This window comes from Macaca nemestrina, chromosome 20 (genome assembly GCF_043159975.1).
Source record: "Macaca nemestrina isolate mMacNem1 chromosome 20, mMacNem.hap1, whole genome shotgun sequence".
NCBI lineage: Eukaryota > Metazoa > Chordata > Mammalia > Primates > Cercopithecidae > Macaca > Macaca nemestrina.
This window is the reverse complement of record NC_092144.1, coordinates 43413092-43485180: the sequence shown is the minus strand read 5'-3', so window position 1 is coordinate 43485180 and position 72089 is coordinate 43413092. Positions and strand designations below refer to the sequence as shown.

Sequence of the window (72089 nt, the reverse complement as noted above, 5' to 3'; positions counted from 1 at the left end):
ATAAACAGAACCAAAGACAAAAACCACATGAATATCTCAATAGATGCAGAAAAGGCCTTTGACAAAATTCAACAGCCCTTCATACTAAAAGCTCTCAATAAATTCGGTATTGATGGAACATATCTCAAAATAATAAGAGCTAATTATGACAAACCCACAGCCAATAATCATACTGACTGGGCAAAAACCAGAAGCATTCCCTTTGAAAACTAGCACAAGACAGGGATGCCCTCTCTCACCACTCCTATTCAACATAGTGTTGGAAGTGCTGGCCAGGGCAATCAGGCACGAGAAAGAAATAAAGGGTATTCAGTTAGGAAAAGAGGAAGTCAAATTGTTCCTGTTTGCAGATGACATGATTGTATATTTAGAAAATCCCATCATCTCAGCCCAAAATCTCCTTAAGCTGATAAGCAACTTCAGCAAAGTCTCAGGATACAAAATCAATGTGCAAAAATCACAAGCATTATTATACACCAATAACAGAAAAACAGAGAGCCAAATCATGAGTGAACCCCCATTCACAATTGCTTCAAATAGAATAAAATACCTAGGAATCCAACTTATAAGGGATGTGAAGGACCTCTTCAAGAAGAACTACAAACCACTGCTCAATGAAATAAAAGAGGACACAAACAAATGGAAGAACATTCCATGCTCATGGATAGGAAGAATCAATATCGTGAAAATGGCCATACTGCCCAAGGTAATTTACAGATTCAATGCCATCCCCATTAAGCTACCAATGACTTTCTTCACAGAATTGGAAAAAACTACTTTAAAGTTCATATGGAACCAAAAAAGAGCCCGCATTGCCAAGACAATCCTAAGCCAAAAGAACAAAGCTGGAGGCATCACGCTACCTGACTTCAAACTATACTACAAAGCTACAGTAACCAAAACAGCATGGTACTGGTACCAAAACAGAGATATAGACCAATGGAACAGAACAGAGCCCTCAGAAATAATACCACACATCTGCAACCATCTGATCTTTGACAAACTGGACAGAAACAATAAATGGGGAAAGGATTCCCTATTTAATAAATGGTGCTGGAAAAACTGGCTAGCCATAAGTAGAAAGCTGAAACTGGATCCCTTCCTTACTCCTTTTACAAAAATTAATTCACGATGGATTAGAGACTTAAATGTTAGACCTAAAACCATAAAAATCCTAGAAGAAAACTGAGGGAATACCATTCAGGACATAGGCATGTGCAAGGACTTTGTGTCTAAAACACCAAAAGCAATAGCAACAAAAGCCAAAATTGACAAATGGGATCTAATTAAATGAAAGAGCTTCTGCACAGCAAAAGAAACTACCATCAGAGTGAACAGGCAACCTACAGAATGGGAGAAAATTTTTGCAATCTACTCATCTGACAAAGGGCTAATATCCAGAACCTACAAAGAACTCAAACAAATTAACAAGAAAAAAACAAACAACCCCATCAAAAAGTGGGCAAAGGATATGAACAGACACTTCTCAAAAGAAGACATTCATGCAGCCAACAGACATATGAGAAAGTGCTCATACTCGCCATCAGATAAATGCAAATCAAATCCACAATGAGATACCATCTCACACCAATTAGAATGACAATCATTAAAAAGTCAGGAAAAAACAGGTGCTGGAGAGGATGTGGAGAAATAGGAACACTTTTACACTGTTGGTGGGACTGTAAACTAGTTCAACCATTGTGGAAGACAGTGTGGCAATTCCTCAAGGATCTAGAACTAGAAATACTATCTGACCCAGCCATCCCATATATATATATACACACATAAAATATATATTATATACATATAATATATAGATTATATATAATCCTATATACCCAAAGGATTATAAATCATGCTGCTATAAAGACACATGCACACGTATGTTTATTGCAGCACTATTCACAATAGCAAAGACTTGGAACCAACCCAAATGTCCATCAGTGACAGACTGGATTAAGAAAATGTGGCACATATACACCATGGAATACTATGCAGCCATAAAAAAGGATGAGTTCATGTTCTTTGTAGGGACATGGATGCAGCTGGAAACCATCATTCTCAGCAAACTATCGCAAGAACAGAAAACCAAACACCACATGTTCTCACTCACAGGTGGGAATTGAACAATGAGAACACCTGGACATAGGAAGGGGAACATTACAAACCAGGGCCTGTTGTGGGTTCGGGGGAGGGGGGAGGGATAGCATTAGGAGATATGCCTAATGTATATGACAAGTTAATGGGTGCAACACACCAACATGGCACATGTATACATATGTAACAAACCTGCGTGTTGTGCACATATACCCTAGAAGTTAAAGTATAATAAAAAATAAATTAAAAAAAATTATTTTTCAGGCCAAGAGTGGTGGCTTATGCCTGTAATCCCAGCAATTTGGGAGACTAGGGTGGACAGATTACTTGAGCCCAGGAATTCGAGATCAGACTGGGTAACATGGTGAAATCCCATCTGTATGAAAAACACAAAAAGTTAGCTGGGCATGCATGTGCCTATGGTCCCAGCTACCTGGGAGGCTGAGATGAGATGATCGATTGAGCTCAGGAGTTTGAGGCTATAGTGAGCTGTGATTGCGCTGCACTCCAGTTTGGGCAACAGAGCAAAATTCTGTCTCAAAAAAAAACAAAAAGAATTTTTCTGTCCCTTTCCGTTTCTGTTCAAAATTCTATGTCCTTTGAGTTCTTGAAAAAGATCATCTTTTAATGACTCAGTTTTAAATTTACTCTGATAAGTGAATATCATAAATATATGCACTTCCTACTTGCAAAGAACTGAGATGCAGCCCTTTTAATGCCACCATCCTGGCCTCTCTGTTCAATCATGTCTCACTCATTCCAGCTCCTAAAATGTAGTCCAAGGGTAACCATGAAAACAATCATCGTGCCTAGTTAAAATTCACTTCGATGACTTTTTTTTTTTGAGGCAGAGTCTCACTCTGTTACCTAGGCTGGAGTGCAATGGCGCAATCTTGGCTCACTGCAACCTCTGCCTCCTGGGTCCAGGCAATTCTGCTTCAGCCTCCTGAGTAGCTGGAACTACAGGCATGCGCCACTACGCCCTGCTAAATTTTGTATTTTTAGTAGAGTTGGGGTTTCACATGTTGGCCAGGCTGGTCTCAAACTCCTGACCTCAGGTGATCCACCTGCCTCGGCCTCCCAAAGTGCTGGGATACAGGTGTGAGCCACCGCGCCCGGCCTCGATGACATTCTTAAGGGCAGTTTCCAAAAATGAGCTATCTCGGTCTAGTTTTTCTGATCTGCAAGGAGTGTTCCCTGCAACATACGCAAGTGAGGAGTCTCTGTAGATTATGAAGACTATGTCTTGTTTTTCTTTTGAGACGGAGTCTGACTCTGTCACCCAGGCTGGCGTGCAGTGGCACGATCTCGACTCATTGCAAGCTCCGCCCCCTGGATTCAGGCGATTCTTGCGCCTCAGCCTCCTGAGTAGCTGGGATTACAGGCGTGAGCCACCGCCCCTGGTCCATGTCTTGGTTTTGATAAAGCTCGTAGTAGAAACAATGGCAGAGGCTTCCTTTCGGTCATCACAATCGCACTGCTAAGGGACTGATTACTGGAATGAGGATATCGCAGCAGGTCATCACTGATGGTAGGCACCATTTTGGGATTAAAAACAAAGATGACAGGCCGGGCACGGTCCCAGAATTTTGGGAGGCCGAGGTGGGCGGATCACGAGGTCAGGAGATCGAGACCATCCTGGCTAACACGGTGAAACCCCGACTCTACAAAAAATACAAAAAATTAGCCGGGCGTGGTGGCGGGCACCTGTAGTCCCAGCTGCACGGGATGAGGCAGGAGAATGGCGTGAACCCGGGAAGCGGAGCTTGCAGTGAGTGGAGATCGGGCCACTGCACTCCAGCCTGGGCGACAGAGCGAGACTTCCGTCTCAAAAATGAAAAACAAACAAAAAACAAAAAACAAAAAAACAAAAAAAAGATGACAAACCTTTGCCTTCCTGAAATGATCATCTACGATTTGCAGTTAAGACATAGACTAGGGCACTCCATAGGAAAGGGATGATTTCAGCTGTACTCAGGTTAGCTGCAGATACGTCTTTCTCTCAAGCTGATTAACTCAAATTCCATCTTCTGCCTTCTTTCCTTCAGTAACCCAATACTCTGTTTCAATGTAAGACTCCACTGCACTAGGGTCCAAATCATATATTCTGTGTAAGATCATTCAAAACCCATTCAGGGCCGGGTGCGGTGGCTCACACCTGTAATCCCAGCACTTTGGGAGGCCGAGGTGGGTGGATCACTTGAGGTCAGGAGTTCGAGAGCAGCCTGGCCAACATGGCAAAACCCTGTCTCTACCAAAAATATAAAAATTAGCCAGGCATGGTGGCGCACACTTGTAATCCCAGGTACTTGGGGGACTGAGGCAGGAGAATCACTTGAACCCAGGAGGCGGAGGTTGCAGTGAGCTGAGGTCATGCCATTGCACTCCAGCCTGGGTGACAGAGCGAGACTCTGTCTCCAAAAAACAAACAAACAAACAAAAAACAAAACACCATTCAGAATGTCTGTTGGGAATAAAAAGTTGGAAACAAACCATTGTGCCAGGACTTTGATTGGCAAGGACGAAGGCTCTAATTTTTTCTATACATATATTGACTCTCTTTTGTTTACGTTTTTTTTTTTTTTCTCTCTTGAGACAGGATCTTTCTCTGGGACCCAGGCTGGAATGCAGTGGTGTGAACACGGCTCACTACAGCCTTGAATTCCCTCGCTCAAGTGATTCTCCTGCCTCAGCCTCCCGAGTAGCTGAGACTACAGGCATGAGCCACCACACCTGGCTAGTTTTGTTTAAGTTTTGTAGAGATGGGGTATTGCTACGTGTCTCAGGCTGTTCTGGAACTCCCGGGCTCAAGTGGTCCTCCTGACTCAGCCTCTCAAAGTGCTGGGATTATGGGTGGGAGCCACTATGCCTGGCCTGCTTACTTTTATCATTTTTATCTTAATGCTTTCTATCCTTTTCTTCATTTCTGTTTTATTTTCTTCCTTTTTTTCTTGTTTCTGCCAATCGTTTCTGAGTTCTGTAAACTGTTCTCACATCTGCCTATTGTCTGACCGTCTCATTTCTGAGAGTTTTCTAGCTTGTGCTTTGCCTTCCTTTCACAGCTTCTCCTATTTTCTTAATTTTCTGTAATTCATTTTGAAATATTAGTTTAACATTTTCATATATCCTGTAGTTGCATTTTTTTCTGGTGAATATTATCTTCTAAATATATGTTATTTGGATGATTTTTCTTTCTTTTTTCTATTTTTGAGTGAGGATCGACCATAATCTTTTTCTGGGGTTGAAGTTGTATTTTTAGAAGGAAATTTCTATATTGAGGATGGCCAGAATGTCTTCTCTTTTCTCATTTTATCACAAAGTCTCAGAAAATATGTGCAGTCATCTCTTCAGTGCTTTCTGCTATTTGCTTTCTCTGGTCTCCTCTCCGACTAGCATCTAAATGTTTTCCTTTACTCCCAGGTGCCTGGCCCTGATCAAGTTGGGGTCTCCTCCCAGCATTTCTCCTCAGTGTAGGCTCTCCAGTTCCAGAAGGGGAGGGAGCCCACTGGGTGTTTCTGAGAGTCTTTCTTTTTTTTTTTTTTTTTTGAGACAAGATCTCACTCTGTTGCCAGGTTGGAGTGCAGTGGTGCCATTGCAGCTCGCTGAAACCTCTAACTCCTGGGCCCAAGTTATCCTCCTGCCTCAGCCTCCTGAGTAGCTGGGACTACAGGCCAGCATAAGCAAATTTTTTTGAAAACTTTTTGCAGATGGGCATCTCACTATGTTGCCCAGGCTGGTCTTGAACACCTGGCCTCAAGCGATCCTCCTACCTCAGCTTCCCCAAGTGCTGGGATTACAGGTGTGGGCCACTGCACCTGCTTCCTGAGTGTCTTGACGGTCAACTGCCTTTTTGCAGTGAAACCCTGCCCAGTTTTGCCTGCTGTGCCTAGATCTGTGTCTGGGTGGGAGCCCCTCCTGTGGGTCTGACCACCTGTTGGCAGTCTTAGCTCCCCAGCACTTAAGACCCTCATTTCCCTCTGCCCCTGGCCTGGTGTCATTCCCTGTGGGTTTGACTGCTGTCTGTGGGGGGGTGTGTGTGTGTGTGTGTGTGTGTGTGTGTGATTATATTTTTATATGTATATGTATTTTTAAACTTTTAGCTTCAGGGGTACATGTGCAGGTGTGTTATATAGTAAACTTGTGTCGTGGGGGTTTGTTGTACAGATTATTTTGTGACCCAGATACTAGCACCCAAGAGTTATTTTTTCTGATCCTCCCTCCCTCCTTCCACCCTCTACCCTCAAGTAGACCCCCTAGTGTGTATTGTTTCCCTCTATCTGTCCATGTGTTCTCATTCCACTTATTAGTGAGAACATGCGTTATTTGGTTTTCTGTTCCTGAGTTAGTTTGCCAAGGTTAATGACCTCCAGCTCCAGCTGTTTTCCCACAAAGGACATGATCTTGTGTTTGTTGTTGTTGTTTTTTGAGACAGGATCGCACTCTGTCACCCAGGCTGGAGTGCAGTGGTGTGATCTTGGCTCACTGCAACTTCCGCCTCCCAGTTTCAAGCATTCTCCTGCCTCAGCCTCCCAAGTAGCTGGGACTACAGCATGTGCCACCACTCTCAGCTAATTTTTGTATTTTCAGTAAAGATGGGGTTTTGCCATGTTGGACAGATTAGTCTCAAACTCCTGACCTGAAACAATCTGCCCATCTTGGACTCCCAAAATGCTGGCATTACAGGCACGAGCCACTACACCTGGCCCTTGTTCTTTTTGATGGCTGCATAGTATTCCATGATGTATATGTACCACATTTTCTTCATCTAATCTGTCATTGATGGTCACCTACGTTGATTCCATGTCTTTGCTGTTGTAACTAGTACTTCAGTGAGCATACAAGTGCATGTGTCTTTAAGGTAGAATGATTATATTCATTTGGGTATATACCCAACGTTGGGATTGCTGGGTTGAAAGGCAGTTCTGTTTTTAGGTCTTTGAGGAATTGTCCCACTGCTTTCCACAATGGTTGAACTAATTTACACTCCCACCAACAGCGTATAAGGGCTCCCTTTTCTCTACAACCTCACCAGCACCTGTTATTTTTGACTTTTTGGTAACAGCCATTCTGACTGATGTGAGATGGTATCTCATTGTGGTTTTGATTTGCATTTCTCTAGCGATCAGTGATGTTGAGCTTCTTTTCATATGCTTGTTGACTGTATGTATGTCTCCTTTGAACAGTGCGTGACCTACTTTGGTTGATGGCATTCTCTGTGGGTTTTGTCTTTTGCTATCCTAATTGATCTCCCTGTTTTATGACGGGGTTGGGGAGATTACAAAACTGTGCCATCATCACTTTCATTTTACTTGTCTCTTGTTTTTGCCTATTCCTCAGCCTAGACTCTTTCCATCTTTGTGTACTTTTTGGTTAGGGCTTCAAAGAGCCCTTTCAAGACCCATGCTCCACAGGAATGAGAGTCCTCTTATTCGAAAGGAATAGATTCTTGGCTCTCATTCATGCCTCAGGTGTGTGCAGAGCAGAAAGTCACATCAGTGAGCAGCGAGCTCTCAGCTTTCTTATAAGGAAAATGGTAAGCAAATAGGACTTTCAGAATCTGATAAAAAGGCACATTCATTTTCATGTGTGTTTTATTTCGGGGTGATCATGTCGCAGCGTTTTACTATGAAAAAGCCCAATTCGGTGCTGCATACTCACGTTTAAAACAAGCAACCTGCTTCTTTCTTCATGTTTTTGCCCTTTTTCCCTTTACACATTTATAACTTTATTTTATTTTAGTTTTGTTTTATTAATTAACAGTGATACTTTTCAGTAGCATCATGATCTAGAATTGCCTGGTACACAGATTTTGTTCTGGGCTTGAGTTCAGAAGTAGTTCCCTCCCTCCCTCCTTCCCTCCCTCCCTCTCTCCCTCCCTCCCTCCCTCCCTCCTTCCCTCCCTCCCTCTCTCCCTCCCTCCCTCCCTCCCTCCCTCTCTCCCTCCCTCCCTCTCTCCCTTCCTTCCTTCCTTCCTTCCTTCCTTCCTTCCTTCCTTCCTTCCTCTTCCTTTCCTCCTTCCATCCTTCCTTCCTTCCTTCTCCTTCCTTCCTTCCTCTCTCTTTCTTTCTTTCTTTTCTTCTTTCTTTCCTTCCTTCTTTCTTTCCTCTTTCTTGCTTTCTTGCTTTCCTCTCTCTGTTTCTTTCCCTTCCCTCCCTCCTTCCCTTCCTCCTTTCTTTCCTCCCTCCCTCCCTCCTCCCTCCCTCCCTCCCTCCCTTCCTTCCTTCCTTCCTTCCTTCCTTCCTTCCTTCCTTCCTTCCTTCCTTCCTTCCTTCCTTCCTTTCGACAGAGTCTCACTCTGTCACCCAGGCTGGAGTGCAGTGGCACAATCTTGGCTTACTGCAACCTGTGTCTCCTGGGTTCAAGCTGTTCTCCTGTCTCAGCCTCCCAAGTAGCTGAGATTACAGGCGCACACCCATCAGGCCTGGCTATTTTTGTATTTTTAGTAGAGACAGGGTTTCACCATGTTGGCCAGGATGGTCTTGAACTCCTGACCCTCAAGTGATTCACCACCTTGGCCTTCCAAAGTGCTAAGATTACAGGTGTGAGCCACTGCATCTGGTCCAGAAGTAGCTTTAGAGTGAATGTTGTTCATAGCTTTGTTATTTGTGGGGTGCTGTAGTCACAGTCTGTTTCAAATATCTCACTTTACTTGTCAAGTGCCATTTATTTGGCTGTGGCAGTAAAGGGTGTTGTTCTCAAATATCTTTAAGAAATTGTCAGTATCTTATAAAGTATGATAACATATATCCTTGTATTATTTGCCTACATTATTTCTTTTTGTAAAGCATGAGTTTAATTCTCAAAAGACTTCATCATGTTCACTGTACTTTGCATAACTCACTAAATTTTGATGTGTCTCAATTATGTGGGTGAAAAAAGTGAATCAGAAATAGAAGACATGAGGCTTAATGGAGTACAAGCAGCACAAGGGAAGAAAGAGCCTTTAGTCCAATGCATCTGACCAAGTAGAATTTATACCAGGAACATGAAGTTAGTTTACCATTTGAAAACCAATCAGTGTACTTCATCATATAGACACACTAAAGGAGCAAAACCGTGTGATCATCTCGATAGATAGCAAAGGCATTTGATCACTATCTAAACCAGTTCAAGGTGCAAAATCTGGCCAGGCATGGTGGTTCGTGCCTGTAATTCCAGCACTTTGGGAGGCTGAGGCAGGAGGATCACTTGAACCTGGGAGTTTGAGACCAGCCTGGCAACATAGCAAGGAGAACTATTTGTCCTGGGATCCCAGTCAAGTCAAATAAAGATAGCCTAAGACTGGGGTCTTTTAAGGAGCCACGAGATAGGTCAAATAATGAAACTTCTCTGAGAAGGGGACTTTAAAGGAGCTCCAATTCCATTTGCCCCCTCCAGTGACTGCCAGTGTGCTGGTTTTCACCATGATAACAATCTGCCGGTTTTCAAGGTTACCATGGAGTGAGGGCAGGGGGATGAGAACAGGGCAAATTAAATCACCACAAAACTCACTGTTCTCTCTGAGATTCGTCATTTTTTAAAAATAAATGTTCTGTAAGTTTCCACAGTCCTGAAAAAGCAGATTCTAAAAAATTTCACCCATGTTCTCACTGCTTCTATGGAGGAGAGGCTCTTTGGATGTTCTCACTCTGCTGTTTTCACTGACATCACCTTCTACCAATTCAATATGGAGGCCAGAGAAACCTTATTCCCAGATAGGACCCCTTGCCCTCATTTATGTTGTAGTTGCCATGTGGGTTGTATGTACATACAATTTTAAAACCCCACCAGATGATGTTATAATTTTTGCTTCCAGCCACCACACATAGTTTTTTGAAACTTAAAGGGAGAAAAATAACCTACTATATTTATCCAGATATTTTCCATTTATGTTGCTCTTCCTCATTCCTCAAGCTCCATGTTACCCACTGGTTTGATTTCCCTTCTGCCAGAATTTATTTCAGCATTTCTTTGGAACAGGTTTGCTGGTGACAAATTCTCTGCATTTTCCATCATCTGAGAATGTTCTTATTGTACCTTCATTTGTGAAGAGCATTTTCTTTGGATATGAAATTCTATGTTAACAGTTCTTTTCTTTCAGTACTTTTGTTTTTTTTTTTTTTTTTGAAGCAGCGTCTCACTCTGTTGCCCAGGCTGGAGTGCAATGGCATGATCTCAGCTCACTGCAACCTCCGCCTCCAGAGTTCAAGCAATTCTCGTGCCTCGGCCTCCTGAGTAGCTGGGATTACAGGCATGCACCACCATGCCTGGCTAATTTGTGTGTTTTCAGTAGAGATGGAGTTTTGCCATGTTGCCCAGGCCAGTCTCAAACTACTGGCCTCAAGTGATCCGTCCACCTCGGCCTCCCAAGGTGCTGGGATTACAGGCTTGAGCCACATCCCCAGCCTCTTTCAGCAATTTAGAAATGTTTTTCCACTGCCTTCTGGCCTCTGTGGTACCTGATGGGAAATTCACAGTCATTCAATTTGTTGTTCCTTTACTCTATTACTCAGGGTTCTCCAGAGAAACAATCAATAGGATGCGTGTGTGTGTGTGTGTATACATGTATGTATATGTATATATATATGTGTATGTGTGTGTGTGTGTGTGTATGTGTATATATAGAGAGAGAGAGAGAGAAAGAGAGAAAGAGAGAGAGAGAGATAAATTTATTTTAAGGAATTAGCTCACATGATTATAGAGACTGACAAGTCCAAAAATTGTGGGGTGGGCCAGCAGCACAGAGACGCAGAGAATAATTAGTGCTGTAGTTCAGATCCAAAGGTCATCAGGACAGTGACCCTCTAGAGCAAGCTTGTCCAATCCACAGCCCATGGGGCATGCGACCCAAGATGGCTTTGAGTGAGGCCCAACACAAATTCATAAACTTTCTTAAAACATTTTGAGTTTTTTGTGTGTGATTTTTATTTTTAGGTTGTCAGTTGTCCTTAGCATTCATGTATTTTATATGTGGCCCAAGACAATTGTTCTTCTTCCAGTGTGTCCCAGGGAAGCCAAAAGATTGGACCCCCCTGCCCTAGAGGGAGCTAACATTTCAATTCAAGTCAAGGCATCTGCTGCAGAATTCCTTCTTGCTTGGGGGAGGTCAGTATTTTTGTTCTATTTAGGCCTTCAACTGATTGGATGAGGCACACTCACATTATGGAGGGCAATCTGCTTTGCTCAACGTCCATCGATTTCAACGTTAATCTCACACAAAAACACCTTCATAGAAGTAACCAGAACAATGTTTGACTAAACATCTGGACACTGTGAGGCATCCTCAGCTAATAGAAGACACCTGCAGTTTCTTGAAACTTAACGATTCTCTAACATAGTCATCTGTTTCCTCATGGCTAGCAAGGGAGAGAGTTCCAAGGGTGAGTCTGCTAGCAAGATGGAATCTTATTTAACGTAACGTGGTACCATGGTGTAATGTAACATGGTACTGGGAATGATGTCACATCACCTTTGTCCTGTTCTATTGGTTAAGGCAAGTTACAGATCCTGCCCATACTCAAGGGAAGGGGATTCTAAATGTGTATTAATACTAGAATTTGGGGATTATTAAGGATGATCTTACAGTCTGTCTACCACAGTCTAATCCCCAGTGATTCACATCTCTTCCTGTGGAGACAAATATTGCTCCATCTTGGATGCTAATCCACCATGTTGATGTCTGATTGGCCCCAGTCCCATGAATGTCTCCTGATTTCTACTTTATTTACTGTTGCTGTTCCTTCCTTCCTCTCTCTCTCTTCCTTCCTTCTTTCCTTCCCTTCCTTCGCTTTCCTTTCTTCCCTTTCCTTCCTGCCTGCCTGCCTTCCTTCCTTCCTTCCTCCCTTCCTCTTTCTTTCCTCCTCCTCCTCCTCCTCCTCCTCCTCCTCCTCCTCCTCCTCCTCCTCCTCCTCCTCCTCCTTCTTCTTCTTCTTCTTCTTCTTCTTCTTCTTCTTCTTCTTCTTCTTCTTCTTCTTCTTCTTCTTCTTCTTCTTCTTCTTCTTCTTCTTCTTCTTCCTCTTCTTCCTCTTCTTCTTCTTCCTCTTCTTCTTCTCTTCTCTTTTCTTTCTTCTCTCTCTTTCCTGACAGTGTCTCACTCTGTCACTCAGGCTGGAGTGCAGAGGCACGACCTTGGCTCACTGCAACCTCCACCTCCTGGGTTCAGATGATTCCTTTGGCTCAGCCTCCTGAGTAGCTGGGATTACAGGCACCCGCCACCATGCCTGGCTAATTTTTGTATTTTTTTTCTTTTTTTTTCTTCTTGTTCTTCTTCTTCTTCTTTTTTTTTTTTTTGGTAGAGATGGGGTTTCATCATTTTGCCCAGGGTGGTCTCGAACTCCTGACCTCAAGTGATCCACCTGCCTTGGCCTCCCAAAGTACTGGGATTACAGTCATGAGCCACTGCACCCAGCCTTTCCTTCCTTCATTTTCTAATAACATGGTCCTCACTTCCTTCTGAACTGTCACCGGTAGCATTCTCCAAGTCCAGATTTCTATTAATGGCTTGTTTAAAGCAATTTATACTTTTTCTATGATGCTCATCACAATTCTTCTAGCCTCCACCCACTACCTTATTCCAAAACCACTTCCACAGCAGCACCCTATTTCTAGGTACCAAAATCCTTATTAGTTATCTATTTCTGCTGTGCTATAAAGGATTCAGCAGGTTTAGGTAGTCTGATTCTTCCACATTCCAAAGAAAGGTTTGGTCCTTGCCTGGCTACTGGGAGACAACCTCTAATCTCCTGGAATCTCCTGTCTGTTAGGAGTGTCTTTGTTTATCTGAGGCCTTGAGCCATGTAAGATAGTTCATGTTAACAATGTGATTGATGGCAGGGGCCTTGTACTACCCAGTATGATCTCAATCTCTGGAGGTGCTGGAGACCAGAGTCAGCCATGCAGGCAGTCAGCCATGCCTAGGTAACCAACCTTCAATAAAAGCCCTGGACATAAAGGCTTCAGTGAGTTTCCCTGTTTGGTAATACTCTGTGGGAGCTGTCATTCATCATTGCTGAGAGAATTAAGTGCTATCTACATGACTCCACGGTGAGAGAACAACTAGAAACTGATGCCTGGTCTCTCCCGACTCTGCCCTATGCATCTTTTTTTCATTGACGATTTTAATCTATATCTGCTCATTGTGATAATCTGTAACCATGAGTGTAATGGCTCTGCTGAATTCTATGAGTCCTTCTAGTGATCACTGAAGCTGAGAGTGGTATTGGGAAATCCCTGAACACAGCTGCATAAAAAATTACCAAAAACTTAGTGACTTAAAAGAAAACATGCATTTATTATCTCACAAGGGTCTGGGCACAGATTAACTGGATCCTCTTCTTAGGGTCTCACAGGGCTGCTGTCAAGGGATTGGCTTGAATGTGTTCTAATCTGGAGGTTCAGCTGGGGAAGAAGGTTCTTTCAAGCTCACTCAGGTTGGTGATAGAACTCATTTCCTTGTGGTTGTGGGACTGAGGGTCCTGGCTTCTTGCTGGCTGCTTTCAGCTCTTACAGGTTGTCTTTAGCTTCTTGGTAGATTGGCCTCCCATCTTGGCTGCTCATTTCTTCAGAACTATCTTGAGAGACAGTGTTAGAGTGAGTTTGATAGCAAGATGGAGTCTTAATAGTATGTAAAGTAATCTTGGGAATGACATCCTATTGATTTTGCTGTATACAGTTGGTTAGAAGCAAGTCACAGCTTTGCTCACACTCAAGCAAAATATGTCCTCCTTCAAGGGGAGGAATTTATTCAAGGATGTGAATACTCATCTTAGAGTGTGTTTACCACACAACTTCCCTATATGGGGAAAGAGAGAGAAATGGGGTAGTGATGAGAGGGGAAAGAAAGGATAAAACTTTTTTTTCTTTTTTTTGGAGACAGGGAGTGGAGTGGAGTGATGTGATGCAATCACAGCTTATTGCAGCCTCAAACTCCTGGGCTCAAGTGATCCTCCCCCTTTAGCCTCCCTAGTAGCTGGGACTACAGGTGCATGCCACCATGTCCAGCTGATTTTTAATTTTCTTTTGGTGGAGACAGGAGTCTCATTATGTTGCTCAGATAAGTCTTCAAGTCTTGGCCTCAAGTGATCCTCCCACCTTGGCCTCCCAAACTGCTGGGATTATAGGCATGAGCCACTGCACCTAGCCAAAACTTATTTTTTTTTTTGACATGGGGAAAATTTGTGCTGATAGGAGTGGCTCACTAGAGAGGAAATAATTGATAAAATCCTGTTTTATGGGTCAGCCATTACAGTCTTTTAAATATTCAATGCAATTAAAATTCTTATTTTGTCTCTCATATATCACAAAATACATAATGTATGGGCCCCACTTTCCCCAAATATGAAATGTAGATGTTGACCGGGAGCAGTGACTCACGCCTGTAATCCAAGCACTTTGGGAGGCTGAGGTAGGAAGACTGCTTGAGGTCAGGAGTTCCAGACCAGCCTAGGCAACAAAGTGAGACCCTGTCTCTACAAAAAATAAAATAAAAAAAAAATTCAGCTGAGCATGGAGGTGCATGCCATAGTCCTAGCTACTCAGGAAGCTGAGGTGGGAGGATCACTTGAGTCCTGGGAGTTCAAATCTGCAGTGAGCTATCATTGTGCCACTGCACTCCTGGCTGAGTGGCAGAGACAGACCCTATCTCAAAATATAAAATACAATAAAGTACAATAAAATAAAATAAAATAAAACAAAATAAAAATCATGTTCACTGAAAGGGTTTCAGATAGACTCAATATTTGCGGCTTCACTATGATGCTATTTTATTTGTAATTCTGGGATAGGCTGTGGGCCTCAGAACACCCTACAGTGGATATTGTTATGAAGGCACACATGAAGATGTCCTGTCGATTGTGTGGCAATGAGTTTGTCAGAGATGGTGACAGTGACGCACATTTTTCAGTCTCCCGGAATACGTGTTTCTCAATCTTCAGCTTTTGAGTGCTTTTGCCTACAGAAAGGCCCCAGCGCAGTGCCCCCTGCTGGTGAGTGGCAGCCAGGCGCGTGCGTCCTGTCAGTGACGGACAGAGTGGGTCCCTTTGCTGACACGGACCCTGGGGCTGATGCTGAGCCTGCCAGGTTATTTCAGATCAGGTCATTAAAGCAACAGAAGGTCGACTCGATGTAAAACGAGCAGCTCCCAGTAATCTCTACATTTTTTAGACATGTGATGATTTGCTATAGCTCACTTTGGCTGATAAAATATGAACACTTCACAAAATATTTGTATTTCAGCTTCTGTCTTTGTTCATTTAACAAGCCATTTTGCCCTAATTCCCAGGAGCTGTATTCTTGTTCCATTGGGAAACCTAACCGGGGCCTCAGCAGAGAAGATTTTAAACATGAAATAGGTTAGGAGTGTTAATTTAAAAAAAAAAACAGAAAAACATTTAAAACAAAAAAACCCCTTTCTCTTTCACTTCAGTGATATGAATTAACATTCATTTGTGAAGGTTTCTAAATGGTGACGAGCATCTTAAAGAAAATTAATTAAAACTAAGAACCAGATTAGTGTTTAGATGATTATTTTAACCTTGGCCTCTGGTGAAGGTAGTAGTTTTATAACGAATAATTATCCCTTTAATTTTGTTCCCATCTAACCGCTTTGTATATATCTGGGGTGGGTATGTCATGACAGTGACATTTTTGGTAGCCTTTAATTCAGGAATGCAGTCCACACACTTCAGGATTTTAGTGTCTTAGGTTCACGGGCAGGTGGCTTCTCTACTTAGGCAGTTCCACGAGGCAGGAAGGAAACCAGGAGAATGTGTATCCTCAAACCCAAGTGAACCAGGCATAGGAGGAAGAGCTCTGTTGAGTGAGCTGTGATAATCAACCATTGCGGAGGTCATAGTTAACTTGCTGGGAGCAGTTTTGGTGGAGGGATGGGACAAAGTCTGATTAGAATGGGTTTATAAGAAAATGGGCTTTTCCAGGTGCCCATCAGTGGTGGGCTGGATAAAGAAAATGTGCCAGGTGCCTGGCTCATGCCTGTAATCCCAGCACTTTGGGAGGCCGAGCACTTCGTGGATCACAAGGTCAGGAGATGGAGACCATCCTGGCTAACACGGTGAAACCCTGTCTCTACTAAAAATACAAAAAAAAAAAAAAAAAATTATCTAGGCATGGTGGCAGGTGCCTGTAGTCCCAGCTACTTGGGAGGCTGAGGTGGGAGAATGGTGTGAACCTGGGAGGCAGAGCTTGCAGTGAGCTGGGACCGTGCCACTGCACCCCAGCCTGGGCGACAGAGTGAGACTCCGTCTCAAAAAAAAAAAAAGAAAATGTGGTACATACACACCATGGAATACTATGCAGCATTAAAAAAAAAATGATGATATCATGCCCTTTGCAGCAACATGGAGGCAGCTGGAGGACATTATCCTAAGCCAACTGACCAAGAAAGAGAAAACCAAATAATGCAGGTTCTCACTTGTAAGTGGGAGCTAAGCATTTGGTACACATGGACATAAAGCTGGGAAAAATAGACAATGCAAACTACCAGAGAGGGGAAAAAGGTGGGGAGGCAAGGGCTGAGAAACTTCCTATTGGGTACCATACTTACTACCTGGATGACAGGACCATTCATACCCCAAACCATAGCATCATGGAAGGCTTGTAACAAACCTGCACGTTCACCCCTTGATTCTAAAATAAGAGTCTTCCTTATTTCTTTCTCTTTCCCCACTTCTTCCGTTTCTTTCTCTTCCTGAACAAATCCATTTAAAAGTCATTGGGTGGGACCAAGCAAGGCGGACATCCACACAGAGCAGCAGGGAAGCCCTGCCATCCCGAAGCAGGTGAGGAGGGCATCCACGTGGGAGGGGTGGGGATGGCCTAGCCTGGGATGTCAGAGATAGCCAGGGTGAGGTTTGGTGACTGATGCACAGCATTGGAACCTGAGTTGGATAAGAGGGCCTCCCTGCTGATGGCCAGCCCAGCTTGGAGTGTCGGAGCATTGGGGTGTGGAAAGCATTCGTGTAGGATGACAGCCAGTGTGGGATGTCTGATCATGAGGAGGTAAAGAAGTGCTCCGCATAAGAGGACAACCCTATGTGAGGCATCAGAGCCTGACCAGGTGAGAGCATCCATGCAGCGGGTATCAGAATTCAAGCAAGAGGTCGGGCGCGGTGGCTCACACCTGCAGTCCCAGCACTTTAGGAGGCTGAGGCGGGTGGATCAGGAGTTGGAGACCAGCCTGGCCAACATGGTGAAACCCCGTCTTTACTAAAAATACAAAAATTAGCTGGGAGTGGTGGCGGGCACCTGTAAGTCTCAGCTACTCGGGAGGCTGAAGTGGGAGAATCACTTGAGCCTGGGAGGCGGAGGTTGCAGTGAGCCAAGATTGTGCCACTGCATTCCAGCCTGGGTGACAGAGTGAGAATCTACCTCAAAAAAAAAAAAAAAAAAAAATTCAAGCAAGGTGAGGCAGGCATCCACCTAGGAGCGCCGCCTGGCATGGGGTGTTAGAGTTCTACCAGGGTAAAGAGGGCATCCACACATGGTGGGTGGCCCGGTATGTGGGGTGGAGGTGTCAGATCCTGGGCAGAGTGAATGTGGGGGTGGAAGTGCCACCTGGCATGGTGTGTCAAAATATGAGTGGCAGAAGGATGGCTGGGGGCTAGGCATGGGCCTGGTGGCTTCCACCTGTAATCCCCACATTTCGGGAGGCCAATGGGGAAGGATTGCTTGAGGTCAGGAGTTCAAGACCAGCCTGTGCAACACAGCTACATAATTAAAAAAAAAATTTAGCCAGGTAGTGGTGCACAGCTGTAGTCCTGGCTACTCGGGAGGCTGAGGTGGGAGGATCGCTTGAGTCCAGGAGTGTGAGGCTGCAGTGAGCTGTGATTGTGCCGCTGCACTTCAACCTGGGCAACAGAGCAGACCCCTATCTCTTCAAAAAAATCTTGTTTAAAAAGGAGGATGACGGGGCTAGGAAAGTACAAGATGAACCTGAAGAACCTAGCACATCATATTCCAGAAGGGAAGTGTGTGATCCAAGAAGGATGGAGACAAATAAACAAGACGCAGAAGCCATCTTGAAATGGTTTCCATTGGCCCAAACTGGGATAACCGAAGCATTCGGTTAATGAGAATAATGGACTGAAAAAGACAGAAATCCGTGGATCACGTTGGTTAAATGAATAAGTGAATGAATGAATGAACTGAAAGTTTGATGAGGAGTAGGATTGTTTACATAGTCTTAAAGTACTTAATCAAGTGACCAAACTGAACATCATCAGCAAAGGGGCAAACCGAAATTATGTGTTACTTAATAAGATGCCATGAAATAACTGTATGCCAAGGATGCATTACCTGAATCTGAAAAGTCAAACCCATTGATGGACAGCCTACAGTTTAACTTGCCTGTGATCTTTTTTTTTTTTTTTTTTTTTTTTTTTTTGAGATGGAGTCTTGCTCTGTTGTCTAGGCTGGAGTGCAGGGGTGCAATCTCAGCTCACTGCAGCCTCAACCGCCTGGGCTCCAGTAATTCTACCACCTCAGCCTCCTGAGTAGCTGGGACCGCAGGTGCATGCCACCACGCCCAGTTAATTTCTTTTCTTTTCTTTTTCTTTTTTTTTTTTTTTTGAGACAGAGTCTTGCTTTGTCACCCAAGCTGGAGTGCGATGGCACAATCCCAGCTCACTGCAACCTCCACCTCCCGGGTTAAAGAGAGCCTCCTGCCTCAGCCTCCCAAGCAGCTGGGATTACAGGTGTGCGCCAAAAAGCCTGGCTAATTTTTTGTATTTGTAGTAGAGACCGGGATTCATCATGTTGGCCAGGCTGGTCCCGAACTCCTGACCTCAGGTGATCCACCCACTTCGGCCTCCCAAAGTGCTGGGATTACAGGCATGAGCTACCGCACCCAGCCTAATTTTTTATTATTACTTGTAGAGACGGAGTCTTGCTATGTTGCCCAGGCTGGTTTTGAATTCCTGGGCTCAAGGAATTCAAATTGGCCTTGCCTGTAATCTTCATGGATGTCAAGGGAAGACTAAGAAACTGATCCAAGCTGCAAGAGGCTAAAGAGACATGACAACCTGGTACAACAGGTAATTTTGACGTTATTTGTTACAAGGGATATTATTGGACAAAGCGTAAATGAGGTCTAAGGATTTAATGGGAATAATATATCAGTGTTAATTTTCTGTCTTTGATATTTGTCCTGTGGTTTTATGTGAGAATAATCTTTTTTGTAGAACTGTACAGTAAAGTATTCAAGTGTGATGAAACATTATACTGACTCTTTTTTTCTTTTCTTTTTTTTTCTTTTTTTTTAGAGACAGAGTCTTGCTCCGTCACCCAGGCTGGAGTGCAGTGGTGCAATCATGGCTCACTGAAGCCTTGACCTCCTGGACCCAAGCAATCCTCCTTCCTCAGCCTTCGAGTAGTTGGGACTACAGGTGCGTGCCAGCATGCCTGGCTTATTTTTGTATTATTATTATTTTTTTTTTGGTAGAGATAAGGTTTCACCATGTTGCCCAGGCTGGTCTTGAACTTCTGGGTTCAAATTATCCACCTGACTCGGCCTCCCAAAGTGCTGGGATTACAGATGTGAGCCACTGCACCTGGCTGGCCATAATCAGATGTGTGTGTGTGAAGATCACTTTGACTGCTTTGTGGGGACTGCATTTCGTACAAGCAGAGAGACCAAGTAAAGAGGTTGTTTCATGAATCCAGGTGAGAGAGAAAAGGAGCTCGTGTCAGGGTATTAACAGTGGCACCGAAGAGAAGTCCATGGACTTGACCTATATTTGTTGACAATAGAATTGATAGAACGTATTGATGGATTAAAAGTTTGGCGCTGGGGGAGGCTGAAGGTAAAATCAAGACAATACGAGAAAAATCAAGGTTATGCTCAGGTGTGGTTAAAGTAGTAGCAGGGAACGCAGGAGACTGTGCTATCATGGAATGTGAGTATAGCTGAGAAGTCAGCCAAGATGAAGAGGAGACCTACTGCTACATTTAGCAACATGGAGCCCATAGGCGATCTTAGCAGAACGATGTGGATGGGTTGTGGGAACAGAATTCTTCTGACCAGGTATTGAGTAGTGAATGAAGGCTGAGAGGTGAAGACATGGAGACCTGGTGATGAGAATCTTTGGAGAATCATGTCAGTGAAGGAAGAGAGACAGAGGACTCTCGCTAGAGAGGGACAGGAGGGCTGGAGTTCACTAAGGCAAGTAGGTATTCTGATGGGACAAACCACAAACCTCTTGGTCAAGGACCCCATGTGGGCAGCCTCAGTAGGAACATTGTGGATGGATGATGAGTAAGGATAGATTTGTGCATGGCTCCATGGAGCCCCCAGTTGAGGACATGGTCTGAGGGCAAAGGTGGACCCTGCCTCTGAATTAAACTATTTCTGACACCCAAAGGAATGGGGGATCCTAATAGACATTAAGGTCTCAAAGAAAAGAGGAAATGGTTTGTCTTGCTACCTGAGTGCAGGCACTGAAATTTGGATCTGTTACACTACTGTGGTATTCCCAATGGTATTCTTCTGTGATTTCTGCTGCCTGGACTCCTCCTTCACCCTCATCCCCTCCTATGTTCAGTCATTCAAGACTCAGCTCACTGGCCCCAACCTCTGAGGCAAGAACACCCTCTATCTTTTGATGGCCCCGGGTGACCACCTCTGCCCTACTGATGGTTGGATTGTAATACTGCTCACCCATCTCTCCTTCTCTCTACGCCTCTTAACAAACGTGATACCTGGAAACAGAGCACCTGAGAGGCATTTGATCCTAGCAGTTAGGAAGGAGCCCAGGTTCTGGAGTTGTATTTGAGTACCACCACTTACTGGCTGTGCATCTGAAACTGCCTTTGCAAAAATGATAACAGTGAGAAAATTACGACAGTGAAAGAGATCCGATCTAACCAACCCCTATCTCACCTTCAACCTCCAAACTGCCCTCAGGCATTACTTTGTCTCCATCCTTCTTGGAGTACACACTTACCTTCTGGAATACGATATTCTAAGTTTCTCAGGTTCATCTTGTACTTTCCTAGCCCAGTCATCCTTCTTTTTAAAAAAAAATTTTTTTTGAAGAGACAGGGATCTGCTCTGTTGCCCAGGTTGGAGTGCAGTGGCACAATTACAGCTCACTGCAACCTCGCACTCCTGGGCTCAAGCAAGGAGCCCAGGGGGTCAAACTAACTTTGGGAGAAACTTAGTTTATAGTTTAAATAGCAATAGCCCTTCCCCAAAACTAAACTACCTCTGAAAAGCCCACCAGGTTAGGAGGATGAGAGGAACCTGAGATCTGCTAAGGTATAGACATAAACGATGGCCAGCCATTATTCCAGAGGTCACAAGACTGCAACCTCCCCAATTACTTCTGCAGATAACATCACTGTTGTAGAACCTAAGACTGGCCTTTTGAGATTTTTGCACTTCTGACCTGGACCGGCCAACCAGTCCGGTGGCCCCACTCAGAAGCAGACTCAGTACACATTTTCCACACCCCTCTTATTGCATCCCCAGCCAATCAGCAGTGCCCTTTCCCTTGCCTGACAAAGTTGAAAAACCCTACCTTTTGAATTTTCAGGTAGGCTGGTTTGAGTAATAATAAAACTCTGGACTCCCGTTCAGCCAGCACTGCATGAATTAAACTCTTTCCCCATAGCAATTCCCCTGTTTGATAAATCAGCTCTATCTGGGCAGCAGGCAAGATGAACCCGTTGGGTGGTTACACATCCTTAGCATACTGCCTAACGTCTCTGTGCTTTCTTCTTCATCTGTAAAGTGGGGATATTAAAAGTACCTACCTCATAACGCTGTTGTGAGTGTCAGGGGCATTTGAACCAGAGCAACTCCATCTTGAATAGCGGCTGAGTAAAATAAGACTGAGACCTACCAGGGCGCATTCTCAGAGAGTTAAGGCATTCTAAGTCACAGGATGAGATAGGAGGTCGGCACAAAATACAGGTCATAAAGACCTTGCTGATAAAACAGGTTACAGTAAAGAAGCCAGCTAAAACCGAGATGGTAATGAGAGTGACCTCTGGTCATCCTGGCTGCTGCACTATCTCCAGCACCATGACAGTTTACAAATGCCATGGCAACGTCAGGAAGTTACCCTTTATGGTCTAAAAAGGGAAGACATGAATAATCCACCCTTTGTTTAGCATATAATCAAGAAATAACCATAAACATGAGCAACCAGCAGCCCTTGGGGCTGCTCTGTCTATGGAGTAGCCGTTCTTTATTCCTTTACTTTCTTAATAAACTTGTTTTCACTTTATGGACTCGCCCTGAATTCTTTTTTTTTTTTTTTGAGACAGAGTCTTGCTCTGTCGCCCGGGCTGGAGTGCAGTGGCCGGATCTCAGCTCACTGCAAGCTCCGCCTCCTGGGTTCACGCCATTCTCCTGCCTCAGCCTCCCGAGTAGCTGGGACTACAGGCGCCCGCCACCTCGCCCGGCTAGGTTTTTGTATTTTTTAGTAGAGACGGGGTTTCACCATGTTAGCCAGGATGGTCTCAATCTCCTGACCTCGTGATCCGCCCGTCTTGGCTTCCCAAAGTGCCTGAATTCTTTCTTAGGCAAGATCTGAGAATCCTCTCTGGAGGTCGGGTTCGGGACCCCTTTCTGGTAACGTGAGGATTAAATGAGATAACCCCTGTAAAGTGGTAACCGCGCCAGGAGGATTGTAAGCACTCAATAAATATTGCTATCATTAGGACATAGAAGATCGTGATGCATTGCTGTTGAAAGAATAAATGAGCAAATGAAAGAATAAAGCAGGTCGTAAAAATGCCCAGAACATGTGTCAGCCTGGCTTTCAGTGTCTCTTCTGCCAGGAGAATTGGTGCATTGCACAAATTCTCAGAGCCATTGTTCAGCCCCTGTGCGTGGAGGGATATGAGGATAGAGGAGGCGTGGTTTCCTGGGGGTGCCTGGTACCTGGCAGAGTCATCTAGAATGTTTCATAAATGTATAGATGCCTGGGCCCTGTCCTTGGTGTGTTGGTCCCCAAGGTCTGGGCATGGCCCCAACACACACATTTCTATAAAGCCTTGGGTGGCATGTTTTCCTGGTTAGAGCTGGCTGTTTGACCGTGTAGCTAAGGCTCTTTCTACCTCTGAAGCCCTTCAGTTCTGTGATTGCCTATCTTAATTCACTCTTGGTTTTTTGAATATAATGGTGAAACATCTGAAACTACTCTTTGCAATCAAAGCTTTAGGAAAGAGTAACTAGATGGCATTGTATTTAATCATGAAGAAATTATATTTTCTTATGAAACGATTTTCTTAAATCATATATCTGGGTTCCATATGTGTACATTACAGTGAAGGGATGTTTTAAAACTTTTGATTTACATGGATGACGATTCCACCCTACCCCAAGGCTCATAGAGAACGGTTTGGTGATTTTCTTCCCAGTGGGTTGGTAACTGTCATTGAGAGACACAGTCCCATGGGTGGTAGGGGTCTGGCTGGGAGGATGCGCTTGGCTCAGGGTAAATTGCCTGTGTGACTGAACACCCCTTAGCCAACTCCATCAGGCTGCCCTGAGGCAGGAGGCTGGGGTATCTTGTTCACACATCAAAGGTAGCACATACTTTTGTGGGTGAAAATGAATATAGTATTATTGGTTTTGTGCATGTGCGTGTGTGTGTGTGTGTGTGTGTGTGTGTGTGTGAGACAGAGAGAGAGAGAGAGAAAGAGAGAGACAGGGTCTTGCTGTATTGCCCAGGCTGGAGTACAATGGCACAATCACAGTTCACTGCAGCCTCAATGTCTCCAGGGTCAAGTGATCCTCTTCTCTTGGCCCACTCAGTACCTTGGACTACAGGTACATGCTATCATGTCCGGCTAATTTTTTGGTATTTTGTAGAGATAATGTTTCACCCTGTTGCTCAGGCTCAAACTCCTGGGCTCAAGCAATCCGCCCATTTTGGCTTCCCAAAGTGCTGGGATTATAGGCATGAGCTGTCGTGCCTGGCCTGAATATAGTACTGTTGTTTTTTACAGTCATAAAAGTAGCTCAAGAGTAAAGATGGTGGATTCAACATGTGTTTACTTTTGGTCCTTCCTGAAACCCAACCAAAGCAAGAGTAAAAAGATCTTTTAAAAAGAAAAATCCATTAGAACAAAAAGGAGAAGAAAGAAGAAAAATAGTGACAACATTTTGGAAGCTAGAAAGCACTTGAGTGAGAGGTAGCTGACTTAGCAGACACAAGAAAGCTGTATTCCAAGCTGCTGGGAGAAAAGCCAAAAAGCATCCCAATTTATTTGACAAAATCCCCAAAAGACTTAGGAATAGACAGACTGAAGTTGAAGGTGGGTCTAAAAATAGGAAAATTATGTGAAAAGCTATGTACTAAGGGCCAGTTAGAGCCCCAGACCCTCAGTTCGCCTCTGCATTCCCGGAGGCCCGCCCTCGTTCTGTATCAACAGAGGGCAGCAATTTTGTTATTAGGGAGATGACCACTGACAGCCTTGTTCACCCAGGACTTGGTTCATGATCTCTCTGCACATCTAGCCTTGCAACCACCTTGGAGGACTTTGGGATGCACGTGTACAACCTGTGCAGCACCTTGACCTTGAAGTTTCATTGACCTTGTCCCTTACCTACATTAGCCAATGCACCTGTCCCTTACCTACTTTAGCCAATGCACCTTAGCCTGGTCATCACTGGGACCTGTTGACTTCTGTGGACGTTACATCCTGCATGCAACCTCACGCCCTTCTGGCGAAGCTGCCCCTGCCAGTGTCGTTCCTTGATTGAATCCTCCAGGCCATTGACTACCCGGCTTTCTCCTCATCTTTCAGTCCCCTCCTTTCCTTCGCATACTCTCACCCTCCAATTCCTTGGAACTAGAAGGGGCTGATGTTTGACTTTCTATTTCGTATTCTGAATTGTATTTTCCTCACTTGCAGCCTAGTGGCCAATCCTTCATGATGGAGCGGATGTAAGGGGTAGGGAGTGACAGAGAGGAAGAGAAAGAGAGTAGGGAATGATGTCAGGTGATGTGACTCACACCTGTAATCTCAGCACTTTGGGAGGCCGAGGCAAGTGGATCACTTGAGGTCAGGAGTTTGAGACCAGCCTGGCCAACATGGTGAAACCCCGTCTCTACTATAATTACAAAAATTAGCTAGGCATGGTGGCGGATGCCTGTAATCCCAGCTACTTGGGAGGTTGAGGCAGAAGAATCACTTGAACTGGGGAGGTGGAGGCTGCAGTGAGCCGAGATGGTGCTACTGCACTCCAGGCTGGGTGACAGAGAGAGACTCAGTCTCAAAAAAAAAAAAAAAAAAAAAAAAAAAAGGAGGGACTGAATCTGGAGGAATTCCAAGTGTTTGATTCATTGCTTATAAGAATGCACCTCCTGGCCAGCGGTGGCATGCCTATAGTCTCAGCTACGTGGAAGGATTGCTTGAACAGAGGAGTTCAGTCTGGGCAGCATAGCAAGACCCCATGAGAATACCCTATCCTCTCCTCCTTTGTTCCTGTTACTCTTTCTGACACTCTTTCACCCACACCCCAGCCCTGCCTCCTGCATCCTCTCCAGCCTCTCCTTTGTGTCGTGACTTCCCCACTTTTTGATGTACTTCACCACTCAATTTCCTAGTGAAATTGAGACCTGCATTTCCTATCGCATTCCAGGTCACAGACACACGTATCTTACATGTTTCTGGAAGCAATACTTATTATTTGGATGTTCTCTGGTATCTTCTATTGTGTTCTGTGGTATTCTATTTCCTATTTATTCCACTTAATTTTTAAGATGCTGGCCAATAGACTGGGCATGGTGGCTCACGCCTGTAATCCCAGCACTTTGAGAGGCTGAGGTGGGAGGATCACTTGAGCCCAGGATTTTGAGACCAGCCTGGGCAACATAATGAGACCCTGTCTCTACAAAAAATAAAGAAAATTAGCTGGATATGGTGGTACTCACCTGTCATCCCAACTATTTGGGAGGCTGAGGTGGGAGGATCGTTTGAGCCCAGGAGTTGAGGCTGCAATGAGCTATGATCGTGCCATTGTACTCCAGCCTGGGTGACAGAGTGAGACCCTGTCTCAAACAACAACAGCAACAATAACAATGATGACAACAACAACAAAACACTGGCTAATAAATTGACAATACAAAGCACTAGTAGATCCTGACTCACAATTTGATAAAATACGGTTGCAGACTATCCCTTCTTTTTCTTGCATATTCTACTTTTTTCTTTAAGTTGGACCCTTCTCTTATCAAGCTAAACTAGCTCACATCTGTCTGGCTTTTCAAATAAACCCTCTCCAGCCAAACCCCACCCCCACCCTGCTTCACAGCCACATTGTGGGAACAGCTGTCTACACACATCGTTCCTTGTCCTCCTCGCTCCATCTCCTTTCCATTCACTCAGCCCTGCCTGGCTTCTGGGACAGCCCCGCCCTGGCACAGCTCTTGCTCTGGTCACAAATGACAACCTTGTCATTAATTCTGGTGGTTGGTTTCAGGCCCCTTCTTCCCGGTTCTTTCTGCAGCATTCAGCTCAGTTGTGTGTTCCTGACGCAAGGCAGGTGAGCCCCCAAATTGGAGCTTAACTGGGGAGGATTCTTGGCTTTGCCCAGGAAAGAATTCAAGGGTGAGCTGGTGGTGTTAGACAGCAACTTTCCTTGAAATGGCTGTGCACAGCAGCAGCAGAGGCTGCTCCTTGTAGAGCGGGGCCACCCCATAGACAGTGTGCCCCGAGGAACAGCTCAGAGGCAGTGCTGCAGTCACATGTATATGTACATTTTTTTTTTTTTTTTGAGACAGAGTCTCACTCTGTCGCCCAGGCTGGGGTACAGTAGCCCGATCTTGGCTCACTGCAAGCTCCGCCTCCCGGGTTCACGCCATTCTCCTGCCTCAGCCTCCCGAGTAGCTGGGACTACAGGCGCCAGCCACCACGCCCGGGTAATTTTTTGTATTTTTGGTAGAGACGGGGTTTCACCGTGTTAGCCAGGATGGTCTCGATCTCCTGACCTTGTGGTCCACCCGCCTTGGCCTCCCAAAGTGCTGGGATTACAGGCGTGAGCCACCGTGCCTGGCTATATGTACTTTTAAGTATATGCAAATTAAGGGGTGGATTAGGCAGAAATTTCTAGAAATAGGGTGGTAACTTCTGGGTCAGTGGGTTGTTGCTATGGAAAGGGCGGTAACTAGCGGGTGTTGCCATGACAATGGTAAACTGACATGGTGCGCTGGTGGGTGTGTCTTACGGAAAGGTGCTTTTGCGCACAGCCCTGTTTTAGCTAGTCTTCCATTTGGTTATATGTCTGAGCCCCACCTCCTGAGTCCAGTCCTGCCTCCTATGTCACTCCCAGGCCTGGCGTTTGTTCTCCCTGTGATCTTTGGCAGCCTCCTCTCCCTCAAGGCAGCCAGGCCCCAGCCTTCACCTTCTCTCTGGGTGATCTCCTGCACCTGCTCCTACGCGTGCGGCTGCCTGAATAGCATCCCTGTCCACATCTCTGAGCTCCTGATCGCTCTCTCCGACAGCCCCTGGAGGGGTCTGACTCCTGGCCCAGCTTTGTGGCCACGTAGGAACATGCTCCCAGCTTTCTGGTTGAACACCCATGGGGTCCATCACCTTCCTCACACACTCACCAGCCCCGGGTGTTTTTGTTCCTATTATTCCCCAGGATCTGTGCCCCCAGAATGTTTTCCTCTGTTAGGAGAAAGTCAGGAAACAGTCTTCCCTCTCTGCTCCCCACCCCACTTTTATGATCTTTGCTCTTTTGGCAACATTGAGCTGTTCTTGAACATGTTTCCTGTTCTTTTCTTATGTGCCTGGTGCCATTTCCCAAATCTCATTCTAATTCTCCCTGGAGGGCGGCCTTCATTACTGCTGTTGATGAGTGCTAGAAGGGGGTGTTGATGTGTGCGGTCCCCTCGTTTCTGTGCCACACTCTTAAAGTGAGCACCGTTAGTGGGTGATCACACAGCTGCTCAAGGCCACAGGCTGTTTCTTAACCGCGTTACTCTTCTCAGGGGATTTCTGTGTTTATTCCTTGCTTGTTCTCTACAGTTTTCTTTCTGATCTGAGACGTCCAACACATTAAGGTTCTTAGAAGCCTAGATAGTATGAGGTCTTACATGAAGTAATCGTATTCTTTCAAGTATACAAAGTCTATTTAAATACTGTAAACACAAGATATCAGAAAGCTGTGAAAGGATTCTATTTGTTTACGTTCATTAAATTAATCAATTTTCTCTTGCTCAAAAATAGACTCTTATGTTCTGTTAATTTTTATGAATCTCAAAATGGAAAAAGCCCCTAGAAATAATCCAGCAGGATTCCTTCACTGGAGCAGGGGAGTCCCAGGGTGGCTAAGTGTCTTGTGTTTGGACACACGACTCATTCCCGGCAGTTATGACTAAGGCTGTGTCTTTCTTTTTCTTTTTCCTTTTTCTTTTTTTTTTTTTTTTTTTGCGGTAGAGTCTCGTTCTGTTGGCTAGGCTGGAGTGCAGTATTGTGATCTCAGCTTACTACAATCTCTACAGTTCAAGCAATTCTCCTGCCTTAGCCTCCTGAGTGGCTGGGATTACAGGCTCAAGACACCACTGCCAGCTAATTTTTGTATTTTAAGAAGAGATGGGATTTCACCATGTTGGCCAGGTTGGTCTTGAACTCCTGACTTCAGGTGATCCACCTGCCTCGGCCTCCCCAAATGCTGGGATTACAGGTATGAGCCATTGCGCCTGGCCAAGGCCTGTGTCTTTCAATGCTGGGCTTTTTCTACCATGCCTCTGATCTGTGTGTCCATCACGTCTTTCCCCCATTCCTATAAATATCTAAGCATACACGGACATCCACATTCTCCTTTAATTATCATTTTGGGAGATGGGGAATCATCTTGCTCAGTGATACTTTTGGTAAAATGATCTTGGAGTTAATGTATTTTAACTTGGTGGTCTTTATCCCTATAAAACCACTTCTTTAACTGAATTTTTGTTTCAAGTTATTTCACATTAATGGATTGTGTATATTTTCTTTTATTTAACATGTTCTTAACAAATACAATACAGATGCTCTTTGAACATTTTTGTATTTATTGCTATGAATGAAGGAGAGAATTGGCTTGTTACAATCCCAACTCCTTTGGGAGTCTCAGTCCCTACCTGTAGAATCTGTCCAGATTGGAGTGTGCTCCAGAATCTTTTGAAATATGGAAAGTAGTTACATTTGAATGTGTAGTATCAAGTTTTTTTGTTTTTTTGTTTTTTTACAATTTATCTTCTTTGATAACTTTTTCTGAGAATGCAATTAGCTTGGGTATCTTGAATTTCATTTAAACTTAGGATAAATGGGTGTGAGTAATTTACACCCATAGTGCCAACTGGTTGGCTTTGGCAGCTTTTCTTTCGGAACGTTAATATTCTAGACCAGGGGCCAGCAAGCCTTTTCTGTAAGGCTAGGTAGACTTTGTGGGTCATATGGTCTCTCACTCAGCTCTCCTGTAGTAATGGGAAAGCAGTGTCAATAAAAACTTCATTAAATTGATTTTAATAATCGAATTGGCTTTTACCATCAACTCATGAATTGGGCAGCATCCCATTTAAAAATAGAAGGTGCTGCATTAGGTGTGGCAGGACAATTTATTTTTGTAAAGTAGCTTGAGCAGGAACAAGGGAACAGCTTAATACAAAAAAGAGGATAGGGGCCGGGCTTGGTGGCTCACACCTGTAATCCCAGCACTTTGGGAGGCCGAGCTGGGTGGATCGCTTGAGGTCAGGAGTGTGAGACGAATCTGGTTAACATGGCAAAACCCCATCTCTACTAAAAACAAAAAAAAATTAGTTGGATATGGTGAAGTGAGCCTGTAGTCCCAGGTACTTGGGAGGCTGAGGCAGGAGAATCACTTGAATCCAGGAGGCGGAGGTTGCAGTGAGAGGAAATCGCACCACTGCACTCCAACCTGGGTGACAGAGCGAGATTCTGTTTCAAAAAAAAAAAAAAAAAAAAAAAGACAGGTATTACTATTATTATTATTATTATTATTTGAGATGGAGTCTCGCTCTGTCACTCAGGCTGGAGTGCAGTGGTGCCATCTCGGCTCACTGCAAGATCTGCCTCCCAGGTTCATGCCATTCTCCTGCCTCAGCCTCCCGAGTAGCTGGGACTACAGGCGCCCACCAGCACGCCCAGCTAGTTTTTTGTATTTTTAGTAGAGACAAGGTTTCACCCTGTGAGCCAGGATGGTCTCGATCTCCTGACCTTGTTCTGCCCACCTTGGCCTCCCAAAGTGCTGGGATTATAGGCATAAGCCACCGCACCTGGCCAAGACAGGGTTACTTTAAGGTTACTTTCCTTGTAAGGGTTAAAGCAAAGTTAAAGGGCAGAGTTAACTGCCCTTTCTGATTGGTTGCTGCAAATCTCCTGGTTTTCGGGGAAAACTGGTCTGTTTGGGAATTATCCTGCTTCCTTAAAGTTTCAGTTTGATGATGTGGCACTTAACACAAGTGACTCCATTTTGGTTTGGTCTGTTGGGGCCTCTGTTGGGGTTCAGTTCAAAACAATGCCTCCCTTAGGTCTTATTTAGTGGCGGGCACAGAAGATTGAAAATGAATAGACATGGTAGTTAAAGAAAAAACTATATTTGAGAAAAAAGCAACATGAAGGCCACACTTTGCTGATTGCCGGTCTATACTGTTGCATATTTTTCCTAGCCCTAGTGGCAGTCTCTGCCAGCGTTTTTTTCCCCACCAAGCCTAGAATCAGAAATAGCAATTGCAGTTGCATTCCCACTTCTGTGCCTCTTCTGAAGTTGGTCTCCCTGCTGGAAATGCTGCCTCCTCTCTTTTCCATCTGTCCAAATGTTATCTAGAAAGCCCTCCCATTCAGCTCCGTGCTTTCTCCCTTCCTGAACTCTGCTGGTGTGCTCATTTGTGGGCTGGTATTATCTGTGTGTTCATGTGTTTATGGTTTCTTCCCAAGCTCCCAGAGCACCTGGTGCAGAGCACCATGTTCTGCATTCAGTGAGAGCTCAGGAGTGGCCGTGAACACCCAATACCAGCACAGCCCCTCCACGGACCTAGAAGGAACCACCCTTTGCATGAGACAATGGGACACATCCTTGGTTAAATTAGCAATAACAGTAGTTATTTTTGTTTAATGGCTCTAATTTCTCAGATAGGAGTCAGGGTCTGTTGCGGAAAGGGGAATGTTAGAAATCATGGAAAGTTTAGGGAGGAAAGAAGACAGCATTAAAGAGAAGCACAAAGTGTTATGGCAGATATGTCAGCCAGCCTTAAAAGCAAGAATGGCCAAGATACATTTTAAGTACTGGAAATAAAGATGCCACTTTAGCTGTGGGACCTGAGTAAGCTGCTTAATGTTGTTTAACTTATGCAATTTCCTCATCTGGACAATGGAGATAGCTATTGTACCTACCTCATAGGGTTGAGAGGGGCATTAAATGAATTAAACACATCAAGGACATAGAGCGCTGTCCAGTACCCAGTAAGTACTTGCCATTTAGAGCCCGGCATGAGCCTCCTGACTCCAAGGCCAGTGATGACTTAGAGCAATGATGAACCAAGCCAAAGACCCCAGACTGTCAATTGAAGGATGAAATTAACACCTTAAATATGCAGTTACCAAAAGATAACTGTATTATAAAGCTGGGCACGGTGGCTCATGCCTGTAATCCCAGCACTTTGGGAGGCCGAGGAGGGCGGTTCACAAGGTCAGGAGATGGAGACCATCCTGGCTAACATGGTGAAACCCCGTCTCTACTAAAAATACAAAATATTAGCTGGGCATTGTGGCGGGCGCCTGTAGTACCAGCTACTCGGGAGGCTGAAGCAGCAGAGTGGTATGAAACGGGAGGCGGAGCTTGCAGTGAGCCGAGATTGCGCCACTGCGCTCCAGCCTAGGTGACACAGTGAAACTCTGTCTCAAAAAAAAAAAAGAAAGATAACTGTATCTTTTTCACACTGCTGTTAAAGGCATACCTGAGACTGGATAATTTATAAAGAAAAAGAGGTTTAATATACTCACAGTTCCACATGGCTGGGGAGGCCAATCATGGTGGAAGGCAAAAGACACGATTCACATGGCATCAGGCAAGAGAGAGAATGAGAGCCAAGCGAAAAGGGAAACCCCAAATAAAACCATCAGATCTTGTGAGACTTAGTCACTACCATGAGAACAGTATAGAACAGTATGGGGGAAACCACTCCCATGATTCAATTATCTCCCACAGGGTCCCTACCCCAACACGTGGGAATTGCGGGAGCTACAGATTTGGGTGGAGACACAACCAAACCATATCAATAACCATACTTCAGAAATTTCTTTTCTTTTCTTTTCTTTTTTTTGAGATGGAGTCTTGCTCTGTGGCCAAGCTGGAGTGCCGTGGCACAATCTCGGCTCACTGCAGCCTCCACCTCCCAGGTTCCAGCGATTCTTCTGCCTCAGCCTCCCAGGTAGCTGGGATTACAGGCACACACCACCATGGCCAGCTAATTTTTTTTTTGTTTTGTGTTTTTTCAGTAGAGATAGGATTTCATCATATTGGCCAGGCTGGTCTCGAACTCCTGACCTCAGATGATCCACCCACCTTGGCCTCCCAAAGTTCCATGGTTACAGACATGAACCACCGTGCCAAGCCCATGCTTCAGATATTTCTAAGACAAGAGGGCTAAAATTAAATCAGATTTCAGTTTAACTAAAATTGATTGGGTGATTTTATGTGCTACATCCTGGAGGTGCAGAGATGACTAAGGCGTGGTTGACCTCAGGACTTAGAGCCAGGGAGATACAGTTGTGTGTTGATTAACGATGATTAACGACGGGCTGTGTTCTGGGAAATGTGTCGTTAGGTGATTCTGGTGTTGTGCTCGTGTGATAGAGTGTACTTAAACCTAGATGATATGGCCCAGTGGTCCCCAACCTATTTGTCACCAGGGACCGGTTTCATGGAAGAAAATTTTTCCATGGACAGGGAGGTGGGATGGTTTTGAGATGAATCCGTTTCACTTCAGATCATCAGGCATTAGATCCTCATAAGGAGTGCCACCTAGATCCCTCACATGCACAGTTCACAATAGGGAATAGGGTTCATGCTCCTATGAGAGTCTCATGCTGCCGCTGATCTGACAGGAGGTAGAGCTCAGGCAGTGATACTCACTGGCCTGCCCATCACCTCCTGATGTGCGGCTCAGTTCCTAACAGGTCACGGCCCGGCCCATGGTCCCTGGTGTAGCCCACTCCACACCTAGGCTGTATGGTATAGTCTATTGCTCCTAGGCTACTGACCTGTACAGCACATACCTGTACTGAATACTGCAGGCAGTTGAACACAGTGGTAGGCATTTGTGTGTCTAAACATAGAAAAGGTGCAGTTAAAATATGGTGTTGTAATCTCATGAGACCACCATCATATATGTGATCCATCATTGGCTGATACATTATTACCAAGTGCATGATGTATATCTTTTCATTATATTCAGCAAAGTGCCAAGGTGGATAAGCAGTATTGGAAGAACATTATCCAGGTTGAAGAGGATATTGAAGGATATTGAAAACTTATGAAATATGAAAAGATATGAAAAACTTACATTAAGCCATAAAGATTCAGTTATGACATTGTTGATTCATTGAAAAGGGATATGAGGTCAGATGCCATGGTTCATGCCTACAGTAATCCCAGTACTTTGAGAGGCCAAGGCAGGTGGATCACTTCAGGTCAGGCGTTCAAGGCCAGCCTGGCCAACATGGTGAAACACTGTCTCTACTAAAAATGCAAAAATTAGCCAGGCATGGTGGTACATGCCTGTGGTCCCAGCTACTCAAGAGGCTGAGGTGGGGAATCACTTGAATCCAGGAGGTAGAGGTTGCAGTGAGCGGAGATTGTGCCACGGAACTCCAGCCTGGGCGACAGAGCAAGACTCTCTCTCCTAAAACAAACAAACAAACCAAACAAACAAAAAAGAAAAGAAAAGAAAAGAAAAGAAAAGAAAAGAAAAGAAAAGAATGGCTCCTGAATTGGTCTTGGGAGAAGCTGTCTATATGTGAAAGGCAGCAGTCTGGGGCCTCCCTGGTTTTTGGTGAGCCCAGTGCCATCTAACAAGAAGAATTGCTCTTCATTTGCTTGGCCAGGTGGGGAGCAGCTGAATTTGGTCTGTGTTCACTTAGTCTGCAGCAGAGCTCACTAAGTGCTCTGAAGGTAAAACACTGAAGTGAATGTGTGGATCACGTATCATCTGGGGATGTGAATCTCCCATCAGAGCAGGGACAGGTTTATTCTTTGCAGCGGTGACTAATAAAGTATTCTTTTACATCTCTACAGGACTTTATGCGTTCTTTGTTGCATGTGTAATGAATGAAAATCTGGTGTCAGCCTCTGTACATACCTTCACTTCTTGCAGAAAGTGATTAATCACTGTATTAGTCAGGGTTCTCTAGAGGGACAGAACTAATAGGATAGATGTGTATATAAAGAGGAGTTTATTATGGAGTGTTGACTCATGTGATCACAAGATGAGGTCCCACAATAGACCGTCTGCAAGCTGAGGAGCAAGGAAGCCAGTCTGAGTCCCAAAACCTCCAAAGTAGGGAAGTCAACAGTGCAGCCTTCAATCTGTGGCCGATGGTCCAAGAGACCAGAAGCTGAAGAACTTGGAGTCTGATGTTCGAGGGCAGGACGCGTTCAGCACAGGAGAAAGATGGAGGCCAGAAGACTCAGCTAGTCTCGTCTTTCCATGTTCTTCCACCTGCTTTTTATTTTGGCCACGCTGGCAACTGATTAGATTGTGCCCACCCAGACAGGGGGTGTGTCTGCCTTTCCCAGTCCACTGATGAAAATGTTAATCTCCTTTGGCAACACCCTCACAGACACACCCAAGAACAATACTTTGCATCTTTCAGTCCAATCAAGTTGACGCTCAATATTGACCATCACAATCACATTGTAATGAAAGGTAGAACATCTGATTAAAATGTTTGCTTTCTCTATTATAAGAACTTCACTGGGTCCTATATTGGGTAGTGCCTGTGTACTCAACTCTTCTTTTAGACATTGCTGTAGCAGTGACCAGTACTGCGCAGGGGAAACCTGTCAGTACCTCCCTGCAGCCTCCTGATTCCCGCCTTGGGACCTCTGATGCTGGGACATGGGATTCCCATGTGTCCCCATTCAGCACTCACACATGTGCAACCTGGAAATGTAGGGGAGGTAATATCCCTAGGGAAACCCTTAACTCATGGAGGCTGATGGGTAAATGCCATCCCTTTCTTCCCTGTGGTGGTGGTGACATGTGGTTCCAAGACACATTTCATCAAGCTCCTTGGGTGTTCCCATAGGACTGAGCCATGCATCTGAGGTGGTGGCCAACCTGCCTGCACATCTGCCAGCTGGGATCATAGATGAACATCTGCCACAGGCTGTGCGTTCATGTGAACCTGGATCAAGATGGGTCCCTTCTGAATTTCTCTTACATCCCTAGTGCCAAGAACTCTTTCTTTCTTATCCAGTGGAAATGTCCCTTGTGTCACAGGTTGAGTCTTCTCTGTCAAGGAGGTAGTCTTCCCTAGGGTAAGTCCTCCTCCCAGCTTGGATTATGAATATTTATAGAAAAACTTTGGGATTGGAGATGGGAGGGGCCTTTCTTTTTCAAGAAAACTCAGCCTTCAGGGTGTTGGTCTTGTCGTGGCCTCCAACAAGCCTGTTTTGAGATGGAAAGCTGAATGGGGATCCATCTGTTCTTGGCTGTGACTGATTCCTTGCCCAGTACTCCGAATCTCGGCTTTACCTATTTGGTGGAATATGACTACACGGGAATAAAAATTGTATCTTTCTAATATTAAAAATATTATCCTCATTACACAGGAAATGAAGTTAAGGCATAAAGGAAAGATAAATGTGAGCCTCTCACAGGGACACTGAAGAAAATCTAGAAATTAAGTGCATGAAAAAACACACATTAAGTTTTTTATTAAATTGTCAGAACAGTTTTTAGATACCTATTATAATATCTGGGGATTTTAGGTTCACTCTAACTTCTTGTGTTGATACCATAAATGCATAAATTTATGGTACCATAAATTTTGTCATTGAGTGAACATCATAGAGCATACTTACACAAACCTAGGTGGTACAGCCTACTACATACCTAGGCTACATGGCTTAGTCTATTCTCCTAGGCTACAAAGCCTGTTACTGCACTGAATACTGTAAGCAATTGTAACACAATGCTAAGTGTTCATCCTGTTACCTGGCATTCTTATTAGCTGTTTACATGGTCATATTAAATTAAAAATAAAAACAAGGAATTCTGGGAAGATGACAGCAGAGCTTTCTACTTTTTACAAAATCATAAATAAAACAGAGCACTAGTGGCCAACCAAAAACACATGGATGACATTTACAACAAAACTAATTACAAGGTATCCCCAGAAACCTCAAAACACAAATGGCAAAGACAAACCGACAACAGCCACAAGACCTTTAGAGTATCAGTGTCTATGTGGAAGAATGCAGAGGGAACTAATGGGGTATTTGACGGACTAGAGAATAGGAGCATCCTCAAAGAGCAAACAGGTGTTAACTGGAAAGTGCAGTGGACTAATTTGGGAATGGTCACTGAAATCGGGAGGGGTTTTGTCCTGTCTTATCATGGACGAGCACAAGCTGCCTGGGGTGAGGTCTCAAGGGGCTGGAGGAGACTCCCATGGACTCTCTGAAATTGTCCCTTTCAGGGTAGGGTCCCACACTGAGAAGCAACTGCTGGGAATAGAAATTGAAGTGAGCAGAGTGGGGCCAATAAACATGAAGGAAGAAGGTCCAGATGAAAAAGCTGGAGGGGCACAGAGCCAGCACATCTCAAAAAGCAAACCTCCAAATTTTGGAGGAGACAGCAGAAGTGAAGTGGGGGTTCTGTGAAATGAGAAAAGCTACCTGGAGGCACTCCTCCTTCTAAAATTTCAGGAAAATTAATTTTACATAAAAATGAGCAAGCAATTGAGGTCAAATCCCATACCAAGTTATTATTTTTAAAAAGAGATGAAAGAGCAGAATAACATTCCTTCAGACAGAGAAAACACATGGCAAAACATGCTCACAAACCAAATCAACACTGTAATCCTCTCATCCAAAATAAGGTAAAAGACACTGAGAAAATTATATAAGAAATGCAAGAAAAACATAAGTCAGAATTAGACCAGCAGGAAAGCTTATGGAACTGAGAAAAACCCCTAAAAATAGAAGAAAAAAAATTTCAGAAATGAAGACTAAACTAGGAGGAATACAAATGCAAATAGAACAATAGATAATGTCTTTAAAATAGCTGAAAGGAGAAAAATGTTAAAAAATAAAGGAGGAAAGAGATGAAATTCTGTAAGAAGTTACAAATGTTTTGCAGATAGGCAAAGAAGATCCAACACCTACGTAATAAGAGTCCCTGAAGAAGAAAACTAAGGCAAGGATAGAAAACAAACACTGAAAACTATAGTTTCAGAAAAGTTTCCTGAAGTGAAAAATATTTGGAATTGTATGTTGAAAGAGCTCACCATGCTATTTCTGTGCCTAATACAGTCATGGCTCATGGTCTTAGGAAGCATCTAAAGCAGGTAGCAGCTTCACAGCATTGGATGCTGGATAAATTGACCAGTGTGTTTGCTCCTTGTCCATCCACTGGTTCCCACAAGCTGAGAGAGTGTCTCTCCTAATAATTTCCTAAGGAACATACTTTAATACGCCCTGATAGGAGACGAAGTAAAGATTTGCATGCAGTGGTTCATTAAGATGGATGGCAAGGTCCGAACTGATATAATCTACTCTGCTGGATTCATAGACATCACCAGCATTGACAAGATGGGAGAGAATTTCTGTCTGATCTGTGGCATCAATGGTCGCTTTGCTGTACATCGTGTTATACTGGAGGAGGCCAAGTACAAGTTGTGCAAAGTAAGAAAAATCTTTGTGGGCACAAAAGGAATCCCTCACCTGGTTTCACGATGCTCACACCATCCACTGCCCTGATTCCCTCGTCAAGGTGAATGATACCGTTTAGATTGATTTGGAGACTGGCAAGATCACTGATTTCATCAAGTTTGACACTGGTAACCTGTTTATGGTGATTGGAGATGCTAACCTGGGAAGAATTGGTGTGATCACCAACGGAAAGAAGCACTGTGGATCTTTTGATGTGGTTCATGTGAAAGATGCCAATGGCAACAGCTTTGCCACTTGGCTTTCCAACATTTTTGTTACTGGCAAGAGCAACAAACCACGGATTTCTTTCCCCAAGGAAAGGGTATCCACCCCACCATTGCTGAAGGGAGAGACGAGAGAGTAGTGGTGGGTGAAACGGTGGGTAAAACAGAGCAATGGTGAAGTGGTCTCTGGGTAACATGTTAGATTTTTGTATGTAATTAAAAATAACATGGAATGATTAATAAAAAAAAAGAAAGAAAGAGCTCACCATGTACTTGAGAATATTGATCCAGAATTGATAACTCAAAATGAATAACACTAAGACATATTCTAGTCAAATAATTGAACTAGAAAGAAAAAAATCATTTGCTTATTGCAGCAAGATGAGCAAGTGACTTAGAAGAGAAAGTCAATTAAATTATTTTCAGATTTTTTTTTCACAGAAATATTTTATGCCAGAAAAAAAAAATATGGAGAAATATGTTTAAGATACTCAAGGGAAGAAAATGGGAGGCAAAGATGTCATATCCAGGAAAACTGATTTTTAAGTTTAAAGATTACTATTACCAATCTGCAGAAACTCAGAAAATAGTGCTTCCATGAACCTTTCTTGAGGAATCTACAAGAAAAAAAAGCTTCAGACAACCCAAAAGACTAGAAAGACAACAAGATAAGTTACTTATAGACCTTGGACTAAATGAGAGGAAAAAAGAAAGAGTATGGCTTATAATGGCTGTATGCTGGCTATATGTTCTGACACTGTAAATTTAGCACAGCTTTAAAAAAATAGGGGGAGACAGGAGCAGTCATATACAAAAACATTTTTAACTGTTTTCAGTTAAAGCCTTTTAAAAAATTAATCATGCCATGTTATTTTTCATTATGTACAAAGATATAACATGTCACCCAGAGACCATTTCACCCACTGCTTTGTTTGGCCACAGTCTCTTGTCTCCCCCTTTAGCAATGGTGAGGCAGACACCCTTTCCTTGGGGAAGAGAAATCCGTGGTTTGCTGCCCTTGCCAATAACAAAAATGTTGGAAAGCTGGGTGGCAAAGCTGTTGCTGTTGGCATCTTTCATGTGAACCATGTCAAAACATCCAGGGTGCCTCTCTCTGTCAGTGATTACACCAATTGTTCCCAGGTTAGCACCCCCTTGAGATTGGAGGTGGTTGTATTAATATCATTAAACTGTTGCATCCAAGAAAATTATGAGATATTCTAACTATATTATCTTTTGTGTTTTAGAGAACTGGGGCTCCCAGTCTGGCAGAAAAGAAATATAGATGTAATTCAGAAGAGATGTTAAAAACTTTGATTTAAATGAGAAGTTATCAATATAACTCGAGGCATTTTATTTTAAAAATATTATGTGTATGTATGTGTATGTTTGTGTGTATGTATATTTCTGGTTCTGACTAATGAAAAGACCTAGAAATGAGCACCTCTTGTGCCCAGATTTTAGTTTTAAAATATCATTTCCCACTAAAAGAAATCAGAGCTCTTGGATAAATGGCTGATTCCAGATCTGGGGTAGAAAATGTCCAAAATGGGGCCAGTCAGGGTGGCTCACACCTGTGATCCCAGCACTTTGGGAGTCTGGGGTGAGAGGATCCCTTGAGCCCAGGAGTTTGAGACCAGCCTGGGCAACACAGTGAGAACCCATCTCTACAGAAAAAAAAAGGTTTAGCCAGGTGTGATGGCATGTGCCCTGTAGTCCCAGCTACTCAGGAGGCTGAGGTGGGAGGATGTCTTGAGCCCAGTGAGTCAAGGCTGCAGTGAGCTGTGATCACACCACTGCACTCCAGCCTGGATGACACAGTGAGACCCTGTCTAAAAAAAGCAAAAACAAAAACAGAAAGAAAGAAAAAGAAAGAAAGAAAGAAAGAGAAAAGAAAGAGAGAGAGAGAAAGAAAGAAAGAAAGAAAGAAAGAAAGAAAGAAAGAAAGAAAAAGGAAGGAAGGAAGGGAAAAGAAAAAGGAAAAGAAAGAAAAGAAAGAAAGGAAAAGAAAGAAAGATGTACAAAATAAAACAGGAACATTTTATTATACTAAATAGTGAGGAAGTTAGCAGAGACTTTAAGATCATGTCAAAAGGACTCAGGAGTTAATTTGAAAAAGATCTCTATTGGCCAAAGAGAGCTAAAATTGGCCATGCGAGCTAAAGTAAGAGAAATATTTGTAATATGTCAAAACATCAAAATACGTTTAAATCCACAGATTATTATGATTTTAAAGTAAAACTGGATTAGTCTCCTTCAGAGGACAATAGGAATCCAATACATGATCTCTTTTTTGAGATGGGGTCTCACTCTGTCACCCAGGCTGAAGTGCAGTGGTGCAATCTCAGCTCACTGCAGCCTTCACCTCATGGGCTCAAGGGATTCTCCCACCTCAGCCTCCCGAGTAGCTGGGACAATGTGTGCACACCACCACACCTGGCTAATTTTTGTATTTTTTGTAGTGATGAGGTTTCACCATGTTGCTCAGGCTGGTCCTCTACTGCTGGGCTCAAGTGATCTGCCCACTTTGGCCTCCCAAAGTTCTGGATTACAGGTGTGAGCTTCCATGATCTTAAAATTAGTAAATAAAGGGAAAGATTCAAGCATTCATCCTGTCTTTCCTAGGTGATCTGGGCCAATAGCAACCAGAGGTAGAAGAGGGGATGTATTTAATTATAAAAATATTCCAACTAATGAATAAAGAAGAAATGACAGAATTGGAATACCACATGTTAATGGATTTAGGCATTGTGCGTTAACAGCTGCTCACGTCACAAAAAGAAAATCGTCAGATTTTGTTTATTTCCTAGTGAAAGAACTCACCACCATCTATGGTATTTCTAAATGGACTGAACCTGAGTCTGATCCAGCCTCTGGATCCAGCTGCCAATTTGCAAGAAATACAGAGGAATACGTTGAATTATACTAATAGTATCAATCATCAAACCAGACTGAATAACTACAGGTCAAAGGTCCCAGCGTTTTCAACAGATAAATTACAGTAAAAAGAAAGGGATGGAGGGATCCTGCAAAATGATGAGACACCTAAAATACACATCAACATTTAAAAAAATGGCAAGACTATAGTGTCTAGGGTGCATACCTAGGGAGAAAATCACCCCCTTCTTCCCTAGAAAAGCAAGGAAGTGATCATTATAAAAAGCCAGGATGGACATTTCTTTCATTCCTTTAGGGGAGTGGGAGGTGTTGACAATGGGACAAGGAACATGGAGGGATTTTGGGGTGGGCTGGTTTAACTGTTTCATCTTCTCTGTCTCTCTCTCTCTCTCTCTCTCTCTCTCTCTCTTTCTTTCTTTCCTTCTTTTGCTTTCCTTCTTTTCCTTCTTTTTCTTTTCTTTCTTTCTTTTTCCTTCTTTTCCTCTTTTGCAGAGTTTCACTCCGCTGCCCAGGCTGGAGCGCAGTGGTGCAGTCTTGGCTCACTGCAGTCTCGACTTGCTGGGCTCAAGTGATTCTCCCACCTCAGCCTCCTGAGTAGCTGGGACTACAGGCTCAAGCGATCCTCCATCCTTGGCCTCCCAAAGTGCTAGGATTACAGGTGTGAGCCACTATACCTAGCCATCAATCCTTTTTTTAATGGATTGGCTTTAGCATTGATGGTTCTCAGACAAGATCGGGTGCATTCAGGGTGGTGTGGCCATAGACCATTTGACGGTTCTCAAATTGTTTCTTATTGTTCAATATCATTTCTCCAGTTTGAGCATAAATGTCTTAAGAAATGAATTTCTATTTTATCCAGTACTAAAATGTTTTCACAGCAACAAACTCCAAAGAGGTAATCAGTAAGTACCCGCAGTTCCTAGAAGATGCACCTACTGATAATCATTACAGGCAACTAACTAGTGTCCAATTAGTGGTCAAAAATAACAGGAGCGAGTCTCTGTAGCCATTTTTAGGCCTTGCCTCCAAAAAAATGTGCCATTTGTCCTGTATGACAGCAGGTGGCATATCAGAGACCCATCTTTCCACATATTGCAGGGTGACCTGCCTGGTTTAGCATTTAGCAATCAGACTTTTTATAGCAATAAACTCCATGCTGAGTAGGCAACAGATGAAAAAAAAATTGCCTTTTATGGCACTTCATGATAATGGCTTTATTGCCAAAAGCCGTATTAGCAGAAGATGAAAGATTCGATTTATAATCTCCTGAATGTCTGGATGTTCAGCCTGTTTCTGCCCAAGAAGAGATCAGTGACTGTGGAAAATGTATTTGAAGGACAATCCACAGTGCTATTCCGCTTTGCTGAGGAAGAGTCCACACTCTTTTCCCTTTCATGCCAAAAGGGAGCACACATAACCAAATGAATGAGTTCATGCCGCTCTGAACTTCAGCACCAGAGTTAAGCGTTGAGGTTTAGGACCACCCGACTCCTTGTGATGATCTAAAAGCGACTTAGAACAATTCACAGCAATGTCAGAAAAAACTTCCTGCTTTTTGAGACAACAAAACCAGATGGAAAACTGCTAAAATGGCTCAAGTATGTGGCACTTTTATAATGTTTATGTGGCTCTTGAAAAAAAGCACTTTAATTGACTTTTTTCTTCCCATGTCCTAGTTCTGTCAAAATCTCTTCTGGTTTTGGGCGGGGGGAGGAACTTAAACGAGAGAACACGCCATTCAGAATATACTGTTAATTGCTATAATTCAGAAACAATGTACTCCTTCTCTGGTCCTGGCCAAAAAGCCAAGGGAGAAAGGCAACAGAAGGGAAAATTTAAAATAAAACACATTTCTAAAGATGGCATTGAAAACAAAGCAAACAGTGGAATTGTACTGGCAAGAAATTTCATTGGGCCAGGCACGGTGGCTCATGCCGGTAATCCCAGCACTTTGTGAGGCCAAGGCAGGCAGATTGGCTTGAACCCAGGAGTTCAAGACCAGCCTGGCAACATGGTGAGACCTAGTCTCTATAAAAAATACAAAAAATTTAGCCAGGCATGGTGGCTCGTGCCTGTGGTCCCAGCTACTCAGGAGGCTGAGGTGGGAGGATGGCTTAATCCAGGGAGTTCAAGCCTGCAGTGAGCCAAGATCGCGGCATTGCACTCCAGCCTGGGCAACAGAGCAAGACCCTATCTCCAAAAAAAAAAAAGGAAAAGAAAATTTTACTGGGTGGCCCACAGGAGCATCCAGCCCTCTGTGTGACCTAGAGAATACCACTAAACATCTCTGTTTCATATCATCTTCATATAAATAAGGAAGTTAATACACTTTTACCTCAAGTACCAAATATCATCAGTGCTGAAGGAGAACTTGATACCTTATTTACTTGCCATATTCTATGCATGAAGTATCTCAAAGGTGTTGTGCAAATAAATGCTATTCTTCTCATCCTTAGAAGGTGTGGGTAATGGATTTAAAAAACACACAAAGAGATAAAAACTTCTTCACTTTCTTTATGAACAAATTTGACCTTGGGTTAACTTTTTAGTCCTGTTCCCCTGGAAACCTGATAAAGGTGGAACGTCGGCTGTGTCACCAGGTTGTCCTTAGATGGCAGAAGGAGGTAAAGAGGTGAGCGCATGGAAGAGTGAGTAAGTCGTGCTAAGTATGGCTGATTTGGGGCCATGGATCTGACTAGACCTCAGAAAACCCCCAACGTGGGATCTTAATAGAACAAAATCAGTATATAAATTTAAATTGTGGGTATATTTTAGTCATTTTATCATTATTGTTTTCTCTTTTTTCATCTTTTTTATTTAAAAAAAATTATTTAAAAGTCACCACCACCAAAGTCAAGAAACAAATAAGACAGGCATGGTGACTCACATCTATAATCCCAGCACTTTGGGAGGCCGAGCGGGGAGGGTTGCTTGAGCCCAGGAGTTCAAGACCAGCTTGGCCAAAATGGCAAAACCCTGTCTCTAAAAAAAAAAAAAAAAAAAAAAAAAAAAAATTAGCTGGGTGTGGTGGCATGCACCTGTAGTCCTAGCTACTCAGGAAGCTGACGTGGGAGGATTGCTTGAGCCCGGGAGGCAGAGGTTGCAGTCAGCCGAGATCATGCCACTGCACTCCAGCCTGGGCAACACAGTGAGATCCTGTGTTTTTTTTTTTTTTTTTTTAAAGGCTTGTCATTACGTCATTACATGGGGGCACTTTGCAAATGTTCTATAGGTAATGGTTTGTTATTATTATTGGGGTCATGGAGGCAGGATTTTTAAATGAATTGAGGTTGGACTGGAATCTTGCTAATGTTGAAAATGAGGACAACTTTGTGAATGGGATTTGCACAGATGGAAGGATTTGGAGGGCAGCGTGGTGTACATTAGGTAAGTTCTTGGGTCAAGACTTGGATTCTAGTATCTGCAAAGTAATTCTTCACCTGCTTTCCAGTTTCTAAAAATGTGTTGTTGTTTTTTTTTTTCTCTTCTTGAAGGTTTATGGTGATATTTGTTTTTTTGAGAAAATAACTTTACTATAATTTTAGTGAGGTTTAGGAATAAAGTGAAGGTAGATACATAGGTACAAACTATTATTTTAAGATTTTTTTTTTTTTTTTTTTTTGAGAGAGAGTCTTGCTCTATCCTCCAGGCTGGAATGCAGTGGTGCGATCTTGGCTCATTGCAATCTCTGCCTCCTGGGCTCAGGCAATCCTCCCACCTCAACCTCCTGAGTAACTGGGACTACAGGAGTGCAACACCACACCTGGCTGATTTTTGTATTTTTTGTAGAGACAGGGTTTTGCCATGTTGCCCAGGCTGGTCTTGAACTCCTGGTCTCAAGCAATCCTCCTGTCTTGGACTCCCAAAGTGCTAGGATTTTAGGTGTGAACCACCATGCCAGGCAAGAGGAGATGTTATTATTATTATTTTTAAAAATTTTTTTGAGACAGAGTCTTGCTCTATTGCCCAGGCTGGAGTGCAGTGGCACAATCTTGGCTCACTGCAAGCTCCGCCTCCCAAGTTTACACCATTCTCCTGTCTCAGCCTCCCGAGTAGCTGGGACTACAGGCGCCTGCCACCACGCCTGGCTAATTTTTTGTATTATTAGTAGAGATGGGGTTTCTCTACTAGCCAGGATCCTTCCAGCTTTGTTGAGGTATAATTGACAAAAATTGTGTATATTTACAGTATACAACATGATATTTAAATAAATACATATACACACACATTGAGAAATGATTAACACAATCAGCTAATTAACATATTCATTTTCACTTAGTTATGATGTGATTTTTTCGTGGTGAAAACATTTAAGATCTATGCTTTTAGTGATTTTCAAGTATACAATCCATTACTGTTAACTGTAGTCACCATTCTTACATTAACTCTCCAGGGTTTATTCATCCTGTCTAGCTAAAACTTTGTAGTCTTTGACTGATATGTCCTCATCCCCCTGCCTCACCCTACCCCTGACCATAAATGTGTAGGTTTATTTCTGAGCTCTCTATTCTGTTCCTATGTGTCTGTGTGTCTGTTTTGATGCCAGTGTCATACTGTTTTAATTACTGTAGCTTTGTAGTATATTTGGAAGTCAGGTAGTGTTCTTGCTCTAGCTCTGCTCCTTTTGCCTCAAGATTGCTTTGTCTATTTGGGTTTTTTTTTGCAGTTCTATATGAATTTTAGTATTTTTTTCTCTTTGAAAATTGCCAATGGAATTTTGATAGGAATTGCACTGAATCTGTAGACAGCTTTGGGTATTATGGACATTGTAACAATATTAATTGTTCCAATTATTGAACATAGGATATCTTTTCACTTGTTTGTTTCCTCTTCAATTTCTTTAATCAATGTTTTGTCACTTTCAGTGTACAGATGTTTCACCTCCTTAGTTAAATTTATTCTTAAGAATCTTATGTTTTTTGGCCAGGCACTGTGGCTCATGCTTGTAATCCTAGCACTTTGGGAGGCCAAGGCAGGTGGATCACCTGAGGTCAGGAGTTTGAGACCAGCCTGGCCAACATGGTGAAACCCTGTCTCTATTAAAAATAAAAAAATTAGTTGGGCATGGTGGCTCATGCCTGTAATCCCAGCTACTCAGGAGGCTGAGGCAGGAGAATTGCTTGAACTCGGGAGGCAGAGGTTTCGGTGAGCCAATATTGCGCCACTGCACTCCAGTCTGGGCGACACAGCAAGGCTCCGTACCAAAAAAATAAATAAATAAATAAATAAATAAATAAATAAATAAATAAATAAAGAATCTTGTTTTTATTGCTATGATAAATGGGATTGTTTTCTTGATTTCTTTTTGGATAGTTTGTTGTTAGTGTATATAAATACTTCTGCTTGTTCTGTGTTGATTTTGTATCCCACAACCTCACTGAACTCATTTATTAGTCCTGAGCATGTTTTGGTGGAGTCTTTAGAGTTTTCTATATGCAACCTCTTCAAACAGAGGCAATTTTTCTTCTTCCTTTCTTATTTGAATGCCTTTATTAAATTGAATTGGCATCCTTGTCTTATCTCAGAAGAAAAGCTTTTAGCTTTTTGCCATTGAGTATGTTGTTAACTGTGGGCTTGGCACATATGGTTTTTATCATGTTGAGGTATATTCCTTCTTCACCTAATCTGTTAAGAGTTTTTAATTATGAAATGATGTTGAATTTTGCCAAATGCTTTTTCTGCATTTGTTGATATAATCATGTGATTTTATCCTGTATTCTGTTAATGTGTGTATTACATTTATTGATTTGCATATGTTCTTCTACTTGACCAAGTCTGCTGTTAAAACTTTATATGAAGTTTCTCAATTCAGTCATGTGTTCTTTAGGCCCAGAATTTCTTATTGGTTCTTTTTGATGGCTTTTATTCTATTTGTTAAGCAACTAAGTCTATTTTTCTGATTTTGTTTCGTTGTCTCTCTGTATTCTCTGTAGCTTACTGAGTTTCTTTAAGTGATTATTTTGAATTGTTTATCAGGCAGTTCATAGATCTCCATTTTTTAAAGATTGGTTACTGATGCTTTATGTTGTTACTTTGGTGGTACTATGCTTCCCTGATTACTCATGCTCCTTGTGGGCTTGTGTTGGTGTCTGTGCATTTGAAGAAGTAGGCACCTCTTTCAGTCTTTATAGACTAGTACATCCAGAGAATGGAATATTATTCAGCACGAAAGAGAAATGAGCTACCAACCCATGAATAGACATGGAGGAAGCTTAAATGCATATTACTAAGTAAAATAAGCCAATCTGAAAAGGCTACACACTATGTGATTCCAACTACACGACATTTTGTAAAGGGCAAAACTATGGAGACAGTAAACAAGTCAGTGGTTTCCAGGGATTAGTAGGGACAAAAAGATGAATAGGGAGAGCACAGAGGATTTTTAGGGCCATGAAACTATTTAGTATAATACAACAATTGTGGATTTATGTCATTATACATTTGCCCAAACTTATAGAATGTATAAGACCAACAATGAACCCTAATGTAAAGTATGGACTCTAGGCAACAATACTGTTTCAATGTGGGTTCATCAGTTATAGCAAACATACCACATTGGTAGGAGATGTTGACAATAGGGGAGGCTGTGCATGGGTGGGGGTAGAGGGTATACAGGAAATGTCTGTACCTTCCTCTCAATTTTGCTATGAACATAAAGCTGTTCTAAAAAATAAAGTTTGTTTTTAAAAATTATGGGCCATATGTTTAATTTTCTTTGAATGTAATGTTCAAAATACAACAAAATGAAATGATAGAAATTATTGAACTTCAGGTAAATGTTTCTTGAATACAAGAGATAGTAGTTTAATTAGATTCCTCTAAGAAAAAGATGGTGGCCCAAATTCCTTTTCTCAAATGCCAAATTGTATTTTCCTGTGTGGGAAGAGGATTTTGTCTCACGGTTACTCAGAAGTTCTACTCTCAAAATCTAGAGGAAGTGAAAAGAAGGACTGGTTATTTCCATTTCTCACAATATGATAGACTAGATATCCCAAAATATTTTTGTCACAAAATGGCCATCTAAGGTTGCCTGATAATTTCCCACCATCTGGAGTCTTGAGTTTTACCTGTTGGGTCCAAGGGCCTTGGCCTGTGAAAGTTTAGAGGTTTGAACAGTGTTGATCTAGAGACACATCTGTGCAGTTAAAAGAGATGATCCAGTAAGGAAACATGGTTTTCTCAGCTTGGACCCTGGGCAGAATTAGAAAAAGAAACTTCCCCTGATAATTTAGAATTCAGGCCAGCCTTCATAAGGTGTGACATTCTAATTTATGGCACTGGCACAGTCCATAATCCTTGAGCCAATAAATTAATGTAAAGTGGTCCTGTATTGGGAATATCTTCAGGTACCTGAAATAAGCAAATGCAGATCTTCTCTGGAGGCATGCACTCCCAAGCCAGGCCTCATGAAATTTCCACAGACAAGTCCTGATAAACATAAGCTGATATTGAAAAATCAAGAAAAACACAAGCAAACATGCCATTGCAAATGAAAGTTAGCAGAAACAACAAAGAGTAGAAATTAGGTCCCCAAAGACTTCAGCTACTATAAATTTTAAGACATAGAATATAAAATAAATGTGCTATCATGTCTAAAGAAATAAAAGAAGAAAACAAAACTGTAAACTCAGAAAAAAGATCAGGTAGTTTTGAAAAATATTCAAATAGAACTTCTAAAAATGAAAAAAAAAAAAAACCACATTGAAATAAGAAGCTCATGGTTAAACAGCAGATTAGACATAGCTGAAGAGAGAACTAGCAAACAGGAAGGCAGAGCTCGGCTATCCAGAATCCAGTACAGAGAAACAAGGACATAGGAAATATGAAGGACAGGCTAAAAGACATAAAGGATAGGGTAAGAATGCCTAATATACATTTCACTGGAATTCTAGAAAAAGAGAATAAATAGAATGAAAAAGAAGAGTATCCAAAAGAAAAATGGCAGAGCGATATACTAGAATTTTCTAGAACTCATGAAAAAAATGAAACCTCACATTCAGGAATCATAATGATCTCAAGTAGGATAGAGAACAGGACAAAACAAAATAAAACTCCCCTTGAGACCTTTCATGATGAAATAACAGATAATTCAATGTGAAGAGATCTTTAAAATCTTAAAAATATCTAGGGAGTAAAGGCAGATTACATAAAAACAACATAATTTAGATTGACAGCTGACTTCTCAATAGCAGTAATGGAAGCCAATGGTGCTATTAAGAAGTCTAATACCATTCAGCTTTTTCTGTGTATGTTACATGTTTTTCTTAGAATTTTCTTTTAATCCTTGGAATTCTGAAATTTTATAGAGATGAACCTTGGAGTAAATATTGTTTCATTAATTGTGCTGATCTCTCAGGGAGACATTTTGACTTGGCAACTAATTGTCTCTGGTTTTGGAATTTGTTCTTGCATTGTTTCTTTGATAGTTTCCGACCCTAGTTGATCTAATTCTTTTAAAATTTCTCTCCTATTTTCTTTCTTTTAATTTCTTTCCTCCTTTCCTTCATTTTTTTGTAAGTATATCAAACTTCTTTGATTTAAACTTCCAGATTTTGGGATAGATTGAATTTTTTATTTTAATAATTATATTTTAAATTTCCAAGAGTTCAGTTTTTGTTTCATGTATTTTGAAGCTCTATTGTTAGTTCCATACATATTTTGGATTGCTATATTTTCTTAGTAAATTGATCCTTTAATCATTAAGTAATGTCTTTCTGGGCAGGGGTTGCAGTGAGCCAGATTGGACCACTGCACTCCAGCCTAGGTGACCCAGTGAAATTGTCTCAAAAAAAAAAAAAGTAATGTCTTTCTGTTTTTTGGACCAGCTTTTTGGCTTACTAGCTACTTTGTCTAATTTTGATATAGCTACTTGAGCTTTCTTTTGATTAGTATTATTATGGTATATCGTTTTCCATCCTTTTACTTTTAACTTATCTATGCTATTATATTGAAAGTAAGTTTCCTGTAAACAGCATATAGTTCGACCACTCTTATCTATTCTACAGTATCTGTCTTTTAATTGGTGTATCTAAACTGTTTACATTTAATCAATTATAAATATATGTTAATTGGCCCACCATTTAACTTTTTTCTGTTTATTCCCTCTCTTTTTATTTCCTTTGTTTACTTCTTCCTGCCTTCTTTTGGGCTTTTAAAACATTTTTTAATTTTTTATTTGAACATTTTATTAAATTAATTATAGTTTTACATGAAGGTGTAACAAATAATTCAAAGAGATCTCTCGTACAGTTTTCTCAGTTTTCCTCAGTGATAACATTTTGGAAAACTATAATATAACGTCACAGCCAGGAATTCGACATTAGTACAATCCAGTAATCTTATTCAGATTTTCCCAGTTTTATCTGTGTTTATTTGTGTGCATTCAGTTCTGTACAATTTAATCACCTGTACATGTTTGTGTTCCCATCACCTTCTCAAGATTCTGAACAGTTCCAATACCACAAAGAACCTGAGAAGCTCTTGTACTTTCTTTTTAAAACCATACCCACTTTCTTCTGGTTTCCCCATTCTGAACTGCTGGCAATCATTAATCTTTCATTCCTTTCCTAAAATTTTCTCATTTCAAAAATGTTTGCCAGGTATGGTAGCTTACTCCTGTAATCTCAGCATTTCAGGAGGCCAAGGCAAGAGCATCCCTGGAGGCCAGGAGTTCAAGCCCAGCCTGGGCAACATAGTGAGACCTTGTCTCTAATAGGCACGATGGTGTGCACCTGTAGTCTCAACTACTTGGGAGGCTGAGGCTGGAGGATGAATTGAGCCCAGGAGTACAAGGTTGCAGTGAGCTACGATCATGCCACTGCACTTTAGCCTGGGTGACAGAGTGAAACCGTGTCTCTAAAATAAGTAAGGTAATAAATTAAATAAATAAATAACCAAACAAATAAAAATGTTGTATAAGTGAAATAATATATTTGGTAATCTTTTGGGATAGGCTTTTTACACTCAGCATAATTTCTGAAGATTCATTTAAGTTGTGTGTATCAATAGTTTGTTTCTTTTTATTGCTGGGTAATATTTTATGATAGATACATACCACAGATTGCTTACCCATTGCACTGGTTTAAATGTGTCCCCCCAGAGTTCACATGTTGGAAGCTCAATCTCCAATGTGGTGCTGTTGGGAGGTGAGGCCTAATGAAAGATGTTTCAGTCATGGGGACACCATCCTCATGAATGCATTAATGGTTTTATCAAGGGAGTGGGTTTCTCATAAAAGGAAAAGTTCTGCTCCCTCTTCCTCCCTTTCTCCCTCTCTCTTTGCCTTTCTGCCATGAGATGATGCAGCAAAAAGGCCTCCACCAGATCGCCAGATGCCGGCCCTTTGATCTTGGACTTCTCAGTCTCCAGAATTGTGAGACACGTATTTCTGTTCATTAGAAATTACCTGATCTCAAGTCTTCTGTAATAGCAGTACAAAATGGACTAAGATATCCATTCAACTATTTAAGAACATCTAGGCTGATTCCTGTTTTTGGCTACTAAAAAAAATTGCTACAAATATTGGTGTCATATTTAAAGGTTTTAAATATTCCATTTTAATGTATCTATTTTGTTTTCGATATCTATTTCTTAGTATGGTTTCATTGCTCTAGGGATTCCAATAAACATACTTAACTTTTCTGTCTATTTAGAATCAATATTTTACTATGCCAGAAGCAATGGAGAAGAAACCTAACCACCACATAGGTCCTACAATTACTTTCCTTGCCCCCGCCCTTTATGTTATAGTTATTTTTAAATATCAAACCTTTACCTACCTAGTTGGATTCAGGCTGCATGTTCCAACCAGATGTAAAGGTTTAGGTCAATGTGAATTGGATTTTCAAAGTCTTTGCAGTGCTATCAGATCTGTCCCAGATGTGCTCCACCAGTGGTCAGTCTGGGATCTGGGCTGTGCTTTATTCTGTTGTTCAGTTCACAAAGTCTATGGTGAGTGGTTTTGGATTAGATCCACGCATTTGCAGCTCAGGAGCTTGCCCAGGAGTTCATAAATGACTTTGTGGGGTGGTCGTCTCCAACTCCTATTTCTTCACAATCTCTCAGGTATTTTTATGTTCTCTGGGTGCTCCATTTTCAGTTCTCAGGTCAGAAAGTGGAGGCTTTATTTATCACGCTCTGCCATGCACTTCCCATGGCCAAGGGGAGGGAGAGGAGAGAGTAAGAGAGACAGATGGGAAGGTAGAAGAGAAGAAAGGAAGAACAAGTAGACACAGGGTTTGTCCCTTCCTGTTGGGACATCTCCTGATTAGAGAGGAAATTTCCTCTCCCTCAGAATTTTAGGCACCTATGGGTAGCTCTGGGCTGAGCTGTGAGGGAATGAATGACAAAAAATTTGATGATGGGGTGTGGGCAATATTTCTCCTACTTAACTCGGAGTGTTGGCAGATGCCTTTCCTCTCTTCAAGCCAGAACGAGGGGGTGTGTCCCAAAGCTCTCTGTCTGCTCCGTGTCCATTCCAGGCTCCAGCTATGTCGCATCCAGGCTGGGGGATACCGGAGGGGGAAAAAAAAAGATTTGATGATACTTCAAATTATGTTATTTTTCTTCAATTTATCATGTTCCCTTTGGAATCCTCAAAGAACTAATCCATGCATTCTGTGTATGTTTTATAGCTCCGTTCAGTGGGAGGGATACGCTAGCATGTTCTTTCTCCATCTCAACAGTAGAACTGGAACTCCTTCATCCACTTTTTCTTTCTTTCTCTCTCTGTCTTTTTTTAATTATTTTAATTTTTTTTTTTAAAGATAGGGTCTTCCAGCCATCCCATTACTGGGTATATACCCAAAGGATTATAAATCATGCTGCTATAAAGACGCATGCACATGTATGTTTATTGCAGCACTATTCACAATAGCAGACTTGGAACCAACTCAAATGTCCATCAGTGACAGACTAGATTAAGAAAATGTGGCACATACACACCATGGAATACTATGCAGCCATAAAAAAGGATGAGTTCGTGTCCTTTGTAGGGACATGGATGCAGCTGGAAACCATAATTCTCAGCAAACTATCGCAAGAACAGAAAACCAAACACCACATGTTCTCACTCATAGGTGGGAATTGAACAATGAGATCACTTGGACACAGGAAGGGGAACATCACACACCAGGGTCTATTGTGGGGAGTGGGGGGTGGGGAAGGGATAGCATTAGGAGATATACCTAATATAAATGACGAGTTAATGGGTGCAGCACACCAACATGGCACATGTATACATATGTAACAAACCTGCACGTTGTGCACATGTACCCTAGAACTTAAAGTATAAAAAAAAAAAGAAAAAAAAGGTAGGGTCTTCCTCTGTCACCAAGGCTACAGTACAGTGGTGTGATCATAGCACATTGCAGTCTCCAACTCCTGGGCTCAAGCCTAGGAGGCTCAACCTAACTGTAGTTCAGCCTAATTGTAGATTTTCCTTCTGCATCCACATCTACCATGTTTCCATCCTCCAGCCTCAGCCTCCTGAGTAGCTGGGACTACAGGTGCATGCCACCCCACCCAACTAATTTCTATTTTTTTTTTTTGTAGAAATGGGGTCTTACTACGTTGCCCAGGCTGGTCTCAAACTCTGAGACTCAAGAGATCCTTGGCCTCCCAAAGCACTGGGGTTACAGGCATGAACCACCACATCCGGCCCACACTTGACACATCTATCTACAGGTATGTACTTCTTTTCGGTTCTCTTCATCTTCATGAACTTACACATTTGTTTAGAGTTCCTTACAATTTTAGCATGGTTTTAAGAGGGAGAGAGAGAGGGGAGATGACCACATGGTCAATCCTCCAGTTTTCCTTCATGAAGTCTAATAAAATTGTGTCAAGATAATTTTGACTATTTTTTCTTGGTTATTATGATGGTTGTGTTTTTAGTATCATTTCAAGCTTTAAAGCTTTTTATTTTTTTTTTAATAAACAAGGGTATCTATTTTAAAAAGTGGAAGAAGTTTAGAGGAATAATTTGAAATCTTGTATTTTGTTTTTCTAGCTCAATTAGAAATAGAGCATTTTTCCAATTTTAGAATGAATGAATACATACATAATATATTAGTGATAGTAATATGTGATAATATATAATGAATATATGTAATATACATAAATATCTTTAGATATATATAGAGGGAATTTGAATATTTTCTTTACCAGTTTACATAAACCCCAAGTATTCATGCTTTAATAATAATAAGCTGGTAAAAAAAGACATCCAGATTGTTTTCCTCCCTTTAAGCTAACCAAACCAAAAGTATTTTAATTTGTTTCTACTATGATAATGGAAATGCTTTACCTCTGTATATTGTTCGTTATTGCCTCAATGTTACTTCTTTAATTAGATGATAATTGTAGGTTTTCCTTCTTATGTACCAATATCTAACATGTTTCTATTATTATTATTATTATTATTATTTTGAGACAGAGTCTTGCTCTGTCACCCAGACTGAAGTGTAGTGGCACGGTCTCAGCTCACTGCAACCTCTGCCTCCCAGGTTCAAGCGATTCTGGTGCCTCAACCTCCTGAGTAGCTGGGACTACAGGCACCCGCCACCACATCTGGATAATTTCTGTATTTTTAGTAGAGACGGGGTTTTACCATATTGGCCGGGCTGGTCTCGAACTCCTGACCTGAAGTAATCTGCCTACCTCAGCCTCCCAAAAATGCTGGGAATACAGATGTGAGCCACCACGCCTGGGCTTTAATTATTTTTATTTCACTTTCTTTGAGATTTTCGCTGCCCCTCATGACTAGTTATCTAATATGATTTTGCAAAGTGTCTAGAAGGATGGAATCTTTGCTGTATTAAAATATCTAGTGTAGTTTTTTGACTTGCCATCGGCTGAAAATAGTTGGGTTTTAAATATTTTCATCTTTCCTTGTTCCTTTTGTTTTAAGATTGTCATAAGCATAGACCTTTAGCTTGATGCTTTCATGAGATAAATGGGAAACTGGAACTTGGAACTTGATTTCATCCACAAGTACACTGCTTTAAACTTTCACTTTTTATTAACAAAGCTAATGTGAAAGCAAAGTGTTTTCTGTTGCCACTTTAACTTCTTTAATTAAAAATGAAAGTTATAAGGTAGTAGTGCCATGGGTGAAGTTCTCATATCATCAGAATGGGGAAAATGGGTTTAAAATTAAAACTGTTGGCATGGCGGTGACTGTGCAGTACAGCATCAGGAGTTTTGACACTTTATTTAATGGAAAATGGATACCAGGGCCTTAAACTCATCTAGTATTGCCTTTTAAAAATTATAAAACTATAAGAGGCATGACTATGAGAAAAGCACTGATGAAAGCTGAGGGCGCCCTGGGAAGATGGGAGTTTGAAAGATTAAACATGAGTCCTGAGTTTTCAACGCTAAAAGAATGTGCGTTCTTGTTCTTAAATGAGGTCAGGCAAAGTAGCATTCCTCTTACTTTCACACACAGGTGTGGCAAGTGTCTGAAACCAACAATCACGCTAGAATGTGCCGAGCCCTGTTATAACAAAATTCCAGAGAGAACCCCTGACTCTCTTTGTGCCAATGGGATGGCTTTAGGAGTTAATTATTTTTCTGCCTAAGAAGCAAAGTACTCAGGAAAAGTGGGATTTGTTTTTGGAGAGTCTTTAAGAATCCCCCCAGTTTCCAATTATATCAGAAATGATCTTTTCAAACGTAGTTCCCCATTCCTGAAGATCTCTACCTACACTTACCGGAATTACTGTATCTGTCATGCTTGCGCAGTCTCTCTAGTAGAATTTCTAACATTTTGCAGAATTATGTTCTTTTCCCCAGAAGAAGCCAAATGCCGTACCAGACATATCATTTTATAAAATATTAATAGATTTTTCCAATATCAATATTATACACAGAGGTATTTCAGGCATACAAAAACGTTACATCTACAAAGACTTTTAACATAAAAATGTCCTTGGCTCGGGACTCATGGTAAAAGTGTAATAGCAAAGCTAAATTAATTTCACGGTAATTTATCATCCCTAAAATTTAAAGTGGGAGGAGGTGAAGGGTCTTTCCATCGTGCGCCTTCTCCATGTCTTCCAACAAAACGAAAGGCTAAGATTTAGTAAAAATAAACTAAAACGTGATCTGTCTGTGTAAACTTAGCAGGCATTTGCTTTTTTTCCCCCTAAGCCCACAGGTCGGTCCTTCTTGACATATTTGGCCAAGCTTAGAAACGTTGAGCTCCAACAGCACTGACACTTTCAGAAGATTGGGTTTTTAGATGAAGCAACTGTGGCTGACAGTGAGGACCTTTCCAAAGCACCAGCCACCAGCTGGCATGGCTGCCCAGGGCAAGCAAGACCTTCCATAACCCGCTGGCCTGCAGTGCCCAGAAAGCTGGAGGCGCCCCATTCCCTCCCAAATCAGTCCCCTTTGCTCAGTCTGCCGTGTGACAGGGAAGGGGCTGTGGGGCCCCATCTGTCCCCGCCATCACAGAACAGAGTAGGACTGCAGGGAAAACAGGAAACAGACTGCAACCCTCACATGGGTTTCTGACTTCGTATCAGCCGGTCCAAGATTCCCCTCATATTTCACTATATTATTTCATAGACTGACCTGGCAGGGAATTTTTCCTCTTTCTTTACCCCACCTTCCAGGAATGGCTGGAAAAATCATCTTCAATCAATTCACCTGGAAGTCTCCCAAGAGGACATGAGTGTCCTGTTAAGACATCCTTTTATGTTTTCAGTAGCTTTGCAGTTTTGTCTTTGGTGTGTTTTTCCCGTATTGTGCTTTTCCTTCATTTTTTTCCCCTGTGATTCATTAGTCTTTCTCCTGTTGTAGAGGGTTATAATTATATCCAAATTAATAGTCAAGAAAGCATTCACATTTAGGATAGCGGTTTTTCTACAGGAAATTAGGTTAGCTGCTTTCTTTCCCAGCGAAACCTCATTTTGCTGGGTTTTAAATTTTTTTCCCTGATTTTTGAAATAGCTTTATTATTTTCATCTGTTTATATATTGAAATATATACTATTTGGAGCATGTTATGAAAATTCTGAAACATGTAAAGAGGTTAAGAAAGACTACCCATAATTTCACTTCATGGAGACAATTTCTTTTCTCGTTTGAGCCAAATCATTCTGGTCCTCTTTAGGTAGCTAGAAATATAACTAACTATATGTGTGTAGACAGTTCTACCCTCTTCTTAGAATACTTAGAGCTATACCCTCTTATTAGAGTACTCAGAACTCCCTCAACCAATACCATCCTAACTTAGCCCAACTTTAACTTTAGGACCACAGACCGACCACACGTGGGCCTGTAGCACGGCTCAGCAACACAAATCCATCTCCCCAGTTGGCTCACTCTGCCACTCTCCAAAATCGCTGTTTCATGCCGTCTCCCTCAGTCATCAACACCCTTTCCCTTCCTCGCCTTTCAGTAGATAACCTTGTCTATTTCACTGAGAAACAAGAAGCAGTAAAATGAGAACTGTCTCATCACCCAGCCATCTTATGAAAAACACCAGCCTCCCTGCCTCTGTTCCCACCCTGGCTCTCCTGGTGCTGCAAGCAGCCCCTGCTCATGCACTGCGCCCCATCCCTCTTCCCGCTTAGTGGCTCATCGCTTCATTCTCCCACTCATCCCTTTTTCTCTCTACTCCTTGCTTCCCAGCAGCATAAAAGCATGTTATACTCTCTCTCTCTTCTTAAAAGCACTTCTTGGCCAGGCACGGTGGCTCATGCCTGTAATCCCAGCACTTTGGGAGGCCGAGGTGGGCAGATCACTTGAGGTCAAGAGTTCGAGACCAGCCTGACCAACATAGAGAAACCATGTCTCTATTAAAAATACAAAAACTGGGAGGCTGAGACGGGTGGATCACGAGGTCAGGAGATCGAGATCATCCTGGCTAACATGGTGAAACCCCGTCTCTACTAAAAAATACAAAAACTAGCCGGGCAAGGTGGCAGGCGCCTGTAGTCCCAGCTACTCGGGAGGCTGAGGCAGGAGAATAGCGTAAACCTGGGAGGTGGAGCTTGCAGTGAGCTGAGATCTGGCTACTGCACTCCAGCCTGGGCGACAGAGGGAGAGTCCGTCTCAAAAAAAAAACCAAAAAAACCCACAAAAAACAAAAATTAGCGGGGTGTGGTGGTGCATGCCTGTAATCCCAGCTACTCAGGAGGCCAAGGCAGGAGAATTGCTTGAACCTGGAAGGCAGAGGTTGCAGTGAGTTGAGATCATGCCGCTGCACTCTAGCCTGGGTGACAGTGAGACACCATCTCAAAAAAAAAAGCACTTCTTGTATCATGTCTGCCCCTTCTATAACCATGTTTCCCTGCTCCCCTTTATGACAAAATTTCTCAAGAGTTAGATAGACTTACCATTTCTACTCTGTATTGACTCTATTTTCTCATTTTCTAGATTCTTGATGCTCTAGCATTTGGGGGTCTTGATCCTGGAGAGACTGCCTCTTCCGGCACTAGCTAATTCCTGGAGATAGCCAAGGACTCCCCTGCAAGCATGCCTTTAACATACAAACTAACCAACCCGGAGCCCAACCCACAACCATCTCCTTTATCAAACTCTCACACACCAAGCCAATATTCCCCATGTACTAAGTCACCCCAGGGCCAGGTACAGGATAACCAGGGATCTTTCCTATAGCCCCAAAACAGCTGGAATTATTCAGACCATCCAATCCTAGGCATACTCAGTGTCTCTACCTTGATTCGCTCAGGACCAGAGACAGACACTGGTCCCAGGGATGGGAGCCACCCCCAGTCCAGTAGGGGGAAGCTTATTCTTCTGCACACGGTGAAGCTGTCTCCTCTCCCATCACAGCTCCCTGCTGGGGTCAGTGTCCTCATCCAGGTCCCTCTGATGATGGTGTCTACCATTGTTCTCTCTTTAAGCAGAGTGTTTCGGCTTTAGTATGGTCATTCTTCATTCGATCTGTTTACAATATACTGCAATCAATATAGATTAGAGACAGGCAAAATTTTTCTTCCGGAATTTCAAGTCAAAATGTATTTATTTTGAGATGGAGTCTTGCTCTGTCCCCCAGGCTGGAGTGCAGTGGTGTGATCTCTGCTCACTGCAGCCTCTGCCTCCCGGATTCAAGCGATTCTCCTGCCTCAGCCTCCCGAGTAGTTGGGACTATAGGCATGCACCACCACGCCTGGCTAATTTTTGTATTTTTAGTAGAGATGGGGTTTCACCATGTTGGCCAGGCTGGTCTCAAACTCCTGACTTCAAGTGATCCGGCTGCCTCGGCCTCCCAAAGTGCTGGAATTATAGGCTGAGCCACCACGCCCAGCATTCACATAGTTCTTTAGGCCGTTCCTATATCAGCACATGCTAAACAGCGTGGAAGGAGGAAGTCCGGCCTCGTGTTGCTGGCTAATATCTGAGACAGATGTTGTGCAAAGAACTGTTAGCAATTGGGGTTTGATTTCATTGTTTAAGTGATTTAGGGACTAAAAGTTTGGCACCATGGGATATTTTGGAATCCAGGAAGTGGGAAGTGTGTGTTAGGCACTTTTTTTTTTCCCTTTTCTTTTCTTTCTTTCTTTTTTTTTTTTTTGAGATGGAGTCTTGCTCTGTCACCCAGGCTGGAGTGCAGTGGTACAATCTTGGTTCACTGCAACCTCCACCTCCCGGGTTCAAGTGATTCTCCTGCCTCAGCTTACTGAGTAGCTCAGATTACAGGCACACACCACCATGCCTGGCTCATTTTCTTTGTATTTTTAATAGAGATAGGGTTTCACCATGTTGGCCAGACTGGTCTCGAACTCCTGGGCTCAAGTGATCTGCCCACCTTGGCCTCCCAAAGTGCTGGGAGTACAGACGTGAGTACCACATTTCTATCTCTGCTTTGTGGTGGCTGCTCCAACAGATTAGTTAGGCTTCTTGGAAATAAAAGATTTGGGTGCATGGAATTGCATAGACAGGCTAATGAGGGTAGAAGGACAATGTACAGCATTTTAAAGGCTTAAAAAGGAAGAGAAACTGAATTTTAAACTTGAGTTAGCAATATTATAAGCAAATTGGTGTTTTTTTTTTTTTTTTTAAAGAAACCTACAGTAGATTTTATTTAAAACTGAATATTTAACGGTTTATTGGGTAAGCCTAAAGGCTTGAAATTACACGTCTATGAATTTAGGCCTAGCGTTTTTGACACCTTGGATCCTATTCTCCTTCCTTTGCTATTTTTTAACTTACTGCAACAGATGAGGGGCTCTTAAACCATCTGTTAACCTTTCTTTCTCCTTTTTTTTAACCGTGTAGAGTCGCTCAAGGCAAGAAGACCCAGTGCCAGCAAGACTGAAACAAAAAAGCAAAAGAGGTGAGCATGGAAGAGATCATTGGGTTTGACATTTCAAGGCTTGGACCTATTAATTTTTTATGCCCTGCTACTTGTATATCGTTAATAAAAATCTGACGAAAAACTTTTTAGGATGTATTTGTTGCTTTGGCTTTGATCTTAATGTTTGCAAACTAATACATTAATACATGTGAAGCCTTAAGGAGTTTTTCTAAGAGAATATTTCCATACATTATATTTTCATTTCCATTTTAGGTAGCTGAGCCTCTGTGGGGTTGCAGATGGTAGTGGCATTCGATTTTGGTGGGAAACGTATCTCTTTGCCTGCCGTTAAATGTTACTTCCCAGACATAACGAAACCTTGTCATCAGTCTTTTACCTAAATTCACTTCTGCGAGAGCCCCACACCTCTAAGATGGTGTTGTCATTTCAAATTCTTCATTTTAAAAAGATATGTGAAACTCCATTCAGTTATTTGCCATAGTAAAACCAGTCCCAGATCATCTAACAGCAGGGATTGCTGTCTAGTTATTAAAATTTCACTTGGATTAGGTTGCAGAGATCAGCTCAACTGAATGTCATTTTTTTTTTTACCCCTTTATAGGTGTCTGTTCCCTAGTAGCAACATCTGTGACTGAGTTGTGACAAACTCAAAAGTTAAGCCAACACACATGCGTCATCTTTTTATTTATATGTTACCTCTCTGCTCCCGAATATAAGATATAGTGAAGGCATGAAAAAAATGTTCACAAGAACCCCCTAAGCAACAAATGAGACTTGAGGGTCTAATGAATACTTGCATTATATTTGAAAATTTACTTTATAAAGTAAGTAGACATGAAACTTGAATGATTACTTACTATTTTATGCCTAGTGTTCCATTGTTGGAACACCAAGCCTGTGGGAGTTATTTATATCCTACTGCTCAAGGTCAGCGCCAAGGTCTGATTTTTCACTTATGCAAAAATTCAAAAAATTGCAACCTCTGGCATAAATGGGTTAAAAATGATCACTAACCCAATTTTGAACAGTTGGATAGGCTATTACAATGACCCTCTCAGTTGCACATTACTTGAAAGTGACTGTGAAATTCATTGAATATTTATGATTTATGTTGAGTATAATACTACCTTCAATCGTTTTCAAATTTTTATCCTTGTAAGTAATGTTTGAAATGTCTGTCATATTCTAATTTATGAGTAATTAATTATTCTGGTAAATGTTAAGTACCTTTTTTTACAGGACAGTGTATGGAAAGAAAAAGTATACTACACAGAAAAGAAAAATTAATTCAGATTAACCATTAAAATAAACACTGATCAGCATAATGATTATTATCAAAATTTCTTTTACTATTGTTCCCCAAAAGATGGATGCAATTCTTATCAATATGGTTATTTTTTTAGATCCACTAGAGGGAGTAATGCTGTACAGATATGTATTTTTTAATGAAAAAAATTTGTTTGTCATTGAGTTCGTAAATAAAATTTTGGTAATAGTATTATCAAAATTCAACAGCCATGGAGTTGAGTGTGGCTTTTTATTTACAACTCTTACTAGATGACAGAGGGGAGCTCTATACTTCCACGCATTTGTCCTACTTCTTTCTCTCCCTTCTAATGTAGTTCCTTAATTTTCTAATTCTGCTTATTGTCCTGAGGCAATATTGATATGCAAATAAGCTTTAGCATTCAAAAACTGAAGCTTTTGAGATTCTGACTTTCATTTCCTAGAGATTCTGTGTTTGGTACAGTAGCTCCACGACAGGGAATAAATGATTACAACTTGGTTTCCATCACAGCTTTTAAGAGCAAGCCTTCTGACTCAGAACCTGCTCCCGGACCTCCCCGTGGTCTCCCTGGACCAGTGCTGTGACTCTGGGGGAACGCCAGGGAAGGAAGAGAGGAAAACCTCGTTATTGATGCTAAATGATACCCTCTCAAACAGGAGAGTTCTTCTCATCTTCTGTTTTCTGTGAAGCAAGGATAATAAGAAGCTTCAAATTGAAACATGTTTTATTTTTCAAAACTTAAAGAGCTTAAGGTAATTTATACATGCACTTTTAAAAATTTTAAGAAGTACTGAAAGGCTTGTAGTGAAAAGCTCATCTTCCACTCCTCAGAGCGATCACTTTGTAAAATGAAATTTTTATTGAGGTAAAATTTACATATGGTGAAATACGTACACAGACTTTAAGTCTTCAAGCCAAGTGGTTTTGATAAAAATTGGTGCAGTGGTGTAACTACCACCACGTTCAAGATACAGATCATTTCTATCACCCCTGAAAATACCTTCATGCCCTTTGGTCATGCTATACAGGAAAGCAAAAGTAATTCACCATAATGACCATGAAAATGACCATTGAGTAGAAGAATTGTTATGGAAATATCTTTTACAATTGTTTTTAAAATATGAAATAGTTATAAATATGGTTATATTTTGGATCCCCTAGAGGGAGTAATAAAGTCCAATTGATCAATTTTTTTTCTTTTATCTCTTGTATTTTTGATATCATTATTCAAGAAACCTAAGATCACTAAGATTTACTCTCATGCTTTCTTCTAAGAGTTTCACAGTTTTAGCTCTTATATTATAGTCCATGATCCATTTCGGGTTTAATTTTGTGTATGGTGTGAGGGAAGGGTCCACACATACTTTTACATGTGGCTGTACAGTTTTCCCAGCATTGTTTGTTGAAAAGATTATTCTTTCCCCCATTGGATTGTTTGGGTACCCTTGTTGAAAGCAATTGAAAGCAATTGATGATGACTGTAAAGGGTTATTTCTGGACTCTTAATTCTCTTCCATTGATCTAAATGTCTCTCCTTATGTCAGCACCACACTGTCTTGAATATAGGAGTATTGTATTAAGCTTTGAAATCAGGGTGAATAAGTCCTCCAACTTTGTTTTTCATTTCCAGATTGTTTTTGCTATTCTGTGGATTTAGCATTTCTATATAAATTTTAGATCAGTTTGTCAATTTCTGCAAAAATAGCCAACTGAGGTTTTAATAAGGATTGCATTGAGTCTTAGATCAATTTGTGGGGAATTGTTATCCTAATAATACCAAGTCTTCCAGCCTTTGAATTGTAATGTCTCTCTCCATTTATTTAGATCTTCTTAATTTCTTTCAACAAAGTTTTGTAGTTTTCAGAGTGTAAGCTTTGCACTTCTTTTGTTAAATTTGTTCCTAAATATTTTATTGTTTTTGATTCCATATTGTGAATGGAACTGCTTTCTTAATTTCATTTTAGATTGTCCATTGTTAATGTATAGAAATACAATTGATTTCTCTATGCTGATTTATCCTGCCACCTTGCTGAATTCATTTATTAGTCATCTTTTAAAAATAGATTCTTTTTTTTTTTTTTTTGGAGACGGAGCCCAGGCTGGAGTGCAGTGGCCGGATCTCAGCTCACTGCAAGCTCTGCAGCCCAGGCTGGAGTGCAGTGGCCGGATCTCAGCTCACTACAAGCTCCGCCTCCCGGGTTCACACCATTCTCCTGCCTCAGCCTCCCGAGTAGCTGGGACTACAGGCGCCCGCCACCTCGCCCGGCTAGATTTTTTGTATTTTTTTTAGTAGAGACGGGGTTTCACCGTGTTAGCCAGGATGGTCTCGATCTCCTGACCTCGTGATCCGCCCGACTCGGCCTCCCAAAGTGCTGGGATTACAGGCTTGAGCCACCGCGCCCGGCCAAAACTAGATTCTTAAAAGGATTTTCTGTATATGAGATTTTGTTGTCTGAAAATAAAAATAGTTCTATTTCGGACTTTTGAGTCTGGGTGTCTTGTGTTTCTTTTGCTTGCCTAACTTCCCTGGCGAGAACCTCCAGTACAACACTGAAGTGAAGTTATAAAAGTCGGCATCTTTGTCTTGTTGGCAATCTTTTGCTTAGTAGAGGTGTAAAATTTTGATGAAGTTCAACTTATCAATTTTTTTCCCCTTACAGTTAGTGCTTTTTGTGTTCTAAGAAATCTTTGCCTACTTCAAGATTATGAACTTTTTTTATTTTTCATATAAGTTTTGTAATTTATCTTATAAGTTTAGGTCTATGATACATTTCAAATTAATTTTTGCATATGTGTGAGGAAGTAAGTGAAGTTCTCTTTAAAAATCCATAACCGGCTGGGTATAGTGGCTCATAACTGTAATTCCAGCACTTTGGGAGGCCGAGGTGGGTGGATCACCTGAGGTCAGGAGTTGGAGACCAACCTGGCCAACATAGTGAAACCCCATCTCTACTAAAAAATACAAAAATTAGCCAGGCGTGGTGGCGGGCACCTGTAGTCCTAGCTACTCGGGAGGCTGAGGGAGAATGGCTTGAACCCAGGAGATGGAGGTTGCAGTGAGCCGAGATTGAGCCACTGTACTCCAGCCTGGGTGACAGAGCAAGTGTCTGTCTAAAAAAACAAAAAACAACAACAAAAAAAGCCATAACCATATTTATAAATAAAGACATGTAGATATAGAAATCCAGTTGTATCATATCATTTATTGAAAAGATTATTATTTTATTTACTTCATTGAATAACATTTGCATCTTTATTGAAAAATGAACTTATATTTACCAAGGCTACAAATACGTAAAAGTTATGCTGGCCTCATAAAGTGAGTTTGAAAGCATTCTCTCCTTCTCCATTTTCTGAAAAGATTTCTGTGAAATTGGTATTATTTTTTCCTTTGAAGTTATTGATAAAATTTACCAGTGAAATTTACATGGGCCTGGAGATTTTGTGGGAAGATTTTTGATTATGAGCTCAATTTCCTTTATAGATAGAAGTCAATTCAGATTTTCTATTTCTTCTTAAATGTCCCTTAGTAAATTGTGTTTTTAAAGAAACTTATCCACTACTTAATTGTCCTTTTACTTAATTGGGCTGGAGCCATCTTCCCACCTCAGCCTCCCAAGTAGCTGGGACTACAGGCATGCACCACCATGACAAGCTAATTAAAAATTTTTTTATATATATATAAGAAATGATGTCTCACTATATTGCCCAGGCTGGTCTTAAACTCCTGGGCTCAAGCAATCCTGCCTCAGCCTCCCAAAGTGCTGGGATTACAGGCATGTGCCAACATAACCGACCTTTCTCTTTCATTTCTGATGTTGGTACTTTGTGTCTTCTCTCTTTTTTCTTGATTAGTCCTACTTATTTTTTATCAATTTATTAATCACTTCAGGGCACTAACTTTTGGATTTGTTATTTGTTTCTTTTTGTCTGTTTTGTATTTGTTCTTCTTTAACCGGTTTCTTAAAATACTAACTTTAAATGTTGATTTTAATTAATTCTTTCCTAACATAGACATTTACATTGTAAATTGCTCTCTTCTATGTTTTCTAACTTTGTGTGTTGTTTGAATTATCATTCACTTTTAAATACTTTATAATTTCCATTGTGTTTCTTCTTTGAGCTATAGTTTGTTTGGAAGTACGCTGTTTAAACATTTGGAGATTTCCTAGATATCTTACAGTTATTGACGTAATTGTAAGACGTAATTGTATTCCGTGTGGTAAGACTATCCTCTCTTTGACATTCATTGAGACTTACTTTAAGGCCCAGAATATGGTCCTATCTTGGTGAATGTTGCACATGCATTTGAAAACAGTGTACATTCTGAATTTGGTGAGAACGGTGGTCAGTAAATGTTAATTAGATAAAATTATTTGATAGTGTTCTTTAGATTTTCAGTTTATGTGTTCTATCAGTAACGAAGAGAAGGGTGTTAATATAGCCAACTCTGATTGTCAGAGGCTGTTGACTTTACCCTTTACTTCTTTTCTCAAAATTTTTGTTTTAATTTTCAATTTTTGTGGGTATATGGTAAATGTATATATTTATGGGGTACGTGAGATGTTTTGATACAGGCAAGCACTGCATAAAAATCACATCATGGAGAATGAGTGATATGGTTTGGCTGTGTCCCCACCCAAATCTCATCTTGAATTGTAGCTCCCATAATTCCCATGTGTTGTGGGAGGGACCTGGTGGGAGATAAGTGAATCATGAGGGCAGTTTCCCCACGGGGAGGGGTAGTGAATAAGTCTCGTGGTAGTGAATAAGTCTCACTAGAGCTGATGGTTTCATAAGGGGAAACCCCTTTTGCTTGGCTCTCATTCTCTCTTGCCTGCTGCCATGTAAGACATGCCTTTCACCTTCCACCATGATTGTGAGACCTCACCAGCCACATGGAACTCTGAGTCCATCAAACCTCTTTTTCTTTGCAAATTACCAAGTCTTGGGTATGTCTTTATCAGCAGTGTAAAAATGGACTCATACAATGAGGTGTGAGCATTTATTTTTTGTGTTACAAACAATCCAGTTACACTCTTTCAGTTATTTTAAAATGTACAAATGAGTTGTTATTGACTATAGTCATCCTGTTGTGCTATCAAATCATAGGTCTTATTCCTTCTTTCTATTTCTTTTTTTGTACCTACTAACCATCCCCACCTCCTTTCCACTCTGCCCCACTACCTTCCCAGCCTCTGGTAACCAACCTTTTACACTGTGTCCATGAGTTCAATTGTTTTGATTTTTAGCTCCCACAAATAAGTGAAAATACGTGATGTTTGTCTTTATGTTACTAGTGGAAGGTATCTGGATCACACAGCACCAAAATATGTTACCAGTGGTGAATCCATATTTGTGGGGTTCTGCAGCAACCTCAGTTCTTGCCTCCTCAGAAGAAAGAATTTGACTGAGTGGCATAAGGCAGAAGGAGAGACCAAGGCAAGTTTTGGAGCAAGAGTGAAAATTTATTAAAAGCTTTGGAACAGGAATGAAAGGAAGAAAAGTACTTGGCTACTTGGAAGAGGGCCAAGTGAGCAACTTGAAAGGCAAGTGTACAGCTCCACGTTTTGACTTTATACATTGGCATACTTCTAGAGTCTTATGTTACTTCTCCCCACTCGCCAAACTACTGAGATCTTATCGGGAAGCTGCTGATTACCTTTCAGGTGTTTTTTTTTTTTTTTTTTTTTAATCTATTAGGAGACTGCCTTTTCCTGGCACTGTCTGTGACCAATTATTACTTTAAAGAGACCAGTTAACAACCACCTGACCATCACCCGATAGTTGCTTAACACTCCTGGTATGTGTGTTTTGTGGGGAGGCTCCTCCTTCCCTGCTCATACCAGACTAGTTACCCAATATAACATTTCTGTGCCTGGCTTATTTCACTTAACATAATGATCTCTAGTTCCCTTCATGTCATTGCAAATGACAGGATCTCATTCTTTTTTATGACTGAATAGTGCTCCATCATATATATCCACATTTTCTTTATCTATTCATCTGTTGATGGACACTTAAAATCTTCCAAATCTTGGCTATTGTGAACAGTGCTGCAACAAACATGGGAGTACAAATATCTTTTTGATACACTGATTTCCCCTTTACTTCTGATAGGTTTTACTTCATCTGTTTTGAAGTTCTGTTATTAGGTACACACACATTTAGTACAATTATACTATCTTAATGAATTACTCTTTTATCGTTATGAATTATGCCACTTTGTCTCTAGTAATGCTTGTTGTCTTGAAGTCTACTTTTTTGATGTTAAAATAGGCATGGTAGCCTTTTAATGTTTACCATGTACATGGAATATATTTTTCTACACTTATATTTTTAGCCACACTTTATTTTTATATTTAAAGTTCATCTTATATAGGTAGCATATATAGGATATATATATATAGGATATTGCTTTTGTATACAATCTGACATTCTTTGCCTTTTAATTGAAATAAATATGTCATTTACATTTAATGCAATTACTGGGGTAGTTGAGTGTAAGTCTAGCATCTTGTTATTTGTTTTGTTTTCTTCCTCTGTTCTTGATCATTTTAGTCTTCCTTCTTTTGGATTAATTGAACGTTTTCTGAATTGAATTTTATTTCCTTTACTGTTTTTTTAAGCTACAGTTTTTAAAGCTGTTTTTATTTTTTAATATTTACTCTAAAACTAGCAATGTGCATTCTTGCCAAAGCCAATTTAGATTTATATTGTATCATTTCTCACTGAAAATTTCACAGCTACCACTTCTCATTTCATACCTTACCATTCCCACTTCAGAGTTCATATCTCACACTTCACAAATATAGTAACATTACAATAGATTCATTTTATTTATCTAGTCTTTTATGCCATCTTTTATTCTCTTGTTGTCATGTCCTTTATTTCCACGTGCTTTATAAGCCCCACCTTACAGTGCTATTATTTGGCTTTAAATCATCATTTTTAAAAGCAAGTTATGGGAAGGAAAAAGTCTGGGTATGTTTACCCAGTTGTTTACCATTTTTAGTGCTCTTTATTCCCATAGATTCAAGTTCCCATCTGGTATCATTTTCCTTTAGCCTGAAGAACTTCCTTTAGCATTTCTTGTAGTACAAGTCTAGTGGTGACAAATTCTTTTAACTTGTGTTTATCTGAAAATATCTTTACTCAATCTCATTTTGGGGATGGAATAAAGATATTTTCAGATAGACTTTATTCCATCTCTATTTCACTGAATATAGAACCCAGTGTTGACATTTTTCTTCAATACTTGAGAGATGTCATTCCATTGTCAACTGGACTTCATTATTTCTTACGAGGCACCAGTGATTATTCTTATCTTTGTACCCTGTGTGTAATGTGTCTTTTTTCCTCCTCTGGCTGCTTTCAACCCTTTCTTTTTATGTTTAGCTTTGGTGGTTTGATTATGAAGTGACTAAGTGTGATTTTCTTTGTATCTGTTCTTTTTGGTACATACTGAGCTTCTTGAATTTATAAGCTTTGTTTGTGTGTTTGTTTTTTTGTTTTACCAAATTTGAGAGATTTGGGGCATTATTTTTTCAAATTTTCTTTGCTCCTTGCCCTTTCCTTCTTGGACTTGAATTTCACATGTTGTCAGACCACTTGATATTGTCTTAGAATTCATTGAGACTTTAGTGTTTTTTCTTCTTTCAACTTTTTATCTCTGTTTTTCATACTGGATAATTTCTGCTGATCCATTTTAAACTATACTTATTCTCACTTCTGCTGTATCTAATTTATTGTTAAAATTATTCAGTAAATTTTTTATTTCGGATATTATACTTTTCAGTTCTAAAATTTCTGCAGTTTACATTTCTCTGCTGAAATTTCCTTTAATTCTTTGAATATTTAACATCTTCGCTTTAACATCTTTGTCTACCCATTTTAACAAGATTATCTATTTTTATTGAGTAAGGTTTTTCCTCTGACTATTGGCCACATTTTCCTGTTTTTATATGTCTTTTTTAAAAAAATTGTATACTGGATATTTTGCATGACACACTGTAGAAACTCTAGATTCTTTTATACTTCTCTGAAGGTTGTTTCTTTTTGTTCTATCAAGCAGTCTAATTAGTGGCCTGTCACCATAAACTTGAAGATTCTTCATTTCAGACTTCGTTAGGTAAGTGTTTTTCCATTTTTCTCTTAGTCTCTGGATAAGCCCTCAGTCTTGGGGCATATTCTACCTTCTAAATCATAGCCCTTCTGTGGCTTTGATGGAAAGCCTGAGTGTTTACTAAGTCCCTCTAACTTGGTAGGATTCCAAATCCAAACTGTCTCTCCTGTAGTGGGTGACAACTGAAATCTCTGCTCAAGTTTTTCAGTCTCCCAGCTGTTGCCTTTCAGCAGGCTTCCTAGAGTTTCCCTGAATGTGCACAGTTCAGCTAAGGATTTGAGAGGAGTTTATATGCAAATTTAGGGACTCTTTATTTGGATTCTTTTTTTTTTCTCTGGGTTTTCTCCCCCTCAATTTTCAGCGTCTCTTGCTGCTCAGGCTTTCTGTTTCATTTTTAGCTTCTCTACCTCTTGCAGACTAGGGAGTGCCTTCAGGGAAAATTTAAGGACATTGATCTTCACTATTGCAGTTCCCATTTTTATATGTGCTTTGGGTCACTTTCTAATGCCTTCAGATAGTGTTTTTACATTTTGTACAGAGTTTATAATTATTATCTATAGAAGTATTAGTTTGATAAAATGTAGTCTATCATTACTAAAACCACCATATCACAGCTTAACTGTGTTTAACTATTTCTAGTATAAGGTTGTTAAGATCATTACCATACTCTAAATACTACTTTTTTGCTTATACTTCTGGATGTCTCAACTTAAAAATTAGCTAGTAATTTTTCGCTATGTTGTATTGAAATTTGGATAAAACTTAACTCGATTTATGTCTTTCACCTTCTCTAGCTCAGTCATACCAATAAGATTACATTATTAGGTTTGAATATTTTAATTGCTACCTTTATAAGATTATTAATAAGGTTCAGTAACCTTATTAAATCTCTACTTTTTATTTCATCAACAGTATCTTGATTGTCCACATAATAAATTGAGAGTATTAGCACTTCTAACCTTCTTCCTTTTGCATTTTTTGCCTTCCCATCCCCCAACTTCTGTGAGCTGTGACTTTCTTTTATTATATTTTATCTTATTTTTTTGAGACGGAATCTCACTCTGTTGCCCAGACTTGAGTGCAGTGGCATGATGTTGGCTCACAGCAACCTCCGCCTCCCAAGTTCAAGTGATTTTTGTGCCTCAGCCTCCCGAGTAGCTGGAACTGTGGATGTGCACCTCCATGCCTGGCTAATTTTTGTACTTTTAGTAGACCGGGTTTCACCATGTTGCCCAGGCTGGTGTTGAACTCCTGCCCTCAGGTGATCTGCCCACCTCAGCCTCCAAAGTGCTAGGATTACATGCGTGAGTCACCATGCCCGGCCTATGCTTTTACCTTTACATTGCCAAGTGTAATGACATTTACTTTCTGTCACATAAACCCAAATTGCCTTATGTAACTTGCCTATAACTTTATTCAACATTTGTTAATTCAACAAGTATTTATTGAGTTCCTACCATGAGCAAGTCCCTGTCCCTGGTGGTGGAGAAATCACAATAAACGTAAGAGTAGAACATATCTGTCCTTATGGAACCTACTTTCTAATGGGGGAGACAAAAAACAAGATGAAGAAGCAAAATATGTAGTATACTGGCTGCGCTTAGAAAAACATTAAGCTATAAGGGGTATAGGGAATGTGTGTGTGTGTGACAATTTATATAGAATAGTCAGAAAAGCTCTCTCTAAAAGGTGATATTTGAGGAAAGCCCTGAAAAAGGTAAGGGAATAAGACATGAGGATATCTGGGGAGAGTTCCAGGCTGCAAGTAAATGCCCTGGTCTCACTCTCTGATCATCTGCTGGGGCTCTCCATTGGGTGAATCCAACCAGAAGGCACACAGCAAGGAAGCTGGTTAATGTGTCTATATGGTCAGCCTCCTGGAACAAGGATAATGATGGGAAAGGATGAGGAGAAGATGGAAGGAGCAGCAAATGGAAGATATGTGGCATACCCTTCCTCCTGACATCAGAAGGAAATGATGGTAAAAGAATAGAAAAGATTCACTCCCAGAACAGAAGAGGGATCACTGGTGGGCCATTGAAGTACATATATTTTATAAACAGTATTGTTTGCTCCAGAACCAAGAAGAATGGATGACTACATTCTTCCCAGCTATCTCAATATTCCCACTTCCGTGCTACGCACAGAAGAATGTCCAAAAGAATTTGTTCTCACACCTGATTAATTGCTCACATTCATGATATGTTTTCTACATCATGTTTAGATGACACCTTTCTTGTATAATTTCCCCCATCCCCTTTGCTGGTCACCCTT

General features: G+C 41.5%; 1 long non-coding RNA gene and 1 pseudogene across 1 annotated transcript; both read left to right on the top strand.

Moving 5' to 3' along the window:
- Window positions 1-18758: 18758 nt before the first annotated feature.
- Window positions 18759-63729, top strand: LOC105495576 (uncharacterized). The gene is made up of 5 exons (XR_011617399.1): window positions 18759-19124; window positions 19353-19475; window positions 53662-53793; window positions 60363-60420; window positions 62201-63729. It is a non-coding gene; the product is annotated as an uncharacterized lncRNA (long non-coding RNA).
- Window positions 37493-38522, top strand: LOC105495575 (small ribosomal subunit protein eS4-like; annotated as a pseudogene).
- Window positions 63730-72089: the final 8360 nt, after the last annotated feature.